This window comes from Achroia grisella, unplaced genomic scaffold, assembly GCF_030625045.1.
Source record: "Achroia grisella isolate CSIRO2021 unplaced genomic scaffold, CSIRO_AGI_Agris_v1 utg918, whole genome shotgun sequence".
Taxonomy (NCBI): Eukaryota; Metazoa; Arthropoda; class Insecta; order Lepidoptera; family Pyralidae; genus Achroia; species Achroia grisella.
In genome coordinates, this window is record NW_026713067.1 from 3,914,047 (window position 1) to 3,986,135 (window position 72,089).

The following is a 72,089-nucleotide window of genomic DNA, read 5'->3' on the forward strand; positions in this document are numbered from 1 at the left end:
TATCGCGTTCTATATAATTACTTGCTGACAATAGACAAAAGAGGCGAGTATTTAGAAATACAAAGAATACACTGAATAGAATTATGAGTTACTCTTTATTAGTTTGACGACCTCTGTGGTCAAGCTGTTTAGACACTGACTTACGTCCGATCACGGATTCGATTCGGACAGTACAAACGTTTGTATTCATAAGTACGATTGTTTGTATTGGTCTATGTATATTATGTATTTATTTACGAAACAAAATATATTGTATTTCTCAGTAGTGTAGTACTAGTAGTACATTAGATGGCGTCGTGTGACGGTAGATTAACGGTAATAGACTCCGTAGATGATCACACTTGAGATGGACCGCCAAAGTAAAGTTATAGGTGGCCCTCTCTACTATTTACCAGAACTGATCTTAACTTTACGAAAATATAACAACAAACAAACCCACTTTTCCATATCATACCATTTGGAAAGACAAGGGTTTAGGCTAATTTTATCCCACCCAGTCACTGAACGAACTCACCTGCAGAGGCTGTACATAAAAAACGCCCTACAAACATCTCCAATAGAGTGCAGTTTGCAGAAAATATAGAATAAACAATCGTATTCATATATTTCAGAGTTTATCCGCACATATATCTGTAATCTGTAGATATTCGGGATAGAAGCGTAGCGTGCCTTGGCGGAGCCCCGTATAAAAATCTGTTTGGGGCCCCTTCACGAAGGGTAAAGAAAAAAAATATGTAAAATTAAAAGAAATATATATTCATCATAATTATCTATATGTCACTTTTCTATAATTTTTACAAACAATTAAACTTAAATATACACTCTCCTTGCGTTTTTTCGCAGATGATTTATTAGCAGATGAAGCGGGAAAAAAGAAACTGCTTGTTTTTACTTTTGTCTTTGTGAAATAAAAAAAAATTGTGAAGTTAATTTTTGCTTACACATGTCGAGGGCCCCCGTGGCCCGGGATCCCGTATAATTGGTACGCCCCTGTTTCGGTATATACGGGATCTACAATACGAAAACAATATCGTAATGCTATATTGACGCCGCGGAGATTCACGATTACCAAGACAAAGGCATAAATTTGCTGAAAATCTACATTTTGCGGGCGTTATGTAAATTATGGGCTGACACCACCCATGAGAATAGGCGGCAATGAATCTACTCATTGAAGAAATGCGATTTGATTAGTAGAGCGGATAGCATTTTACCATCATGAACAGTGGTACTTTTTTTGTATTTAGAACTTCAAATACGTTGGTGGTAAGTGTTTACCATCGCCTACAATACTATCACGCGTTATGGCATTGGATGGTAACGCAGATGGAGCCGAGTCACAACGTAAGTTTCAACACGTTTGTGGCCCTGCCAAAGTGGTAAATGGAAACGTCGACTATATATATGAACAGCACTATGACATCTCGTTATCATGACATTAGATGGCCCCTCTGATCGATCCCCGTTCGATTCAAACGGGGATCGAAATTACGACGGCCTGAGCCGAGGTTCGAGCCCTTAGAGATGCCCTCAGACTAAAGTAGTATCCGTCAGGCGTGAGTTGGCCTTCAGCCGCTCTATAAGTCCTTCCTTTGGTTTGGAGTGCCATTTGCACTCGTTCGGTGAAGCTCTAAAGGCCAGCTGCGGCCAATAGCATTAGAGTAGTCAGAAAAAATCTTTAGAGGAAGTATGAAAGTGGCACCGGTGTCAGAGAGGTTGAAGAGTAATCGTCTATCATGGTATGGACATGTAATGCGTAGGAACGAGGATAATATCTTAAGAAAGATGTTACAAATGAATGTGGATGGTTATAAGGGCAGAGGAAGGCCAAAAAAGAGATGGATGGACTGTATGAAAGATGATATGGTGAGAAAGGGAGTAAATAACGCGATGACTGCGAACAGTGATGAATGGAAGCGAATAACATATTGCGCCGACCCCAAATAAATGGGATAAGGAAGAAGCAGATGATGAGTCAGAAAAAATCTTTGTTCAGATACCTAGGTTTCTACCATGGGAATAACATCATATCCTCTGTACATTTTAATTAGATACAGATTAAGTTTAATTCCTTGTCGTTTAAGGCTCAGTTTTCCTTGAGACAATTTGTAAATTATCCTAAGATTATCTCGTCACTAGGTCTTATCATATATTTGAGCGTTCAAGTTCATTATTGAAGGATTATTAGCTATGTATTTAACAACCACTGCATTGGTTTTGAGGGCAGCTGCGTAAGAATTTAGCATTGGAATAGATTATAGTGGGGTTGAGATAATTTCGATTTATTATAATAATGAAATAATTGACAGCATCGATGGTTAGCGGTTTAGCATACCGCCTTACTTGACAATGGTCGCGGGTTCGATTCCTCGCACGGCACAAACATTTGTATTCATGGGTGTGATTGTTTGTATCGGTCTGGGTGTTTTATATGTATAATATGTATGTATTTACGAAAAAATATATCTATGTATTTGTATCAGTTACCTCATACCCATTACATTCGTTTTACTTTGCTTAACTTGGATCTAGATGGCGCTGTGTGAATTGTCTTGAAATTATTATTATAGAAATACATAATGTACATAGAAAGTACCATTACAAACTATGATAATTATGATTACAAATGTTTGTATAATGGAGGAAATTGAACCCGAGACCATCGGTAGCAAGACACTAATATTAAATAGACATAAAGAAATATATATTATCTATATATTAGTATTTGTATATGTAGGAAACAATAAAAAAATACAATACAAAAAAACTGTATTTTTATTTTTTATTTATAATTAACTAGCGAGTAGCTAGTTAATTATAAATAAAAAATATATTGCCCCGGCTTCGCACGGGTGTAAATGTATTATATACATAAACCTTCCTCTAGAATCACTCTATCTATTAAAAAAACCGCTTTAAAATACGTTGTGTAGTTCTAAAGATTTAAGTATACATAGGGACAGACAGCGACAGCGACTTTATTTTATACTATGTAATGGTTCTCGGTACTACAACTACAATATTTACGTCGTCGAGGCCTTAAAAAATCACGTGACATATTACTTGACCGGAAACAATGTGGTTGTACGGTGACATTGATTGATCATGGCTGTCCTTGGTTAACCCTTACTGTCTAACAAGACCTTGTAATGTCTCACCATGTAAGGAAATACTGCCTTAAAAATCCTTTAACAAAATGTACTAGTAGATATTACAAAGCCATGCTTTTATATGAGAATATTTTTTTATTAATTTAGGGACTTCCGTTTTTGGTATATCAGTCCCATAGTACCTTAATCTAATAAAAAATGTATATTTAGCCAAAAGTATAACATTTGTATAAAAAAAATTATCACCGTCGATCTAGTCCCAAGCTAAGCAGAGCTTGTAACTGATATAAAAATTTATATACATTGTTTTTGTTAATAACTACATCACAACTTATGATGAGTGATAATCGTCATGAACGGCGTTTTCACCATCATATTATCATGTGACGCCTGTGATACGATGCCGTTCAACCGTTCCCATTCCGGAGAACTAATATGTCATACTCGTTATTCTGTAATTTCACTGCTTTTTCTCACTCGACGATAGAAATACAGCTAAGAAAGCAACCTGCTTGGCGGTAAATATACATAGGTGAGACTGGGAACTCTCACTTTTGACTTTTTACTTCTACCTCAATCGAACTTAACATGCCAAATGTAATTTATTAACATTTTCGTTATACAATACGACTCAGTATGACAAACAATAAATTACTAATCCTACAAAAGTGGTAATCATCGCCCATTAACGTGACTGATGACATAATAGCAAAATAATATTTGCTCTCGTAACGACTGTGAAGCATGTAATAATGTAGTCAGTACACAGCCTTGCCCCAATTCTGGGTACACCCCATTGTCTGAATAAGACGCATTGTTTATACCAGTATTATTATTATGTAAATTGATCTTAAATCATCACAAGGACAGATAATATTATCGGGAATTTGTCTGACATTATTACTATTGTGCGCCTTAGAAAATAGAATAGCAAAGTGTGTCGCGTAGTTAAAGTTGTCTATGCAGATTTTATTAGGAGAAAATATTCTTGATTCGAATATAATATTAATATAATTTTATGTATATTACGTCAATTATTCAATTACTTAACAAGTACAATAAATTTATAGTGTATTTGTGAATGAAGTTCATTAGTTTTTAGAGACCTGCTGAACATAAAATAATTGTTCTCAATTCGAATTACAATCTTACTTTTATACATATAAGTACTTATTGTGTTGTTACTTAATATAATTTATTTTAAATACATTCAAAGACGTTTATTTTGTGAGTAGGCATTGTTTTGTCCATTCAAGAAGCACCGTTTTCCGGCCGATAGGAATCAACGCAGTCAAGGAAGTAAAAGCATTAACAGAACTAAGACATCTAAGCAAATAATACCTCAATTCAACACTAGATGTCGCTAAAACAGAATTATATTAAAACCTTGAGTAAGATTGAAAATATTTTTTAGCGCGAAACTCCTATAATTATTACAATTAAAGTGAATTGTTATAATTATATCGCAGTTAAAAAAATTACAAATAATAGTAATTGTTTTGGTAAATACTCCTATCTTATAATTCTTTGTAAGTTAATATGTTTGTTAAGTACTTTTATTCTGAATCCGTCAGAAATTTTTTTAATAGATTTTCAACCGAATTTAAAAAGGAAAATCTTTAAAATCTAAGTTTTTATTAGTATAGGAAGTGAGGAATTGTATAGGAATTTGAAATGAAATTATGTAATATACTTAATTATATTTATTCGTAAAACATAGAATATCCTAAATGATTGGAACTGCATAAAGTTTTAAACGGTACTAATAATTAAAAATCATAGTAGATTATCGTTTGTAAGAGATTTTTAATATATATGATATTTATTTATTTTAAAATTAATAATTATTATCTATTATAAGAGCTTAGGTATTTATTTTTCAATAGGAAACATACTGAAATTTAATGGAAGTAGAAAACAGCATAGATTAACATTTTTTTTAATTATATTTATACCTACTTTAAGATTTCTATGTATACTTTAGGCAATGAAAATCAATCATTAAAATAGACACTCTGTAAAATACAGAACAAAAAGGTAGACAGCTAGTTTTTTTTTATTTATTTCTTCTGTGCTATAAACAGTTAGTTCAGAAATGACAGTCAACAGTAAGCAGGTGGTAGGTCTGCGTGACCGTTATATGGCACTGAGCGGGCAATGCAGCGGTTTCCAACTAGTTTTCAATACGTTCCATATTTCTAATACTCTCTAATTTGTGGAAAAGTTACGTTTCTTTTATATTGTATTATATATTATACATTATAAAAAGGGACTTATTAATGAACATACAGACATCCGTATAATTCGTTTAAACCTGGGCTCAGTTTATCAGATATGTCAATCGGACGGTTTTTTATAGCATAGGGTACAAACGAGCTTGTGGCTCACCTGATGGTAAGTCGTTACCGCCACCCATGAGCAACGACAACACCAAGGGAACAGTTAAAAAAATTGCAAGTGTGTTGCCAGCCTTTTAAGAGGGAATAAGCTATAGTTTTGAAGTTTTCAATATCATATCGGTTCAGAAATACCATTGCTATAAGGTAATAAGCAATAGTTGTGCGTGTCAAAAAAGTTTCTGGAAAAACGAGACCGCCGTTCAACCAGATTATCAGAATGATATTTCAGTTTCTGGTCGGTGGTACGATGGTGAAACACAGTAGCTGGTATTAATCCGAACAATTCCGTAGAATACTCTCCGTGTTATATGCGGTAGAAAATACACAGAGATGCAATGTCAAACGGTTAAGTCGGCGCGGCTCGTCCGGTTTGAAACTGATAATGTGAGGCCAGGTTAAAACATACATTAACATACCTACTGCAATATCAATTATGTATCACAGACATTGTTAATTTAACTATTAAACGGGAGAACGGGTTGTCAGTAATGTGGGGCAAGATAGATTGTTATCTTGTTAGGTTGACCTTTGTATTCCCCAGGATAGCATTGTTATAAATTTTGGGATCTTGCCATAATGGGCTAAACACACTGTGGAGGACCGTCGTTTATCCAGATGATCAGGATGCTATTTCAGTTTCTGGTCGGTGGTACGATGGTGAAACTCAGTAGTTGGTATTAATCCGAACAATTCCGTAGAATATTCTCCGCGATATGTGCACAAATGATGAGAATCCAATGTCAAACGGTTAAGTCGGCGCGGCTCGTCCGGTTTGAAACTGATAATGTGAGGCCAGGTTAAAACATACATTAACATAGTTAATTTTAAACTTTCGTGTTTAATATACATTATTTATATTATTAACCGGGTCTTAACACGAATAATTTTATGGCAAATAAAGGTATTTACCTCTCTCGACGTTTCGACTAGGTTGCACTAGCCGTGGTCACGAGCTGACTGGAGTAACAGCGATGTCAATGTAGAATCTACATTGAATTTGAATCTACATTTATATATTTAATAATTTAAATAATGTATACATTAACATACCTACTGCAATATCAATTATGTATCACAGATATGGTTAATTTAACTATTAAACGGGGGAACGGGTTGTTAGTGATGTGGACTCCATTGCTAGAATTTGGTCTTGTCAGGTTGACCTTCGATTCCCCAGGATACCATTGTTATAAATTTTGGGAATTTGCCACTATGGGCCAGCTAAGATTTTCTTTCCGTCTTTTAAATTATACCTAATGACTTTACTTATAAGCTAATTAAGTACGTTAAATCACTAAAGTTCCGTTCGGATATTACAGATCTTGTAGTACTCCTGTTCAGGTAGAAGAAATTCCTTAGTAATCTCTTCAAACTTGCTAAAATCGCAGTAATCATCAGATTCGCAGCCTTCGAAGTGTAGGAGTTTGGCGGTCGTTTCTCCAGCTTGTGGTAAGTAAACAGGCTGCAAAGGACATACAGTTATACAAACAACTAAACAGAATCTTAATTACAATTTAGTTATATCTTATCTTAATAATATAATATTATAAACGCGAAAGTTTGTGAGTATAATGTTACTTTCACGCAATAACTACGGAACAGATTTGGATGTAACTTTACAGTAATATAGCTTGTATATCAGAATAACACATAAGCTATTTTGGCTAGAAAAAAATCCCTCTTTTGGGATAAGCCCGCCATCGCACAACTTACATTTCAAGATCGTTGTAACCTTAGTTATTTTAAATGAATTTGCTGTACAATAAAGTATTACAAACAAACAAATGCTTACCAGGACGCTCAAATCTCCTTTGCTCCTAGATTTGTATAATTCCAACGCGAATATAGCACCATACTCCGGGATGCTGTAGTTGGTCTTCACTTTGGAGACACGCATGAAAGCACCAATGTTGAAGTCATGAGATGAGAACAATCTCAACCTTTTTGGTACCTTTGTCCCTGCTGATATATCTTTACCTGCTTCGATGAACATGCTTAGCAGTACACCTGGAATTTAGATTATAAGATAGAGTATTTTTTCAACTTGTTAGTGGCAGTTTGTCCACCGAAAGTAGATTTTTTTTGTTTGTGTTGTTTGGGCTATTGTCAGGTACTTAGACCTGTAATACTGCGACCTACATAGATCTATTGTGCACGCCCTTTTTCAGAGTTCGCTACCTAGACCCGTCAGGGACAAGTATTGAAGAATATTCTTAGGAGCGATGGTTTTTATCTCCTCAGGGTAAAGTGTAAACTTTCTAAAGGAGATATTACGTTTATGAATGAGTGGGCTACAACCACATAAGATGTGTAGTAGCGTTTCTTCTTCTGTTTCGCAAAATGTGCAGATTTTTGTTCTGAAAAGTTGATTTTCCACGTACACTCATTCACACGCGATTCGGCTTTCATGCAGAAAAAAGTGTGCATATAAATGAATATAAAGAGAAAAAGAGGGCGCACCCATCACCATCTGGCGTCCTTCAATCGTGAAAACACAGACCAATATAAATAATCATCCTTATGAATACAACAATTTGTATCGTATGAGGAATCGACCATCGGAAGTGAAGCAGTGTGTTCAACCGCTAAACCACTGAGTTCGTCATACTATAATACATTCAATTTACTTATTATTGAAAATATATATGACAGGTATACAGATATAAAATTTTAAATCTACCAACAAATGTATTTATGATTAAAAAACAAGCAATAACTATAGAATAACCTTTTAACAATTGTTAGTAATTGAGGGTAGGTATAATTACATATTTTATTAAAGAAACAGCGAAACAAACAAAGAATCATTAAAAGCTGGAAATCTTACCGCCTCCAATTTTTTTCATCTCGTCATTCCTAAAGTACAGTTTGTAGGCTAGATTGGCTGCCTCACTGAGTCTAGGCAATAGTGGCTTACTCCAATCAGGTATGTCTAGACCCAAACCAACCTGAAAGTGGCATACAATTTATTACAGTTCATAGTACTAAAATAAATTTATATGTTTAATTATTATTAAGAAGATATGGTAAGAAACGGAGTAAATAACGAGATGACTTCGAACAGGGATGAATGGAGAAAATATATTGTGCAGACCTCAAATAAAAGTGTGTGAAAAGTGAAATTTGAGAATTTCAGTTACGTATACATCTATACATATAAATAAAATTAGAGTGTCTGTTCGTAATATTGAAAGAACCGTTTTTTACTACATGCCTATGAATATAAATACGGTACATATACCAAAAATCCACTTTTTACAATTTTTGTCTGTCTGACTGTCGTTTAGTTTGTTCTGGCTAATCTCTGAAATGGCGGGACCGATTTTGACGGGATTTTTTTTGACAGGTAGCTGATGTAATAAGGAGTAACTTAGGCTACTTTTATTTTAGAAAATTACAGTGAAATTCCACGCGGACGAAGTCGCGTGTACAATGTTGATGTTAGTTTCCTTATCGTATAAACAAATTCATTGAGTTTAAGTAGTTATTGTAGAAAATGTTAGATAGTTGAAACATCTTAAAGATGAAAATCAATATAGAGATTAGATTTCAGAATGGATCTGCCGATTAGGAACGTGTTATTAGTAAAGATTACATCTTAAGATAATTCAGATACCGCAATCAAGTGATCATAAATCTGCTTAGCTTGGTAAGCAGATTTATGATCACTAGACAACTGATATCAATAGATAAATATTTTCGTTTGTATGAATCACACATAATATATATAGAAAACACACAGACTGATACAAACAAACATATGAATATAAATGTTTGTACCGTGCGAGAAATCGAACCCGCGACCATCGGAAGTAAAGCGGTGTGCTAAACCGCTACACTACCATGGCCGTCAAATTATTATATCATGAGATATAATTCGACGCCTATGGTACAACACATCGCCGTTCTGAATGTCTAAGATGGCACCGTTGTACCTTATAAAGAATAATTAACTAAACAATTTATATCCACACAAGTTTGAGAAGTGGAGAAGAAGATAAGGCTGTATAAGAGGAAAGAAATTACCTGACTGTGAAAGAGATCGAACAGAGTTTCAAACAGCAGAATGTTTTCCGTGAAGTTGCGGCCAGTGCGCGCCTTCAGCATTGGTACCAAGTCATCGTACGCCGCAAACTCTTGATGTAGAGCATCTTGCTTTGCAGCAGCCATCAAGGTTTTAAACCTCTCGCAGTTGGAATAGTAGCGGAGCTGAAAGTAAAAAGTTTACATTGCAATGATAAGCACTTATACAACACTAGCTGCACTCCCGACTTCGTCTGCGTGGAATTTAACTTCATTTTTCTAAAATAAAAGTAGCCTAAGTTACTCCTGACTACATCATGTACCTGCCACAAAAAGTCCCGTCAAAATCGGTCTAGGCATTTCAGAGGTTAATCGGAACAAACAGACAGAGAGTCAAAAATTTTAAAAAATGTTTTTTGGCGTATATACCGTGTATATATTCATATGCATGTAGTAAAAAACTATTATTTCAATGAACTCTAACAAAAAACACTACAATTTTAATTATGTGTATAGATAGTAGTCAAAATTTGACCATAATTAATGTAAATTATATGTTTGAACATTATTAAGGTTCTTTTGTCAAAGACTTTCCTAATATATATATACTTCTACCTTCTTATTTTCGTCAAATGAGGAAGCGACTGCTTCCTCTTCCTATATTTCTCTTTTCCCATCTTTTATTTCTTTTCCTCTTCAAAATAATTGTTCTCAAATGCGATTATCTTTGTGAACAATTATATTTAAATTACCATTTACCACGATGCCAACTGACCTGACTTCGTGCTCATTTTATCATCCCCCACTGGTGCCCAGCCAGAGTAAACCTTTAGCGCAGGCGGGTACACCATTCCATTATCAACCATAAAAAAACTTTGTCTCTCTGTCTTGTGACGTAGAAGTTGCACGGGTCAAACATTCCAGTCAAAGATAAATCATTCCAAAACAAAAACGAACATTGTGTATGTTTGTTTCAGCTTTGTCATCATTACTTTGTTTGTATGGGTTTAATTGTTATTATTTCTTGTCATTATGAACTCATAAATTGACTTACTGCTATCAGTTTCGATTAAAAGTTCAACTCGTTATATAACCGGATCGATGCAGACCTTTATGATGTAATATTCATTACGTACCAGTTGGACTACTAAAACGGTCACTTTTGGTGATTTGCTTTTATGACTGAGTGGCCTTGGTGTTAGCGGTTCAGTATACCGTCTTACTTTCAACAATCACACCCACGTATCACACCCACGATTGTAGAAAGTAAGACTGAAATATGCGATTGTTTGTTTATCTATATGTTTTTTACATATTATTTCTTATTTTCGAACTATTCTAATGCTGTTGGCCACAGCTGGCCTTTACAGGTTCTCCCAACGATAGGGAGCACATGCAGATGGCACTTCAAACCCGTGGAAGGTCTTATGGAGTGCATGAAGGCCAACTCCTGCCTGACTGATACGATTTTAGTCTGAGAACACTGCTAGGGTTTCGAATCTCAGCTCAGGCCATTTTAATTTCGAACCCTGTTTCTAAATATATTATATATTATTTCTATCAGTACTTTAGTACCCATAGTATAAGCTTAATAGCTTAGTGCTAGTTTCAAATTAAGCAGAGCTGAGCTTGTAGTATGGGAGCCAAAAACTAAATAATAATAATATAAATTTAAGTCTTTAGCTCTAATAATAATACATAGACCGATACAAATAATCAAATTGATAAACATAATATTTGGATTGTATGAGAGTCCAATTCGCTACCATCGAAAGTAAGACCATGTGCTAATAAACATTGTAAAGACTCATTAGAAATGATAATCCATAATTTAGTCAACAGGAAACATATGGAGGATTCTCAAACAATGCCACTTATCTGAAGAGCAATTAAAGATAATCGTGTTCCCCTTACAATGTTGCTAAAGTGACGATTTTAGACTCGCTGATCTTACAATGTTATTACGTGAAGGTTATAGCGTAAATCGTATTATAATATTTTTATAGTGGCAATCAAAGTTTATTATCGTTAACTGAATATATAATTTTATATATAACTAACACCCTCCCCTGGCTTTGCACGGGTAATATTATTGTAGGTACACTAGGGTTGCAAACGCCAAATTAAAAAAAAACAGAAATTGAAATTGAATATCCAAGACAGATGAGTTTAAAAACAGGACACAGTAATATTTAATTAATTAAATTATAATTAACTATTAATAGTTAAATTAGCATAACTGTGACCGTGTATTTAGTATTTTGATCCTAATGAATTAGTGTTAGTTGGTAGTTTGTATTCATACATACATATGTCGATATAAAAGTGTAAAGTTACAACAATTGTTTGAAAGAGCAACACGCAAGTTTCTTGTTCATAGTTCTCGAGATGAGAGATCGATTGAAAAATATGTATGACTATTCAAAAGTGCTTAAAGTCTTGGACTTGGACCTCAATTCAAAGACCCTAAGAGGCCGAACACCAACATGGCATGTAGAGCCTTGTATTACGGAGCTACTTCTAAATGCATTACAATAGTCTACAACATAACTGAATTGTAGAATGCAAGTGGGACAGAATAGTGCGGCTCTGCTCTAAACACCGTTTTCCCAAGTAGAAATGAGCCCTAAAATTTAAGTAAAGTTGAAATAAAAAAAATCTTTCTTATTGTCTTCTGTTCTAATATTTGTAACGAGCGAGGAATCGAACGCGCGACTATCAAAAGTAAATCTGTGAACTAAGAAATCGAATCCGCGGCCATTAGAAATAAGCTCGTGAACCAAACCGCTACGCCATCGAGGCCGTCCAATTCGTGAAAAAGATCCTTAACCTCATTTGACGATAAAACCTGAGGTCATGCTTATATTCAGAAGATTATTATTATTCTAATTTATTATTGAACGAGACAGTTTGAAAAGTGCAATGTACCTAAACAAAGTCAAGGGTATCTAACAAGTATCTAGTGCTATTGCTGCACAAAACTTCTTGCTATTCGAAATAAAGACAATTTTTTAAGAAATTGAATGGCAAAGAAGCTAACTGACTGACAGAATAACGCAATGCTATAAATATCCACCGAAAACCTCGGACGCAGCTGGTTAATCGTCATTGCAAAATGGAAGACGTCTTACTATGGAGCAAAAACATAATTACAGAATTATGGATAAATTATAAATCTTAAATGTTAGACACATTTAAGATTTATAATTTATCCATAACTCTAGATCAAATTTTACATAGACAGATAGAATTTTAGATCAAAGTAACCTGACATGAATAATATGTGGAAAGAGATGCGAAAGAGTGAACAAAAATTGTTAAATGCAATCCCTCAAGATTGAGAGCGCTAGCTTTCCCGCGCTAGCTCGATAGCTAACTTAATACCTGATGGCATTCTACCAGTCAACCGTCGCGCTGATCAGTGATAATAAGGCGGTGCATTTTAAAAATAAATGCATTATAAAAAAAAAAACAAAAAAAAAAGATAAATACGGAAAAATAATATCTATATATATAAAAATGAATTGCTGTTCGTTAGTCTCGCTAAAACTCGAGAACGGCTGAACCGATTTGGAAAATTTTAATCTTGAAATATTCGTGGAAGTCCAGGGAAGTTTTAAACGGTTATAAAATATGAAGAAATTGCATGGAAAATAGTGAAAACAACACTTATATTTCCCCGTATTTTCCATACAAACAGCTGATACCTGTCAAACAGGGTGCATTCAGAAATTTATTGTTTAACTAAACTTCGAAAAACGTTTGACATATTTAATTTCGAGGCGCAACGGAGTTCGCGGGATCAGCTAGTATATTATATAAATCATTTTAGCTCAGGACGGAAATGTGAGATATAGTCATACTTATGAAGACTGAATATGAAGCGAATGCAATTACTATTAGTTAAGATTATAGATACCAATGTATATGTTGTATAAAGTCATCTATTGAGTCGAACTTACGTAGTCTTCAGACAGTGGTACAGCGGTGTAGGGTACTGGTTGCCAAACCTTGCCGACACCTTCATCCCATTGCTGCTCCACTTCAGGTGGGTAGACAGCCGCCATAGCGACTTGCGCAGTCATCTTCGTCCGTTCCTTATCAGTACTCCTCACTAATATCTCATCAGGAATGTACAGGTTAGATAACAGGTTCTGTCCCTGTGACCCGTAGCGTTGACGAATGAATTTACCTATCTGGTATGCCCTTCGTTTTCCTATCTGAAAATAACAAAAATTAAAACATTTATATATCGTTTTTTTTTTATTGGGTTGTTTGGGCTATTGTCAGATGTGTAGCACCTGTAGCACTGCGACCTACGTAGATCTATTGTGCTCGCCCTTTTCAGAGTTCGTTACCTAGACCCGTCAGGGACAAGAATTGAAGGATATTCTTAGGAGCGATTGTTTTTATCTCCTCGGGAAAGAATGTAAACTTTCCAAAGGAGATATTTCTTTTATGCATGAGTGGGCTACAACCACATAGGATGTGAAGCGGCGTTTCCTCTTCAGTTTGGCAGAATCTGCAGATACTTGTCGTGCATAGGCCTAGGTTAGCCATATGCTTGTTTAATTTGCGGTGTCCTGTGAGGGCCCTAGTCATCATGCCTATGTTGTTTTTACTCAATAGCAGTAGTCTATTGGATTATTTGGTCGAGAAGCTCGATATTAGGTCTTTTGAATGTGTTAATCCTGGCATTTCTTGCCAATGATTCAGTGCTTCTCGTTTGGTTATTATTTTGAGATGTCCCAGTTTTAGGCAACGAGCCACAGAAGGGTTCGGGGCCCAGTTGGATGGTTTTTGCCCCTAACTTTGCCAGATGGTCGGCATATATATCGTTACTAATATTATAAATTCGAATGTTAGTCTGTCTATCTATCTGTTTGTCTGTCTCGATTTCACGCCAAAACTACTGAATCAATTTAAATGGAATTTGGTACTGAAATATAGTAATTTTTAAGGCTATATAAAAGCTTGTAAGATCTTATTTATTTTTTAAGCTTTTTTTATTAGTTATATTTATTAAATATTTTTTCTTTATTTGGTCAATGTCACTATAATATGCGGACGAAGTCGCCAGCACAGCTATTATTTTCTAAATGTCTGTTACAGATTCTTATTCACGTCTTAAGTTAGGTTTTAAGTCTACTTTAAATGTATTTCTGTGAGTTTTTAAATAACCTGCCCTATAAGTCTTAAATCCAGCCCAGAAGTTGTTGCCAGGGCAAAGGGATTCGCCCCGAGAACCAAACCTTGACCCCTAGCGGCCATCGGAAATAAAGCGCTGTATTAAACCGTTAGACCACCGAGACCGTTAAATTAAATTAATAAATAACTTAATTAATTTGTGAATATTTAAATATTCACATTTCAATGATTTCCTAATGGTGTGGTTAGCTTTCTGTTAGATATGCGTAGTGAAACGTACACTGGTTCGTATCCCACTGGTTTATTATATGACAGCCTGATGATGGGCGCAGCCGCACTGGTGTACCAACATATCTAACACTTTCCTTAGCTAAGAAAAAGTCCATGTTAATTTGACAATATATTCCGTGAAAATTATATACTAATTACTTCAGCCCTTTTTACGCGAAACTCTAACACAACAAGAGACAAACACACAGTTTCAGCTTGGTTACAATTTTACTATGTGTAAACAAAAACATAATACAGATGATATATATTTTTTTTATTATAATGATGGTTTATAATACTCACTAAATAGGGAGAAGGTATGGTTTAGAAATGTGGACTAATGACCTCATGATTAGCAATGTACCATGTCAGGTCGACCTCCACGCTGTTCCCTCTAGTGGTAAATTCCTGGTGAATTTATCACAATGCGCTAACTGACCTGACCTCATGTCGTCTTATCATTCACAAAAAAAATAGCCACGAAATATTGAGAGCTCAAATTCAAAACACAATCGTTATAAATATTCCATTACTATTACTACTATCATATACTATATATATATATATACATATATATATCTACTATATACTACGTACATGATTATTCTTTTTTGAATTTATTTATGTGGTGGTTTTAAATTAACTTTTAATTAACATTTCTTACATTATTGTAAGAAATGTTGATAATAATAACAATCTCAGGACAATTCACACAATAGACCCAAGTTAAGATAGATAACGCTTGTGTTATAGGTACTAGATAACTGATATATATTTTTTTCGTAAATACATACATAATGTACATAGAAAACACCCAGACCGATACAAACAATCACACTCATTGAATACAAATGTTTGTATCGTGCGAGGAATCGAACCCGCGACTATACTAAGGCGGTGTGCTAAATCTCTACACCACTGAGGTCGTCTCAATTGATACTTGTGTAATGAATATATCTTTATATACTATACAATGAAGTTTATGAAAGATGATATGATAAGAAAGGGCGTAATTAAGGAGATGACTGCGAACAGGGATGAATGGAAGAGAAGAGAACCTATTATGCCGACCATAAATAAATGGGATAAGGAAGAAGCAGATGATGATGATGATGATGATGATGATAATGAGTATTCAATGAAGTCGCTTCCGCTATCATTCACTTACATCTTTTAAAATACTCAACAGATTTTAATACAGTTTTCAGCAACAGATCAGTGATTTAAGCGGAAGGTTTACATGTATGATATATACATATTATAGTACAGATAGGCTGACATAAAATTGCTGGTGAAACCGCGGGCACAGCTAGTATCTTTATACTTTTTTTTTATTGGGTTGTTTGGGCTATGGTCAGGTGCATGGACCTGTAGCACTGCGACATACATAGATCTATTGTGCTCGCCTTTTTTAAAGTTCGCTACCTAGACCTGTCAGGGACAAGAATTGAAGAATATTCTTAGAAGATATTGTTTTTATCTCCTTAGGAAAGAGTGTGAACTTTCCAAAGGAGATATTTCGTTTATGCATGAGTGGGCTACAAGTACATAGGATGTGTAGTGGCGTTTCCTCTTCAGTTTGGCAAAATCTGCAGATTTTTGTTGCGCATATATCTTTATACTTACATTAGTTAACGATTCCAGTCCATCTACATCTGTTAGGTTTCTGAGTTTCTCTTTAATATTCGACAGCGACAGTTCATCAGCGTCCGGTGTCCTCTCGCCATGTCTGTTCACCTGTAAAGTTATTGGACTTTAAATAATTTGAACTGTGAAATTCATATTTTTTTAACTAAAATGGCAAATAAGTTGGTCGCTTGCCAGATTACAATGGCTAATGTTATCAATACATATAAATAATATTGGAGTGTCTGTTTATAATATTGAAATAATAGTAGTTTTTTACTTTTTTACAATTTTTATCTGTCTGTCTGTTTGTTCCGGCAAATCTCTGAAATAGCTGGACCGATTTTGGCGGCCCTTTTTTCGGCAGGTCTTTTTGGCAGGACTGATGTAATAAGTTGTAACTTAAAGCTACTTTTATTTTCGAAAGATAAAGTTAAATTTCACTCGGACGAAGTCGCGTGTACAGCTAGTTTTATATATAAACTAGTGGACGCCAATAGTCGAAATTCGACTATAATTAATTTAAAATATAGTTCTGTTTTACATTCAGTAAAACTACAGATAAAGAACATTAAAAGACATACAATATTCATCTATTCTCAATTTGACATATGCGTGTGTGGCTAAGTACAAGTATATCTGCTTATTTTTTTTTATAAAATAATAGTATTTTGCACTCTTTTCTTGCTCGTTCTTCTTATGATGGGACAGCTTTCCGAATGAGCGGTAGATTAAAAAAATGTAATGACTATTCAAAAGTACTTCAATGTAAGTTTATTTGAATAAATGATTTTCTATTCTATTCTATTCTATTCTATTCTATTCTTCTTTATATATATACTATAAGTATGCAAAATTTCATACATCAAAATTTTATACATCCTCCATGTGCACAATATTCATAAACAGAATGGACATTAAAAAGCTGAAGGATTGGTTTACGACTGAAACTGTACCAATTTTTCAAATATTTCATATTTGAAAAAGAAGACATCACAGAAGACCGAAGAGCTGGCAGCTACCTTGGACAAAGAATTAGTCTAGCTATTCAAAGAGGGAACGCTGCCAGTATCTTCGGAACGTTGCCTAAAGGGACCTCTTTTAATAATATATTTTAGTCATCATATTATATATTTTTTTTAAGCTTTTTAATTAGGTTCTTAGTTGTACAATTAGGTTATGTAAATACTAGTAATAAATTTACTTTATTTCATATTTGATATGCGGCTGGATAAATATATTATGAAGATTTTTACTTTGAAACTACCCACAGTATTGACCTATTCAATTCTGGGGGAGAAAGATTGCTAGTCATGTGGAATAATAACCCCATTGTTAGCAATAGTGCATTGCTAACATTGGGGTTAGCCAGGTGGACCGTCACGCGTTTCCATGGAAACCATCATGATAAATTCCTGGATATTTTATTAGGATGCGCTGACTGATATGATCTCATGCTCATCTTGTCATCCTCCACTTGTGCCCCGCCAGTGCGTCCGGTCAGTGCAGGCAAGTGCATCATGAGACAAACTTTCGAAGGGAGGGCACAGCTTGATGTATTTTGATACATCTTGCTCGATAAAGTATCCACCAAGCAGAAAACCACAGCCAAATAGTACTTACTGTGTTCCTGTGGTGTGTAAGGTGACCAGAGCCCCGTGGGGACTGGTTGTGCTGGTATTCTGTGTGTTCAACTGCCGCGGGATTGCATCGTGGTGGCGCAGCGTTGTGCTAACCGCTGGCCGCCCGCAGGTTGTTGGGTTCCCGAACCCAGGGATTACTTAATCTCCGCCCTGGGAGGCTGAACCACCGCCTGCGCATAATCCCTGGTGTAGTTCGTGCCGGAGAAGGAGACCGGAGTGGACCCGGCTGCTACACCAGTACCGGGGGCCCTTCCGGCCGCTGTTGCCAAACCTGTGCAATACTGGGGTACATTGACACATACTTTGTCCTTTCTAATGCCGGCGCGATAATTTTCAACCTTTACCCAAATGGCCAGAAAAAGAAAAGGAAATTAAATCAGCGGCACCCCTATCCACTATTAATATGGATTTCTTTTACACGGAAACATCAATGCGGTCCACCATCATTCGAGACCGCCAAGCCGACCCTTTGTTCCTTACGGAGACACAGATATCCTGTCCGGCTGATACGTCGTATACGTATCCCGGGTATACACTTGAGCACAAATTTTTCGAGCTGGGGTATGTTTGTATGTCCGGGAGGATATTTGTTGTCGCCGCCTTCTTGGCCTAGAAAAAAAGACCTGTCAGTACTATGGGTAAGATCAGGGTGAGTACACCGGTATCTACGCATGCCTATACATCATAGCGGTGACGAGGACACGACTCGTCTGTTTGAGCACCTTCAAATCACGTCTGATAAAGTTCTCGAGCAATATCCCTCCGCGAATTTAGTGATACTTGGAGACTTTAATGCCCATCACACCGAGTGGCTCCGGTCTCGAATCACTGACCATGCGGGGAGAACTGCTCACGAGTTTGCCCTGGCCTATGGATTCTCACAACTGGTTCATTCTCCAACGAGAATACCAGATATCGAGACCCCGAGCTCCTTACTGGACCTTTTACAGGTCCGGACGAATATTCAGTCACCGTGGAAGCGCCTCTTGGTTCTTCGGATCACTGTCTTATTCGATCCCAAGTACAGAGCACACAACCTGCCACACACCGAACACCTGGTCGACGTCGCATGTGGCATTATAAGTCAGCAGATTGGGACAGATTGCGAGAATTTTACGCGTCGTACCCATGGAAGCAGCACTGCTTTGCATCAGAAGACGTCGATACCTGTACAGCCGCCGTTACTGAAGTCATACTTGCGGGTATGGAATGTTTCATTCCAAATCTGCTTGTTGCTTCAGGGGCGAAAAAGCGACCGTGGTTTAATAGGTCATGCAGAGAAGCCAGACAGGCTAAAGAAACTGCTTATCAGGCTTGGACCACGGCTCGTTCCAACAGGGATGTTGGCGTATCTGATGCGAGGCGGAATTTAAATGCTGCGTCCAGGTTTAGTAAAAGAGTAATTGCTAGAGCCAAATTCGACTTCGTCAGCAAAATTGGGGAGCGATTAGCCCGTCATCCTTCTGGAAGTCGAGCCTTTTGGTCCCTTGCTAAGGCTGCCGAAGGTAATTTTAGTCAGTCGTCCTTACCACCACTACGGAAGCCGGATGATATTGGCACATAGTGCAAAAGAGAAGGCCGATTTGTTGTGCGCTCTTTTTGCCTCAAATTCGACTTTAGACGCTGGGAACACCATACCTACTACCATCCCATGGTGTGGTAACTCTATGCCGGAAATATCCGTAACACAACGGAGTGTCCGGCGAGAGTTGCTGTCTCTCGACGTCAACAAGTCGAACGGGCCAGACGGCATACCGGCTTTGGTGCTAAAGAAGTGTGCTCCTGAGTTGTGTCCCGTACTCACGCGCCTCTTTGCGCTTTATGAAAGCGCGAAATGGCGCGTGCTCCTCTGGGCAATTTCCGTCGTCATGGAAGACCACCCTTGTGCACCCTGTGCCAAAAAAGGGCGACAGGTCAAACCCATGGAACTACAGGCCTATCGCTATCGCATCTTTGCTCTCCAAGGTGATGGAGCGTGTAATTAATACACAGCTCCTCAGATACCTAGAAGATTACGATTTATTGAGCGATCGTCAATATGGCTTTCGCCATAATCGCTCAACTGGTGATCTTTTAGTGTATCTCACACACCGCTGGGCTCTTGCCATCGAGAGCAAGGGTGAGGCGTTGGCAGTCAGCCTTGATATGGCGAAGGCATTCGATCGGGTTTGGCATCAAGGTCTCCTATCGAAATTGCCCTCATACGGAATACCAGAGGGATTATGCAAATGGGTCGCTAGTTTTTTGTCTGGCAGATGCATCAAAACCGTGGTCGACGGTAGTTGCTCCAATAGCATGGACATTAACGCTGGCGTCCCGCAAGGCTCTGTTCTCTCCCCGACACTGTTTTTGCTGCATATTAATGATTTGTTAACTACGGTTGACATTCATTGCTATGCGGATGACAGTACTGGGGACGCGTCTTACACGGGCCGTGCGAACATCCCTCTTTCCGTTGTGGAGTCAAAGCGCGAACAGCTTGTGTTTGAAATCGAGAGTACTCTCACCAGAGTCTCCGATTGGGGGCGATTGAACTTAGTTCAATTCAACCCTACCAAGACACAAGCCTGCGCGTTCACCGCTAAGAAAACCCCTTTTGCTGTGGCTCTATTCCAGAACACGTCCATTACCATCTCTAAGAGCATTGGGATTCTCGGTGTCGACATCTCTAGCACAGTTGAGTTCCGTAGTCATCTCGAAGAAAAGGTCAAGCTGGCGTCCAAGAAGCTCGGTGTGCTGAATAGAGCGAGGCGGTACTTCACTGCGAACCAGAGACTTCTATTGTATAAGTCGCAAGTTCGGCCGCACATGGAGTACTGCTCTCATCTTTGGGCAGGAGCACCTGGATACCAGCTCGGTCCTTTTGACTCGGTTCAGAGACGTGCTATGAGAATTGTCGATGATCCCAATCTCTCTAACGGTATCGAACCACTTAGCTTGAGGCGAGACTTCGCATCGCTTTGTGTGTTCTACCGAATATACAATGGACTGTGTTCTGATGAATTGTTTGACATGATGCCTACGGCTACCTTTTACCATCGCACCACTCGCCATCGACAGGGAATTCATCCCCACACGCTGGAACCTAAGTGGTCTCGTACAGTGCGGTTTCAGAGGAGCTTCCTCCCGCGTACACTTAGATTGTGGAATGAACTACCTGCCGAGCTCGAGAAAATCGAGAGACTACAGCATGGGGGTTTTCAAGAAGGGTATATTAAGGTTTCTTAAGGGTCGGCAACGCGCATGTGACACCCCTGGTGTTTCAGGCGTCCATAGGCCACGGTAGCCGTTTACCATCAGATGGGCCGTATGCTTGTTTGCCACCTAAGTGGTATAAAAAAAAAAAAAAACTTCTTAACAGTTCATGGATTCACCGTGCGGGTGCCAGATCCATCCGGGACTGGAGACCAGGGTGTAGATTTAATATATACCTATACCTAACTCTTAAAACCTGTGTATTATTTGTTTCCTCAACCAACAAGACGTGTATTTATTTATGTATCTTTTGATAACAATATCAAGTAAAACCTTCATAGACAAGGCTGAAAATTATTTACTGTAATAATTGCTTTTCCTTATTACCGTTGTAAAATTGTGTGTTTGTTTGCTTCATGTTGGCTCCTAAATAGCTTAAAAAGGACAGTTTTAAGTATCTCATGATAGTTGGAGGTCAATAGAGAATGTTTTACGATTTTTCAAACAAAACTCTATAATCCCTATAGAATAACAGTTTCAAGTGAAACCCTCAAAACCAGGTTTCTGAAATTAAAGTACATACGTACTTGTTAATATATTTTTATTTTAAACTAACTGTTCCCGCGACTTCGTTCACGTGGAACTTTACTTTTCCAAAATAAAAGTAGCTTAAGTTACTCCTTATTACATCAGCTACTTGCCAAAAAAAGTCCCGTCAAAACCGGTCCTGCCATTTCAGAGATTAGCCGGAATAAACAGACAGACAGACAGACATACAAAAATTGTGAAAAATGTTATTTTAGTATATGTGCCGTATTTACATTCATATGCATGTAATATAATAATAACCGGTTATTTTAATATTGCAAACAGACACTACAATTTTATTTATATGTATAGATGTATAGATTAAGTTAATTTTTAGAAATGATTACTTATTATTAAATGTAAGGTTTTGTTTTATTTTGCTATTACAGTGTAATGACGAAAAAGCAGTAGGGCCCGTAGATAAAAAAAATTGTGAGATCATAAACGAAAAATGGATTGTGGGCTTAACTTTATAGGTCTGTTTGTGTGTTAAGGTATAAACGGATAGAGGAATTATATATATATATATACATTTTCATAGATAATAATATGGCATAGATAATTATATTTAAATAATTAATTAAATATAAGGCAATACTTTGCAATCGATCTCTAAAAATAGGGACTTGAGTTCGATTATTGCGCTGCTATGTCTTTTCTATTCTCCTGTATGGCGTTGAAGCGTGGACTCTTACACAAACGATGTGTAAGAGAATACAAAACTTTCGAAATGTAGGTTTACAGGAGAATGTTAAAGATATCGTGTAGGGACAGAGTGCGAAACGAGACTGTTCTCCAAAGAGTACAAATAAAGACTAGTACTAAACACCATCAGACGCCGTAAACTGCTATACCTGGGTCACATAATGCGGAATGAAAAATACAGTCTTCTGCAATTAATAATACAAGGAAAAATGTAGGGTTGCCGAAGACCAAGCAGACGCCGTACTTCCTGGTTAAAAAATCTCAGGCATGCGCACTAGGTCCCTTTGGGTTGCCAAAGACCAGGCAGACGCCGTACTTCCTGGTTAAAAAATCTCAGTCAGTAAATGGGGATGAGCACCAGGTCCCTTTTCAGGACCGCCGCGGACAAAGTAAAGATCGCCATAATGATCGCCAACCTCCGATAGGAGATGGCACCTAAAGAAGAAGAAGAAGAAGGTAATACATGTGATGGTATGTTTATTTTATGTATTGTTTTCATGTTATTATCAGCTATGGTTGACGATTTATGTATGTGAAAGATGGTGAAAATTATGTAGATATTATACCACGCCCAAGTTCTGAAACGACTTCATTTTCTTTCTCACTTTTGACGACTTCTCTTTAGCACATCACTTCCGACGGTTGCAGGTTCGATTTCTCACACGATACAGACATTTCCTCGCACGTTTTTTGGTTTGTGTGTTTTTTATATATGTATTTACAATAAAAATGTACATATTTATGTTTGTCAGTCGTTTAGTACTCATAACACAAGCTTTGCTTAGCTAACGCTGCGAAATATGCCCAGTGCTACAATAATTATTTAAAAAAAAATTGACATATATCACATTATTTTATGGTTAACGTTTGAACGTATGTAATTATATCCTGTAGGTCAGTAGACATTATTTTTTTAGGAAAAACGCCGCTGCCATTAAAAATACTATTTGTATACAAAATCTCATGCCAATTGATTTAGCCGTTAAGGCATGAAGTTATAAATAAACACATTATAACGTTTATTATTATTATGAACTATTTACCTAGTATTTACCTATTTTATAGCTTCATTGTGCAATATTATAAGTAGGTAATAATATTAAATTGTAATTTTATTTAGTAGTACTAGATACAACATACAAACTATGGTAAATAAAGTTTGTACGTTACTCTACTGGGTGACTCAAAATAGGATTTCGTTTGCTTCTCTCGTCGATCGTTTGCTTCTCTTTGTTATCTATACATCTATACATACATTGAAATAACAATTTTTTACTACGTAAATATGAATATAAACACGGTAGATACACCAAAATATTTTTTTACAATTTTTGTCTGTCGGTCGGTCTAATCTCTGAAATGGCTGGACCGATTTTGACGGGACTTTCTTTTGACAGGTAGCTAATGTAATAAGGAGTATTTTTACTTTAGAAAAATAAAGTTAAATTCCACGCGAACGAAGTCGCGGTTGCAGCTAGTCTAACATAAAAATAAAGCCTTAACTTCGTCAATGAACAGTCAACACTAGGGTTCCAAGCTATATCCGAACTCTATGCCTGATGATGCCTTTGCCTTTGAACGAGGAATCATAAGGCATAGAGTTCAGATAAAAAAAAATTGGGTTTATAAAATAGTAGTATATTATGTATCAGATATATTTTCTTTATGGTCACAAGGTCACTATTCCACGAAATTAATGAATTAATTAATGATGGAAAAAGAAGTACTTGTCTAATGTTGTCGCTTAGAAATAACAATTAATAAAAGGTAAACCACAATATATCTCAATTAATATGTAATCGTTTCCAATATACGTAGGTTATTAAAAAAATTAAGGAAATTATCATTGATGATATATGTAATTAGAAAGATAGATAGAAATAAGGAAGAAAAGAATTTATACATATTACAATTTTGCATAGAATATATATATATATATATATATATATATATAAATATATGATATATATATTCTTGCGTGAATATATATATATATATATATATATATATATATATATATATATATATATATATATATATATATATATATATATATATATATATATATATATATATATATATATATATATATATATCATAAGAATATATATATATATACTTGCGTGATGGGCAAACAGATCTACCGAAAATATACAAAATGCATTTCCTAGAATAAGTTAATAGGAACATAAAAATAAAGTTATTTGGATATTTGTTCTAAAGTGTTACTAGGCTAAGTTGATCTGAATAAAGGTTCATTAGATCTCCCAGGCAAAGTTGCATGTAAAAAGTATTATTTTAGTTTACTATTGCATTGTTTAAAATCTAAAATTAAAATAAATAAGAGTAGAAACTTTAAGTTGTTAATATTTTTACATCTTCGTAAAATTTCATGCCTACTTCTCAAGCGGTTTTTATATCAAACTTGAACATACAATTCAATTGTATATATGATTTTTCATGCTATAACAAAATAACAGAGACGGTAGACTCACTGCCCCCTTTGTAGACTGTTTTATATTGATTAATACCTTTTAATTTTATTATAACCTGCTATTGTAACAGTTCATTATTCAAAATCAAATCAATCAAATCTGTATTTGACAGATGATTATTATTTTTAAACAAACAGACAGTATTAATAAGTCACAGTTTTACTATTTTATTATACAGAAATATATATCAAACTATCTGACTCCACAAATGTTTTGTCGTATAAATTAAAACCACTATTAAGAAATAGGGGTTGGTGATGATGACTAGCTGTTCCCGTGACTTCGTCCGCGTGGAATTTAACTTTATTTTTCTAATATAAAAGTAGCCTAAGTTACTTCTTATTACATCAGCTACCTGCCAAAAAAAGTCCAGTCAAAGTCGGTCCAACCATTTCACAGACAGATCAAAATTGTAAAATAAATTATTTTGATGTATGTACCACATTTATATTCATATGCTAGTAGTAAAAAACGGTTATTTCAATATAACAAACAGACACTCCAATTTTATTTATATGCAAAGAAAGATAAAGGTTCGAGAGAATCTATCAACACAACACACAATGATCTCCCGAACTCTGGAACGTCTATTGATGGTTGTTTATGCTCGAAATATGGCTAGAATATCCTGCGATCTGGGAGATCCATGATAATACGATGCTGCCAAGTCACGTAGAGTCTTAACCGGCGCCAGAGGTGCTAGCGCTGCTGTGATAGTGTCTTCAAGACTGCAGGAACCTAACTATATTAAGAGCTAGTAACTGATGCAGATATTTTTATTATAAGTTGGTGCATATACATAGCAGCAAATATAATTTAATCTCGTTTTGATCACAGTTGCACGTGACAGATATCTGTTACTTTTTTTTTCCTTTTATTTGTTTCGCAGTTTTTTTTTAACGTATATATTTTTATTTATTTTAAATCTTAGGCTCCCGCTGCGATTTGATACAGGGGAATGATACCTGTTATTTAATATTAATGCTAAATTATACTATTATATATGTAGTGATGTCGAATTTATCGGAATTAATCTCTTGTTATTTGTGAAAGACTGTCCGTGTCTTCGTATAATAAGTCGTTTATATGGCATTTACGGTTTTCCTTTAATCGATACATCGATACATATAAATAAAATTAGAGTGTCTGTTTGTAATATTGAAATAACATTTTTTACAATTTTTGTCTTTCTGTTTCTTCCGGCTAATCTCTGAAATGGCTGGACCAATTTTGACGGGACTTTTTTTGGCAGATAGTAGACGTAATGAGGAGTAAGTTAGGCTACTTTTATTTTAGAAAAATAAAGTTAAAACCACACGAACGACGTCGCGGGTATAGCTAGTAAATAAATAATATTAAATGTGATTGATTATACCTTTTCTTCTAAGATCAAAGTAAGTAATAATTTTCTGGAATACAATACTAGTAGCAGTAGTATAAGTTTGTAGAATTTGTTGTAATTGATCATATTTTTATTAATTATTACTTATTGGTATACGCTCGCTTCAGCAGATAATGTTATGGTTTATTTAGTGTTTGAGATGGTTTATTATGAGATGTATATTGAGATAGTATATTTATTATGACTTGGATTAGTTGGTGAATTTAGATATACATAGATAATTTTGGTATACATTAATGTTTTTAGTTAAGAATGTGATTCTTATTTAATTTTATTTTATTAAAATTTTTATGATATTAATGTACATGTAATTATAAAAGTAAAACGTAACAAATCAAAGGAAACAAAAAGAAGCCAAAACCAAATAATAAAAGTTAGCAAGTTATAAGATTGCAGTCCAGAAAATGGAATGGTCAGTAATGGACAGTTAAACTTCTTACAATTGCTCTAATTATGACGGCATCAATAGTTTAGACGTTTATCACATCGCCTTATTTCCAATGGTTCAAGGTTCGATGCCTGATTTGCACGGTACAAACATTTGGATAATAACTTCAACAAATCCAGAACAAATTATACAGGCATCTGGTTTAACCTTGTGTTATGGCTACTAGACAACTGATATAAATACTACATTTTTTTTTAATATATACGTAATATGAAAACATGAAAAAAATGTTTATTTCTTTAAAAACAATTCAGTTACAATCACATAGTGTTGGGATGACCTAGTAAGCATGGAAATACCTGTTTCAGGTAATATACATAGAAAACATCCAGGCCGATATAAACAATCATACTTATGAACAAAGGTGTGTACCGTGCGAGGACTCTACCCTGCAACTATTGGAAGTAAACTTAAACAGCTTGACCCAGTCTAAAACAAAAATTGGATCTCGTGGACGACTTTAATCTGTGTTTTATCTCAAAAATGATCTGGAAAGGAGTGAAATAAGGGAGGAATTTTTGTTTAAAGTCGCGAGTAACAGCTATAGAATAATACTTACAACTATTGCGAAAACCAGTTCTTGATCAGCAATCACTTCGTTTCCAATAGCATTCCCAACAGACCCGTCAAGATACGATATGATAAATAATAATACGATACACGCAAAACTACGTTGATACCCGAACATTTCTGCAACAAAAAATACATATTTTTTTTTATTACAATGTCAATAAAAAAATTAATGTTTAAGGTTTAAAAAAGTTAAGTACCTACACATGTGAGACCTTGAAACGCGTTTGGTCAATTAAACGAATGTTTGCTTTGAGGAAAAAGCGTTTATCTCGTTTTTGGACAGACAGTAATACAGGCCCTTTATACTTATGTGGGAACTAGTTGTATACCCCGGTTTCACTTGTTTAATAATATAAAAATTGACGACAACTATTATATTTCCATCCATCTTATATTATGAGTTAATCAATTTCACAGTTGCCCTTTATACTTATGTGGAAACTAGTTGTATACGCCGGCTTCACTTGCTGTTTAATACTATAAAAAATAGCAGCAACATTTGTGTTTCACGTCTGCGCATATTACTTGGTTTTCGTTTAACGTTTTATCTATTTAGTCAGCTTCTAAAGATTGCAGCGAGTTTGTCATGTTTAATAGCTTATAACCTTCCTCAAAAATTGGGCTATCAAATACAAAAAAGTTCTTTCGAATCCGACTGATAGTTCCAGAGATAAATGCATTTAAACAAATAAACAAATTTTTGGATTTAAACATTAAGTAGCGACCCGCCCTTGTTTTTCAGTGGGTTTTTTTCGAATTATTCTAATGCTGTAGGCTACAACTGGCCTTCACAATTTGACCGAACGATAGGAGGTGAGTGTAGATGGCACTGCAAACCCGTGGAAGGACTTACGTAGCGGTTCTAGGCCAACTCCCGAGGTGTATAATAATAAAAACATTGAAGAAAATGAAAATATTATCATACATACACACATAACAGTAAGTAATAATAAAAAACAAAAAATAGATAATCCAACACAAACTATAGCACTAATAATAAGTATCAAATAGGTCTCCGCTCAGTATATGTCGTGACGAGTCGCCATGACGCTGGTATGTCATATAAACTATAGAATAAAGCTTCCCGATGAAATTCTCGAAGAGTTAAAACCGTATGAAAATCCGTGTCGTGATTTTGAAGTAACCGGACAAACAGATAGACAGCCGAAACGACTTCGCGTATTAGGATATATCATATTTACTGAGCAAAGTCTATTAACGAAACGATTATTTGATTAATCAGCGTGCATGAACAGCTATTGCCATAATCGTTGTTCACGCACGGTATTTTTATTTAATGTTAGACATAGACACCTATATAAATATACATTGTAAATAAACTGGCTTTTAAAAACAAAGTAATTCAATTGAGTTTCTTGCCAGTTCTTCTCAATTGGATCAACACATTGAATTGGATGGTAGTGAAAAAATTATAATATAAAAAAATTGACATAAGCGGCTAAAATGTCCTACATAATGATTGTTGAATTTGAATTAACCTTTCGAAAGAAATTCCCGAAATGGTATTGAAATACTTATAGTGATTTAGATGTGAGCAGACACCGTAGCAGTCGAAGCGACTGCTTTATACTGATGTATGTTTTAAAACTTGAATTAATAATTTATGAATTCGGACCACCAAAATCCGGATTTTAATTAGCACACTCATAAAATACCAGATTTTTGCGGATTGAGATAGCTCGGGACAAACAAGAAGAAACCGAGTAACTGTATCGTGAATGTGACAAAATGCGAGTAAATTTTGTACATACAAACTAATATGATAAAAACTAGAGCATGTGGTTTTTTAAAATGGGTATATTAAGGTTTCTGAATGATCGTCAAGGCGTACGTGATACCCCAGATGAGTTTGAGGCCTTCATAGGTTATATTTAGTTGGACCGTTGCCTAATTACTACCAACGTGGTATAAGAAAACTACAAAGATTAGATTTTTTGTTTTTAATGGATACTAGCTACTCGCCGAGGCTTCGCCCGGGTGTACATGTATTATATAGAATAGAATAGAAAATCATTTATTCAAATAAACTTAATTTAAGCACTTTTGAATAGTCATAACAATTTGTTTTTTATCTACCACTCGTTCGGAAAGCTGTCTCATCACAAGAAGAACGAGCAAGAAACTTGTGTGTTGCTCTTTTAAATAATCCTTGTAAGTTTACATTTACAAGTCGAAACTATATAAAAATCTCTTGAATTACTCTATCTATTAAAAAAACCGTTTCAAAATATGTTGTGCAGTTTTAAAGATTTAAGCATATATAGGGACGGACAGACAGCGACAGCGACTTTGTTTTATACTATGTAACTACCTACTCACTCCGGCTTCGCACGGGTGTACATGTATTATATATAAACCATCCTCTTGAATCACTCTATCTATTAAAAAATCCGTTGCGTAGTTTTAAAGATTTATGCATATACATAGATAGGGACGGTCAGACTTTTTTTTATACTATGTAATGATAATGTTAGATATACAAATATTTTCCTATAAGCAATCATGTAGTAAAATAAACTCTTTTTTTTATAAAATTTCCGAACTAAATACTATTTAACCCATAAATATGTATTTAGTTCGGAAATCATTGTAAAATAATTATTGATAATTTTGCCACTTCATCAGTATTATTATTAGCTTTTATGTTTTATTTTCCCACTGATGCCTATCATATTGTCATAATTTTTTGCCAGAAATTTCAGTAAAAAATTATAGAAAGACTGGCTAGCGACTTGTACCAAATTTCAATTAAATCGGTTCAGTAGTTTAATATTTGTGGTCTCACACATGTTAATTGTAGCGGAATTAAACAATTTAAAATAAATCCATTAAGTAGCGAAATGTACATCCGCAAAGTAACACCTAATTCGATTAAATATATCTTTTAGAATAGTTCACTAGAATTAACCAGTTAAAGATAATTCTCTTCGTCACGTTTCATCTAGGAAATGACCCGTTTATGATATCTTCTACGAACTTTATACGTTTATCTAAAAAACATGTATTCTAAGATTTTAAATTAAAAATACAATCCACCGATATTTGTGTGAGAGGTTATTACACTTCAAAGTAATAAATAGCCTGATTAGGCTATTTATTGTGTACGTATATTTTTTTAATCATTATTTATAATTACAACTAATGATTTAAAAAGTTTGACGTGCGATGTGGCAAAAAAAGGTACTATATTAATATTGACTTCGATTCGATTCTCGATTTTCGAATTTCAACATTTTGACTTCTAATATACATATATTATTACTACATGCTGCGTTTCCTGACGTCTCATGGTGATTTCTTTTTTCTTAATAATGGACTTACTTGAATAATTAAGGAATCTCGTGTGGAATTAATCAATTTGATTTATTACTAGAGCTATATAACACTGAAACTACTGTTTGAAGATATATACCATGAAACCATGTGTATATTTACTATAATTTAATTTGTATGATAATATCCATGAGATTATAAATTTTGCTTATTTATAAGTATATTTTTATACGTGCATATATGTGTATTATTTTTCTGTGTTAATCTATTTTAGCTTACTTATTAAATTGCTCCCCCATACGTTCTCTGATCAACGCGACTGTTGACTGGTACAGAATGCCATCAGGCATTAAGTCCGCCATGTAAGTATACATTTTTGTGTGTGAATAAATACATAATGTTACTCACAACTTATATTTATTATGAAAGGTAATGCTTTAGCAAATGCAAAACTTATTCAGATTTCATCATGTCAAGGACCATCCATAACATTACACTCATAATGTAACTACACGTGTCGCAACGTGTTGTAATTGCTTGTAAGTGAATGCAATGAGAATCGAATTCAATACCTCTAATTGATATGTACATATATACTGAGGAATTCTGACACTTTAAACTTTGCTTGAACTGAGAGAGGGTTCACTAAATACTGATTTTTATTCACGGTTTTTTGCTTTATACTCAGATTAAATAATTATAAATAATATGTTAAGTCACATTCTAAAGTTTTTCACTGTAGGAAATTTATCATATTTGATATGATTCTACTAATAGTAAAGTTATTATAGTGAAAATTTGCATGTTTATTGTTTGTCTATAGTCACTGGGTTTGATTTGGTCTGTTATCTATGGTTCCATTAAGTGAGAGTCAGTTCGCAATACAAACTGATAAATTAAAATAAACCTGCCAAACACTCCAATTTCATTTATATGTATATAGTTTCCATTAGGCTGATTATCAACTGTACCTACTTTGATATAATATCATGGTTTTGAGGTCCTAATTAATATATTTTTGCTAATGAATTTTTAATTGAGTACAATTAGATACTGTAATAGTAACAAAATTAATTTTATGTATGCGTTTAGTATGAAATCTGTATATATATCTATAGTACTTGTTTATTAGAAAATCTTCTACAAGAACAATGAAAAGTATATAATTAGTAAAAATTATACATATATATTTAGGTAGTGTTGTTTTTGTTGCAACAAACGAATATGTGTAAAGATAGATGCATATGTCTGTCCATAAAAAGATTGTATTTACCATCTACTCGCTGCTCTTCAGTTTACCCGTGATCATGGCGGTTGAAACACTGCTGAAATATCGGGAACTCAGTAAATAAATATAAAACGTGGTAAGATCCCGTAATTTTGACTAATTATACACTTTTCATTGTTCTTAGAATAGAATAGAAAATCATTTATTCAAATAAACTTAATTTAAGCACTTTTGAATAGTCATAACAATTTTTTTATCTACCACTCGTTCGGAAAGCTGTCTCATCACAAGAAGAACGAGCAAGAAACTTGTGTGTTGCTCTTTTAAATAATCCTTGTAAGTTTACATTTACAAGTCGAAACGTGTGAATACAAACTACCAACAAGCACTAATTTTTGGGTCAAATATAAATATGCAATAAGATTAAATCGGTCGTAGTGATAAGAGCAGACCAGTCCCTACAAGCAGCACTCGTTTCACGAGTATGACGGATGAGCCAGCCATCACTGCGCTCGACCATATTTTAGGGAGCCCAATGACCCGGCCCACCACGCCGCCACATGTCTGGACATTTTAGTGAGCATGACTACTCATTCCATATCCATCCTTATAGAAGATTATAATAATCAGCGCTGCAGTAACACGCTGCGGCAGCTGAGTGGAGGCCCTTTCAGCTCATAGCGAAATATTAGTTAGTTATTTTTAAGTTTTCTATATTTGTACTTTTTAATATAATGCTTAATAAATGATTATCGTTATACAAAAATTCTTATCTCCCCTCTTAAGGAGAGGAGATGGCAACTTACCCCCGGCAGAAGCACAGTCGGCCGGGGTTCAGGGCCCCAAGGAGAGAAACCGGCGTACAATGCGGGCAGAATCTAAGAGCACCGTTTTCTGCATCTTTCCCGGGAGTGAGCCGCCTATTTATTATTATTATTTATGTATAATATAAATATGTATAATATATATATAAATGATTTTATATATCTCTCTTTGATGGTGTGTTAAACTTGTCATTGCGGGTGAAAATCAATGAATTACTATTATTATTATTATTATCTTTTCTCTTTTCTCTCTCTTCTTTTACAAATTTAAAAGAAGGTAATACTTACCTACACGGGCCTTAGCCAAGTGTGGGAGAGGTCGTGCTGTGTGAAGATATTATTGAGGTCAAGAAATAAGTTATTCGACAGGTATTTAGTATTGTGGCTTGTAAGAGATATATTTAATGTTTGCAGACTATTTATTATTATTTATATATATTTTATATATCTCCTTTTTTACGGGGGTTATACGTTCAAACACGCGGGCCTTATTATTATTATTATTATTACTATATCTGTATACATAGTATACTAGTGACGCACTTCGTTCGTCAGATCGTGGTTTTGAGGTTTGATGAATTAATATATTATTGTTAATGAATTTTTAAACGAGTAATAATAGATAATGTTTTACAGAAGTAATACAAATTTCACGTATACATTTAGAGGAAAACGACGATCGAAGTTTATGAATTTACGCGTGGTTCGCCCCATATGGGACTGGGATATATATACTAACATAGTATATAGCCCATGTCACTTAGGTATAATAAACAATGTAGAAATTTCTTAAGTAGGTGCACTGGGCCCATAGTTTACCTTAGTCATAATGTGCTCTGTGGTTAATTTATACGCGGGTGAAGTGGGAGCGAGGGGTATACCAACGAAATCTCTCTGCAATCTTCTGAAAGATCTTAATCTGTCTAGAACTACTACCATATATCTAAAGCTATAAGCTATCTAACTAAACTAGACCATATATCTAAAGCTATAGAGATATCTACCAGATTTAGTTGGGCAGGGAGATAACAATTATCTAAAGCTGCACTAGAAGGCTCCTACCAGATTTAGCTGGGCAAGGAGAGAAACACGAGTTATATACTAGAATATGTAACCGAAACTATCGGATAGCCGATATAAAACAATATTTAGTAACCGTAACCGAATCCGAAATAAAAGTTTCGGAAAACATCGGACAGAGGCGGAGCCTATTTGAGACATGTTATGTAACTATTTTGTGAGTTATTTGTATTTTTGTTTTGAAATTCCTTAAAAAATTAATATCCGTAACCGAAATTATCCGAAACTAACGGATAATCCGAAATAATTTCCGAGAGAAACACGAGTTATATACTAGAACATGTAACTAAAATACTAGTAGACTCCTACCAAATTTGGTTAGGCAGGGAGAACACCAGCAAAACTCCTACCAACTCTAGTAGACTCCTACCCAATTTGGTTAGGCAGGGAGAACACGAGGGGAGAAGACTAGTGTTTACGTACGTCGGTAAAGGGGACCCTTAAACCTAAACCCCTTCACAAGTCCCAGGAACTGCTAGGAGTTTCCCTCTCTGCCTCTACTAGAAGATCTTCTAAAAGGTCTTGGCTACACCTGCAGTAGTTCCATATTAGAACGTGAATCTTAAGTTCCACTAGCAGGCTCCTACTAGATGGGCAGGGAGAGACACGAGCGGTGAAGACGAGTGTTGATGTATATTGGCAAATGGCTCCTTAAATAGGTAACCCAGATGTAGGCATCTGGGTTACAAGTTCCGGAAATTGCTCGGAGGTTTCCTCTTTGCAATACGATGGACCCACCACACGCGCGGTGATTCCATGAAATGCTAAAAAGTTTGTCTCTATCCGCTCTACTTATCTATACAATATTAATGGAGATAATGATTGTTTTTATCCAGATAAACTTCATTCTTTTTGGACTACTCTAATGCTGTTGGCCGCAGCTGGCCTTTACAGCTTCACCGGATGATACAGTGTAGATGGCACTCCAAACACGCGGAAGGACTTATGGAGCGGCTGAAGGCTAACTCCCGCCTGACAGATACGACTTTAGTCTGAGGGCACCGCTAGGGGTTCGAACCTCGGCTCAGGCTGTCGTAAATTCGATCCCCGTTTGAATTGGACGGGGGATCGATCGGAGGAGGGTAAACTTTGTACAAAGCCATCTATGTAGGAATACCTATGTATTACTTCTATCACCAGCTTGCTTTGTAGTTGAAGTTCAGATTTGGGGGTGAGATTTTGCAGTATATTTACAGTGCACGATAAGTCAATAACTTAGCTTGAGGAATTCGTGATGATGTCCATGTATGTAGCAAATGGTTGTCAATTTTCATTAGTAGGGCTGTCAGTTTGTTTGTAATTCCACATACATAAAAAAACATAGTAAAAAAAGCTTAATAAAGTCCGGCACTCTATAGGATTTAAATGTAAATTTCATAATTAGTGATTCGTTTAATATTAAAAACCGGGTCTTTAGCAAAACAGCATAGTCACGTGACAGACACGTGTTCGCTATCTGGGTAACCTTTGGTTTGTTATATTTACTCAGGGCTCACAACTGCGGGTCACTATTTTCACATCTGTGCAATATTTTACTCTCTCATATGCATATAAAGTTTATAAACATTTGACTCTCTTCTGTTACATACGTCGTTATAAAAAGAAACATAAATATAAATGTATTTAATGACTAGTAGTATAGACTATTAATTTATTTAATTAATTAATATATTATTTATTGCACTCAGAAAATACAGTAATAAAATAATTTAGTGACGTTGTGGGTGAATGTGGAATTATCGCCGTTATAGAAGAGATATCTTCCTGTCAACCCAAAACAGTGATAGACGCTAGTGATAGACATAGATGCTAATTAATATAATAGCATCTATGTATAATATATAATAAATTTTAAATAATTAGTAAAGATTTAATTTAAATTGAATAATACATTTATACTCGTTTATGTAATTGCATTAAATAAAATTTCCCAGTTATTAATTGATATAGGAAATACATTGTAATTAATTAATCATTTTTAACAATTCTCTGAAGTGATTAATATATGGAATGTGTTATTGATGTTTTTTTAATAGCTATTTATCAATTCATGTCTATGTATATATTTTCAGTTGTTTACCCATCTGGGTAAATAACTCAAGTTAACTGAGGATTGTTATTCATTGATATTACGACGATCACACCAATTGACTTGTCCATACGTCAGCGACATCGGTAACATCAAATTTGTTTCCGGGATTAAAGAAGAAATTAAGAATTAATATATGATATAATAATAATAAATTTTAATTTAATAATAAATTATTAAATTAAAATTTATTATTATTAATTATTATTATTAATTTATTATTAAATTAAAATTTATTATTATTAATTATTATTAATAATTTATTATTAAATTAAAATATATTATTATTAATTAATATTAAATTATATAATTAAATTTACTCAGATTATTATGCTTTAATAAACTAAACATTGTTTAAAACTATTTGACAGTTTAAATAGTTAATAAATCTTCTATTATTTAATGGCTTCACGACAATTTAATAAAAATATATTTATTATAAACATAATAAAAATATATTGTAATATAAAACTTAACGTGATTCGCTGTCACGAGTCTACCGTTGTCTCTTGTTGGTGGATTAATTTGTTCTGTTATCGATTGATTAGGATGTTTTGTTATCGTTGTTTTCCATAACTGGAGAATAGAATAGAATAGAAATAATCTTTATTCAAATAAATTTAATATAAGCTATTTTGAATAGTCATATTTTTTTAATTCTACCATTAATTCGGAAGACAGGCTAATCACAAGAAGAAAGATTGTCAACTAGTAGTTATATCAAATATTTAGTAGTATCAATAATTTAATAAAAATATCAACAGTGTATAATTTGAGTAATTTAATGGACTATACACAATCATCGCAAGAGCAAATTGTGTTAAACTTGAAATTTTCTCTTTTGCTCTCTTTTTATTTTATTTAATTATTATGTAATCAACAATTAATCTGGTATGTTTTTATGAAATTAAACTAAAATATCTTAATTCGTCTGATATGTCAAATCCACTCTACTCACTGATCTGTAATAGTTAATAATTATTTGGGAATTCTTTTGTGGACTCCCGCGATACAGGTTCGCCTAGTGCGGGATCCAATGCATAATCAATTATTGTTACAATTACAAGTTGGTTACATATTCAATATTTTTTCTATTTGAGTATTTAATTGAATTAGTGCTAATTGGTTTGTATTCACACACTTAAACTTAAAAATGTAAAGTAATTATAAATTTATTTAAAAGAGCAACACGCAAGTTTCTTGTTCGTTCTTCTTGTGATGAGACAGCATTCCGAATGAGCGGTAGATTAAAAAAATGTGATGACTATTCAAAAGTGCTTCAATGTAAGTTTATTTGAATAAATGATTTTTTATTTTATTTTGTTAGTTTAGTTGTTTAGTTTGAAAATGAATAAATAAATAAATAAATATTAGTAATTCTGTTAGTTTTATGATTTTGCTATATACCGTGCGTGGTTAGGAATAAATTTAAATGCAGTAAAATAGTTTAAAGTGTCTTTGTTGATGGCTATTCATTTTCTATTGTATTCTTACTGCTTATTTCTTTGACAATAACGGATAATAATTATAATTTCGAGATTTTCTTCTAGAATAAATATTTATTCAATACCAGCTGTACCCGCGACTTCGTTCGGGTGGCAAATAACTGTATTTTTCTAAAATAAAATTAGTCTAAATTACTCCTTATTACATCAGGTACCTGCAAAAACGGTCGGTCCAGCCATTTCAGAGATTAGCCGGAACAAACAGACAAAAATTATAAAAAAGGTTATTTTGGGGTACATACACCAAAATAACCTTTTTTATGTATTTATATTCATATGCATGTAGTAAAAGACGGTTATTTCAACATTACAAACAGACACTCCAATTTTATTTATATGTATAGATGATAAATTTTCTACAAGGAAAACTTTTAGAAAATTATTTTGTAACATATTATCTGTAATTATATAGTTGGAGTACAAGGAAAATGCAGTACAAAAGTTGCATTTTCCGATAAAATCTATTTCTAGATCTAGAATAATTTATGTATGCAGCAAACGAAATGTTTTATCCGTTTTCCTTCCTCATGCACTAGCGACCCACCTCGGCTTCACAAAGTGTATGTAACTAAGATTGTAAAACTATATATACATTTTTTTTATGTATAATAATGAAATGGTGCCCCACTGCGCTGACGGTTTCATCATTCGCCACTGGTGTCTATGATAAAGCGGCGGATGGTAAAGATGAACATGAAGAACACGATTTTGACGCGATTGTTTTTGGCAGATAGCTGATGTAATAAGGAGTAACTTAGGCTACTTTTATTTTAGATAAATAAAGTTAAATTCCACGCGGACGAAGTAGCGGGTACAGCTAGTACATAATAGGATCCTATAAATACTGATATTATTAACGAGAAAGTGTGCATGTCTTATGTTTAACGGATATTAGAAAAAGCTAGTAAAAGAAACCCATACGCCGTCAATAGGACTGATTTGCTTGTTAACTACGCTTCCATTAAGTGAGAGTCAGTCCGAAATATAATTTGGCACATTTCTGATAGTCAATATCAACTCAAACAATGTAGAATTTTCGATTATTTATGATTATTTTTAATTAACTATAATATACAAACTGATGGTAAGTGGTAATCGTTGTTTTTACGTACACGGGCTTCATATGTTGACAGTGCTGTTCATCAATGTCTAAATATGATGCCGTGGTGTCCTACATAATAATAATAATAACACACAGACACACACACACACACACACACATATACACACACACACCGTTCAGCCCATAAGTGTGAAAAAAACCTGCAAAAGTTGAGAGAGTGAGACGATAGTAATAATAATAATCTCAGGACAATTCACACAGCGTCATCTAGTCCCAAGTTAAGCTAGGTAAAGCTTGTGTTATGGGTACTAGATTATATAGGAAACACTCAAACTAATATAAACTATTATAATGACGAATATAATATGTTTGTGCCGTGCGAGGAATCGCACCCGCGACCTATGGAAGTAAGGCGGTGTGCTAAACCAATGGACCACCGAGGCCGTCAACATACACTGCTATTTCTAACTATAACACGGCAAACGTCCTCCGTGGTCGAGCAGTTTCTCACGCTTTACTTTTCCGATGGTCGCTGGTTCGATTCTTCGTACGGTACAAACATTATTATGATTATATATATATTGGTCCGAGTGTTTTCTATGTAAATTATGTACGTTATTAAACATGTATATGTATTTCAAAAATTCTCTTTACATATTCTTACTGAATCCCTGTCATAATAATATCAATGACAAAACAGATATGTTTTGTATTTCAGTTGCATTTACGCATCTATAATTTGTTATCATACATACACATATACTATTTATTTATTTATTAAAATATCAATACATATATACACAAATAAAGGTGCCCATAGAGGATTTAACAGCTTGAGACATTTTCTCCCAGTAAACCATAGAGCATAGAGATTCATATGATTGGATTAAAAAAATTTCAAGTTTAAATGTAAAAAAAAAAACTATGTGTGTATATCATATTTATGTATAATATGGAGAAATATATATATATGTATTTGTATCAAGGATCTAGTACTCGTAATACTTGTTTTAGCTAGCTTAACTTGGGTCTAGATGGCGATGTATGAAATATAATATATTTCATATATATACATGTATAAATATTTAAAATTATCATCATCTGCTTCTTCCTTATCCCATTTATTTGTGTTCGGCGTAATATGTTTTTCGCTTCCATTCATCCCTGTTCGCAGTCATCGCGTTATTTACTTCCTTTCTTACCATATCATCTTTCACACAGTCCATCCATCTCTTTTTCGGCCTTCCTCTGCCCTTACAACCAGCCACATTCATATGTAACACCTTTCTTAAAATATTATCCTCGTTCCTACGCATTACATGTCCATACTATGATAGACGATTACTCTTCAACCTCTCTGACACCGGCGCCACTTTCATACTTCCTCTAATGTATTCATTCTTTATCTTATCCATTCTTGTCACACCACACATCCACCTCAACATTCTCATTTCAGTTGCATGCAGTCGTCTCTCATCCGTCGCCTTTACGGGCCAGGACTCTGATCCATACAAGACAGCAGGCCAGATCATGGTCTTGTAATTTTCCTCTTAAGCTTAAGGGGAACACGCGAGTCACACGTCGTTGCCGTAACCTGCCGCCACTTCATCCATCCTGCGTTAATTCTATGCTTTATGGCCCTGTCTAATTCACCATTGCTTTGGAGGATTTGTATAAGTATGTAAAATATAGTGTATTAAATATTTGATCATAACAACAAATTTGTACCCATTTTCAAATAGAGTATTAAATTTAATTGAATATAGTTATAAGACCTCGGTGGTCCAGCGTTTTAGCACACTGCTGTACTTCTGATGGTCTCGGGTTTAATTCCTCACACAGTACAAACATTTGTATTCATGGGTATGATTGTTTTGAATCGGTCTGGTTATTTTTATGTATATTATGGACGTACATTAAAAAAAGTATCTAAGTTAAATACTATATTTTTTTTTGTGACGTTGTATGAATATAATAAACCTGTAATTGATCGCTGTCTGTATATATTTACAAACAGAGGTACATGAATATTTTTTTATTTTATTCTTTATTATAATAATTTACTCTCTATACATAGAGGGATCTTTATCAACTTAACAGAACTGAAAACAATGATTACCTATCAGAATTTTTGCCTATTTGTCATTAATTTCTTTTGTGTACGTAAGTTTCAGTTAAAATTTAGTGTTAAATGTATTTAAATAGATTTACAAATACAATGCGACTAATTATCCTTGTATCGAATACCACGGGTATGGATTTGAGGGGTTATCTTATAATAAATATATACATAAATATATATTTATTATATGATACATGTTTTTGTTGTTTGTAAAAAAAATGTTTACAAATACAAAAATAATCATTAATAGTATAAAACAAAATCGCTGTCGCTCTCTGTCCGACCCTATGTATGCTTAAATCTTTAAAACTACGCAACGGATTTTAAATCGGTTTTTTTGACAAATAGAGTGATTCAAGAGGATATTATGTTTAGATTATTATATTATTTATTAATATATAAATATAAAAAAACATTTATTTAAGTAAGACGTTTTAGTCGCTTATGAACGTCAAATTTTTTGTACTGTTGTACCGTAGGAATAGTTAAGTTTTAATTATTTATTTATTTATTTTAGTAAAAAAAAACTATACAATTTATAGTAATATATTTTACATAGTTATGAACGTAAAATTTTTTTTTATTTATCTTTAACATTAAAGTTATATTTAATTTAATTATAGCTGTGTTTATAAAAATCACATTCGTTACATTGTTATTTAGTATAATTTACGCAAACAATAATTAATAAATAAAAAAAATAAAATACATACTCACTCAGTTAAATAAAACACTAAAACTAAAATACTAAGTGTAAACTAAAATTAATTAAATTAAATTAAATAACAAGCTTCTGTGGCGCTGCCAGCGCTATCACTGACTACGCTCTGAGCGAATGAAAAAGCAACTTTGTCATTGAATCATAATATCATAATAATACATAAGCACGTGTAGATCTGAACGTCTGTCTGTACCATTGAGATAACTCTTTAAAAACATTGTACATTTACACTGGTCAAATGCATAAAATACATGTTGACAAAAACTAAAAAAAATTAATAACACTGGTCAAATGTTTTAATTACATAATTAATTACATTTGTTGACAAATGTTAATAAAAAAAAAAATAAAATGTTATAATAATCAATAATAATTATTAATTAACTAATTTTATAATAAAAATAAAATAAATTCCTTAGTTAAATAAAACACTAAAACTAAAATACTAAATGTAAACTAAAATTTTATAGTATTAATAATAAAGTTTTAATTGTCATTGAATCATAATTATATTATATATCTATACATATAAATCGATTATCTGTTTGTAATATTGAAATGTCATATGAAATTATACCAAAAAATTTTTTAAATTTTTGTCTGTCTGTCTGTTTGTTGCTTATCTTGAAATCTACGATTTTACTTTTATTTAGCTGATGTAATAAGGAGTAACTTAGGCTACTTTTATTTTAGAAAAATAACGTTAAATTCCACGCAAACAATAATTATTAATTAACTAATTTTATAATAAAAATAAAATAAATACTCACTTAGTTAAATAAAACACTAAAACTAAAATACTAAATGTAAACTAAAATTAATTAAGTTAAATTAAATAACAAGCTTCTGTGGCGCTGCCAGCGCTATCACTGACTACGCTCTGAGCGAATGAAAAAACAACTTTTGTCATTGAATCATAATATCATAATCTATATATCTATACATATAAATAAAATTGGAGTGTCTGTTTGTAATATTGAAATAACCGTTTTTTACTACATGCATATGAATATAAATACGCTACATACCTATACCAAAATATCATTTTTTATAATTTTTGTCTGTCTGTCTGTTTGTTCCGGCTTATCTCTGAAATGGCTGGACCGATTTTGACGGGACTTTTATTGGCAGGTAGCTGATGTAATAAGGAGTAACTTAGGCTACTTTTATTTTAGAAAAATAACGTTAAATTCCACGCGAACTAAGTCGTGGGTGTAGCTAGTTATACATAAGCACGTGTAAATCTGAACGACTGTCTGTAGCATTGAGATAACCTCTTTGAAAACATTGTACATTTACAATGGTCAAATGCATAAATTATATTGTTACATAATTCTGTATGAAATCATATTTTGATATCCATTTACTTAAGAACAATAATGGCACGCTTTGTGTGGTGACGCAATAGGATTAATATCTTCTTTTTGTGGCAATAAAGAAAGTAGAAAGTCAGTCAGACTATCTTGGTTATTTAACCAGCACATAACTATGATGGTTTCCAGGGGTAACCACGTGGAGGTCGACCTAACATGGTACATTGTTAGTAATAGGGACACTAGCCTGCATTGCTAGCAATAATTTTACTCCCTAAGAGTTTTTGTTATGAGTACTAAACGACTGATAAATATAATTAAACACCTTTTTATAGACAAATAAACAGCGGTATTTTATAATATGCATAGAAAATACTTGATTGTGAATTCAACGACTATACTATAATAGAAGACTCGATTTTCAGAAACTTTCTAAATACAAAATTTTAGTCTACAAGGGCCAGATATAAATTTAACAGTGAAATTCGAATACCAGATCCGAACAAACAATCATATTAATGAATACAAATCTGTATCGTGCTAGGAATCGAACCCGCGACTATTGGATGTGAGACAGTGTGTTAATAGACCACCGGGGCCGTCGTGTAATATTTAAGAAACTGTTATGTATCTTATCTTTGAAAAAGTCAATAAACGATACTCTTCTTATGAAAAATAATAATATTGTGCTTGTGATAATTATATTATAATAACATTTTATTGCATACAGATAACAAATACGAAAATAAAAAAAAAGTATGTTGGAATGTTTATTAATGAGCGTTTAACGCTCAATGATCGAAATTCGATCATATCAATAATCGATAATTATAATCTAACTAAAAATTGACGACCTCGGTGGTCTAGCGGTCTAGCACACCGCTTTACGTCCAATGGTCGCGGGTTCGATTCTTCGCACGGCACAAACATTTCTATTCATAAATATAATTGTTTGTGTCGATCTGGGTGTTTTCTATGTATAATATGTATGTATTTACGAAAAAAAAAATCTATGTATTTATATCAGTTGTGTAGTACCCATAACACAAGGTTTCGCTAGCTTAACTTGGGACTAGATGGCGCTGTGTGAATTGTCCTAAGATTATTTTTTTTTTTTTCCAAAAATTCTTATTATTATTATTATAAAACAAAGTCGCTGTCGCTGTCTGTCCGTCATTATGAATTTTGAAACGGTTATTTTAATAACTAGAGTGATTCAAGAGGATGGTTTATATATATAATACATGTACACCCGTGCGAAGCCGGGGTGGATAGCTAGGAATATTATAAACGCGAAAATTTGTGAGTATGGATGTTTGTTAGTCTTTCACGCAAAAACAACTGAACGGATTTTGATGAAAGTTTACAGTAATGTAGGTTATGCATCAGAATACATACAGGCTATATTTTTTATTAAAATTTAGCGCGTGTGAAACCGCGGATACAGCTAGTATATGTATATAATAACACAATTCACACAGCGCCATCTAGACCCAAGTTAAGCAAGCTTAAGCTTGTGTTATCGGTATTAGATAAGTGGTACATACATTGACGGCCTTGTTGGTCTAGTGGTTTAGCACACCGCTATACTTCCGATGGTCGCGGGTTCGATTCCTCGCACGATGCAAATATTTGTATTCATGAGCATGATTGTTCGTCTCGGTCTAGGTGTTTTTTATGTATATCTTTACAAAAAATATCGATGTATTTATATCAGTTGTCTAGTACCCATAAGCTCTAACTTGGGACTAGATGAAGCTGTATGTCCAAGATTGTTAGTATTATAATTTTACGTGATCATTTAAAAATTAATTAGGCATACAAGTTTTCTTTCTCTGTTAGATACTTTTACATTTTTAACGTATCTCTAAATTATATTGTTTTTTCATTACATAATCTTCTCCGTATCATTTAATATAGTAAACGTATCCTTCTTCTAATGTACCTAAAGGTCTAGTGGGAGGACCTGGTGACCCGTGACACTGGTTCACCGGATACCAAGTACAGGCACCAGTTCTCCACAAAACTGTATTTTTGCATGGAAATTTACATGCCTCAAAGGCTCTGCAGCACTTTATGATTTTGTGGAGAAAAATAAAAAATAAATATATTATTAGTATTATTAATTCCTCTACAGAAAGGTACAATATTAAACACGTATTATATGTAGGCAACACCGTGGTACATAGCTACTATTTAATGATTAATGACGCACTAAGAAAATTGTTTTATTATTATAAACCAATTAACTATTAAATTGGTAATTTTCCTTTAATATATTACTTAATGCATTAACTCGATACTTTAGTGGTAAATCGTGCTACATCTTATCATAGAGCTGATCAATTAAATCTCACTATATTATAAACGCGAAAGTCTGTGAGTATGGATGAATAGATGAATGGATTTTGTTATTCTGTCGCGCAAAAACTACTGAACTTTTGATTAAACTTTACAATAATATCGCTATTAGAATAACACATAGACTATTAATTTCATGCGGATGAAACCGCGGGCTCAGCTAGTATTATATACTGTTAACTGTCTAATGTAGTTGTGTGTATCTAACGTTGTTAATGTAATAACAGTTTTATCTATCTATCTATGGGGCATATGGCAGAAAATTACACGTGAAGGAGGCACTAAATAATGAGGAATGGTAATGCATGACACAATCTTGGCTACCACAATATAATAGAATAGAATAGAATAGAATAGAAAATCATTTATTCAAATAAACTTACATTGAAGCACTTTTGAATAGTTATAACATTTTTTTTTTTAATCTACCGCTCATTCAGAATGCTGTCTCATCACAAGAAGAACAGGCAAGAAACTTGTGTGTTGCTCTTTTAAATAATTTAATCTTACTTACAATTTAAGTTTAAGTGTGTGAATACAAACCACCGATTAGCACTAATTCAATGAAATAATAAATAATATATATATTGACGTCTGTGATGCTGTTCATATCTATATAAGACATTTACCATCAGATAGCACGTTTGCTATTCTAGTTACAAATAAAAAAAACCTACTAATAGAAATAGAAATAAGCGTTATTCAAATAAACTTAATATAAGCACTTTTGAATAGTCATAGTTTTTTATTCTGCCCGTCATTCGGAACTCAGACTCATTACAAGAAGAACGATCATGAAACTTGTATAAATGTTCTAAATAAATACACATTGACAAGGATTAGGCATGCTACAATCTGTGGGTACTTTGATTATTGTAATATGGGAGGTACTTAATTAGAATGATATATCGCTACGCACTCAATCTATTTTCAATCAGGTAACATTGTATGAGCTATGAATTTTAAGTCAGAATTTTGTATAAACTCTTCAATTTAATATTAAGTTTTTTTTTTATAAAGAGAGTGTTTTGTAAAATTTATATACTGTATTAGAACCGATTGCCCTAAAACAGTAAACTAAATAATTAAAACGTAGTCTGGCCCCTGCGATACAAGCTACGCTTAGTGCAGACCGTTGTAAATAAACACAACTGATCACTTTGTTAATTCCCATAGGTTAAGTTAAGATCTATACTTGTAAAGTTGTGTCTCATGTGAAATATTTTTCTTGAAATAAATATTATTGTTTTTATCTATTCTTTCTCTCTATTTATTATCTTTCTGTTTATTTTCTGACGGATTGAGGACAGACTCTGGCAGTTTGTTGTAAATTACGCAATTACTATAAAACTAATTACTAACTTTCGTTTAGACTTTTAGATAAAACCAGTCTGTTGTTATTACGTAAGCTTTAGTGTAGTAACTTCATAATCTTTGTTTAAAATTTATCAGAATATTAACGTGACCACATTGGTCCTTTTGCTTTATAAAATGCTCTTCGTTGCGCAACATTTGTTAGGTGTAAATCGTGCATTATCTTCTCCAAGGGAGAGATAAACACATTAGATTATGGCAGCTAATAATGTAATAGTCTTATCTGATTGTTCCTCTATGTTGCTTGTATTGTTCTGGTTTGAAGGTTGAGATGCGTCAATAAAATTACAGTATAAAGAGGCATGACAAAATAATCAACAATGGTAATTTATGAAACAGTAGAATGTTTCACACTTGTTTGCGACTACGGAGCACCATCCCAGTCTACCATCCCAGCCCATCTACTTCTTCCCATCCTTTGTCCTTTGTGCCAATCATCTTACACAAATGAAGATTTAAAAAATTCCGTTATCTTCTGAAGTCTTAATGATCAACACATACACATACAGTCTCATCTGTTTGTTTCTCTAGGTTGCTTGTTTTACCAGCTATGGTCTGGTTCGAATGTATGAAATTACAGAATAAGGAAGCATGACAAAAAAATCAAGAGTGGCAACATTTTCACAATTCATTTTGTGATATCCAGCGCTGTCCTTGTCTATAAAAGATTATTATTACGGCACGGTACTTAAGTTTCTTTTTTATATAAAAAAATAGAATTAAGATGTTAAGTTCGTCATGTGCACCTTTATTTGTGTATTAACACGTTTTTATGGAATATGTTTTTATTAAGAAAAACTACTATTAAGTTTGCCATATGCACTTTTATTTGTGTGTTTAATAAATTCATAATCTTTGTTTAAATGTTATCATCAAATGACGTGATCGCATTGGTCCTTTATTTTTCAGTGCGCAACAACTCGCCGCGTTCGGCGTGAATTGTGCTTTATATTCTCAAGTGGGCTGATAAATATAAATGAGAGCCATTTTTTACTTGAAAGCAATTTGACATAACGCCATAGATCACGCTCTTGTCCCGGCTACCGCAATTAGCTGGCCGTTATTGAAAAGACGTTTTGAATACTTAATTTGTTAAGTCAGTACGAGTTGTTTATCGGTACTTCTAAACTGAAAGTGTCATATGAAATGGATGGTAGAGAAAAGAATGACGTAAAAAAATGATTTCAATTTGTAATTATCATCATCATCGCAGTCCGGAAGACGTCCACTGCTGGACACAGGCCTCCTCCAAAGATCTCCACGATGAATTTGTTAAGATGGTGTTTCTTCTTGAATCTTCTTTAAAAAAAAACAATGAAAAGTGTAATCACTAAACATACAATATCTTTATTTTGTAGCTTTAAATATACATGTACTTCCAACAATTATATGCACTTCAAAACTGTTATTTATTTAACTGACTGTTAGTTATTTAAATAATAAATATAACAATATATATTTCCTCGAAAGTTCTCTTCAATCTCTATACAATATAATGTTTTTTTAAATTTAGTTTTCACTTGTTGGCGCCAAAATATTTTTACTTTTTATATGGATTTATTTACACACACACACACTAAGGAACATCCTATATAGCTATATTGGTATTATAAACTCTTAATACAGCCATACCGATAATTATTTTTATTTGTCACATATATATAAATGGTAGAATATTTAACAGTTGGTGTTTTTGTAAAAAATTAACTTAAATATATTACACAAAAAGAAAAAAAAAAAATCGTAGGATAACCTGGTTTATTGGATAAATAGGTCATATATATATAAATTGAGTTGTTTATCAGTACTTCTGGGCTGAAACTGTCATATGATATGGATGGTAGAGAAAAAAATTAACTTAAATATATTACACAACTGGCAGTATATGAAAAAAAAAATCAAAGAGCTCCAAAGTATACATTGAATCAACCTTGTAACTCACCCTGGTTTATTAGTCACTTAGAAGTTCATCAGTAGGCCATACCGATAATTATTTTTATTTGTCATATATATATAAATGGTAGAATATTTAACAGTTGGTGTTTTTGTAAAAAGAACGTAGGATAACCTATGAAAAAGTACTTCTGGGCTGAAACTGTCACAGAGAAAAAAATTAACTTAAATATATTACACAACTGGCAGTATATGAAAAAAAAATCAAAGAGCTCCAAAGTATACATTGAATCAACCTCGTAACTCACCCTGGTTTATTAGTCACTTAAATTGTAAGTAAGAATAAATTATTTAAAAGAGCAACACACAAGTTTCTTGATTGTTCTTCTTGTGATGAGACAGCATTCCGAATGAGCGGTAGATTAAAAAAAAATGTTATGACTATTCAAAAGTGCTTCAATGTAAGTTTATTTGAATAAATGATTTTCTATTTCTATTTCTATTTCTTAGAAGTTCATCAGTAGGATGATATAAAAATGAAATGGTGACGTCTTCGACGGTGCAGCGGCTTAGGACAACTCTTTACTTCCGATAGTCCGATATTTCTATTTATCGGACACAGTCACCAAGATACATCAAAATAATAATTGCATTTAATAATGCCTAGTAAGACAAATTCAATATTGTTCTACTAAGCACTGCCGTGTCTAAACTGTGTCACCCCACCTTACATTCCTATTGTTATTTAGTATATAAGATCATTATTTCTATGTACATATTGTCAGTTTATTATCATCTGTAATATACATCGTCTCGACCAACAACATCGTATCATTCACCCGCAACACTATTCATGAGTATGATTGTTTCTATCTGTCTGGGTGTTTTTTAATGTATATTACCTACGTATCTATTTACAAAAAAAAATGTATCTATGTGTTCACATTAGTTGTAGCATACCCATAAAACAAGCTCTGCTTAACTTGCGACTAGATGGCGCTGTGTGAACTATCCTGAGATATTATTTTGTTATTATTATTACTTTTCCATTTATTTTTTTATCTCTTCTACCAACAAATGATGATAAAGATATTAGTTGCAACTAAAATTTTATTATATTTATAACTTTGCTAAATACCTTTTTTTTACTATGATATGATTTTATTTTTTTGATTATGTACAACATATCATGCGTCAGTATCCTGTAATTTGACTGCCATATCTCATCCTTCAATCGAAACAACGTTACGAATCGAATAAACGTTATGGAATAGAATCTGAAGTTTCCACTCGATAACTAGAATCGAATAGAGGGTTTATCGATACTGCGTAGTCCATAGTGTTGTAGCTGAATATATACGTTTGACTGATTTAACCACAGTCACATAGATGTAGGAAGAGTTTTAGACATGACACTGAAAAAACCCTATAAAATTTGTCGAGTTACCTTAGAAATAAACAAACTTTCGTAAATTTTGGTTATTTCTGGAGTAACTCGAATATTAAGTGTTAATTTAAAAACAATCTTATGATCTTAGAGATCAGATTTGCACTGTTTTCAATGATACTTCTCCGAAACAACTTGACCGATAGAGACCAAAATTTCATCGAAAGTCGACCTTCCAGCCTGCATCGTTTACCACAAAAAACCTAACCACTGATTGCAAACAATCTAAAGTGGCAATTCCAAAAACGAACCATCGGTTAACAACACGTCAACTTAATCTAGATAGACAAAACCTCAAAATAATGATAGGGACAATAACGGGCCATTGTTCCTTAAACAAACACTTATTCAAAATTGATGCTACAGACAGCCCCCTTTGTCGGGGCTGCTTTGAAGCTGAAGAAACGGCGGCTCACGTAATCCTGGAGTGCACGGCAGTGGCCCAACAACGAAAACAAATCCTCGGAACGGTGAGGTCGCTCCGTGAAGCCTGTGAAGACACCAGAAGAAGTCTTCTGCGCTTTTGTGAGGAGCTTGGCTGGCTACTTTAGTAGTCTGGCTCTACACGCACAACGGCCCGAATGAGAGGCTAATTGCGGAGAATGGAGTCCAACATACAATACGATACGATACCACAAAAAAATATTCGAGAGAAAAATGGAATTACAACCTCGTCCTACGAGTTTTTTAGAATAAACGCGATCTAGTCAACATGTGACTTGCGGGCGTGTTGTGAACTATTTTTCCCAGGCAGTATACGGCTGAAACTGCCTGGTGATTTCGTATTACGCCATCAGCCAGCCAGTCAGCCATCACGTCACACGTGAACATCTACTGCCCGGACGAACGTCACATTTGACAGTTCTAAGAGCAGGGAACTGTCAAAAAATGATTTGAACCATTCTGTTTACGGTGGATAGTGTGTCATCATCATCATCATCATCATCATCAACACACCGTTAACAAACTTTGTCACTATATGGGATTATACTAATATTGTTTATGTTGAGGATTGTTATTAGTTGAGTCTTTCATAGCTCCTGATCATGTCCAGCCGCGTGTGAATTGCACGCACCAGTTATATCGAGTTTTCAGCTCTGTAATGCTACTGTAGTTGTTGGGAGGCGAATATTGTGGTCTTTTCTATACTAGCATTTACATACAGATATATACATATAATATATATATACTCTCTTTACCCCCGTAAGGAGATTGTCAGTAATGTGGACTAATAACCCCATTGCTAGCAATGAATAGTACATTTAATAGTAAGTAGTAAGTGTAAGTATTACAGTCAAGTTGATTCCAGGCAGTTCTCTCTGGAAACTATCTTCATAAATTCCTGATAGTTTGCCAGAATGGTCTGACGGATCTTATCTCATTAATTATCATCCACTGAGATTAGCATAAATAACTACCAAAAAAAGTCGTATATATGGATAATTCCCACAACGTCATCTAGTCCCGAGCTAGGCAGAGCTTGTGTTATCGGTATTACACAACTGATATAATTTTTTTTATGAATACATATGTATATAGAAAACACCCAGAACAATACAAATGATCATATTCAAGAATACTATTGTTCGTACCGTTGTATCGAAGCCGCGACCAGCGGAAGTTAGTTAGCGGTGTGCTAAACCGCTAGACCATCAGGGCTTTGGTAAAAGAACCATAAAATTTAAATACAAAAAAATTGCCCAAAAACAAAGTATGTGCTGGGACCTATAATAGAATAGAAATTTCAATGAACAAGTTTCTTTGTCTCCCCGCTCTCTGGTGCAGATGTGCACTATCCGCCACCACGAAGATAAAGCTTTTTCGTGACAGAGAAATACTAATACAGGGTGTATTAGAATTATTCAGTCACGAAAAAGCTTATATATAAGCTTATATCTTATGTATAAAATTATATATATGATTTTGTCCCACTCGGTGTTGAGACCCTTGGTCCGTGGGGTCCTAGCGCTATAAGACTTTTTAAGGAAATAACAAAAAGTTTAGACGACATCACAGAAGACCGAAGAGTTGGCAGCTATCTCAGACAAAGAATTAGTATATATATCTTATATATAAAATTCTCGTGTCACAGTTTTCGTTCCCATACTCCTCCGAAACGGCTTGACCGATTCTCATGAAATTTTGTGAGCGTATTGAGTAGGTCTGAGAATCGGCCAATATCTATTTTTCATCCCCCTAAATGTTACGGGTAATCCTCCCCTAAATTTTAATTTTAATTTTTTAGACAAAATTTTTACTTTCTATTTTTTTATGATACAACATACAAAAATACATACAATCAAAAATTTTCACCCTTCTATCATCAACCCCAATTTTTTTATAACGTTATTAATTTATATGGCAAAACAACGTTTGCCAGGACAGCTAGTAGTCTATATAAGCTTTACTTCTATAGTATATAGAAATTTCACTTCAAAACATAATATTTCTGTATTGTAAAAGAAAACATTGTTCCTTAATTCCTGCGCTACATATCAGGTATTCTAAACAGTAGCATTATAACGTTTACACACAACTTTGCCAGGTAACTCAGTTTCGTCTTTAAAACAAATTGGAAAACAAAGTAGTTGAGATCAAGCGGCGTACTCATTGATAAGCGCAGCGGGAGCGGAAGCTTCTCAACAATACTGTTTACACGCTGCCTTGATTTGATTTTCGAACTAGTCCAACGCTGTTAGTCGCAGTTGGCCTTTAAAGCTTCACCGAACACGAGGCAGATGGCATTCCAAACCCGTGGAATGACTTGTGGAGCGGCTGAAGGCCAACTAGTGATGAATTTTGATTTTTTAAAAGAAAATATTCGGAATTGTACGGAAAAATATAAGCAATAGTACTTGTTTCCGCTGTACATTAGCTTGGAGCGAATCTTAATCAAATCAAATCAAAATATCTTTGACGAACTCGGTGGTCTAGCGGTTTAGTACAACACTTCCCTCCACCGATATAAGCAGTTGTATTCATAAGGTTGATTGTTTGTGTCAGTCTGAATGTTTTCTACCTTTATTATGTAAGTATTTACATAAAAATATCAAGTATTTATGTAAGTTGTATAGTATCACTAGTTATCACAGACGCTTATGGTATGTCTAATCTAACAACAGCTCAGAGTGCTTCGAGTTAAGAACTGACACAAAACTCAGTTCTTATTTTTTTCAAATGAGTTTGACATACAAAAATACAGATTAATTTTTAAATTCAATTATTCTTACCCATACATACACATTTATAATATTAAAATGTGAAACTAACTCTGTCTGCCTGTCTCGCTGTCACGCCAAAAATACTGAACTGATTTAAACAAACTTTGGTACACAGATAGTCCAGACACTGAGAAAGTACTTTATATGCAAAAACAGGGTTGTAAGGTGTTGAAAGGATGTACGGAATTATAGTCATTTTTAAAGCTGCAGATCATTGTTTCACGTGGACGAAGTCCCGGGTATAACTAGAATATCAATAATAAAAATAAAGAATAACTCTGTCTTTCTATCTGTCTCACTTACAATCCAAACTACTGCTGAACCTATTTAAATTAAATTTGGTACACAGATAGTCTAGATCCTTAGAAAAGACATAGGTTACATTTAAATGCGAAAAAGGGTTGTAAGCGAATGAAAGAGGAGATTATATTATATATAGATATATTTTTGGCTATTGATTAAATATAAATAAAGAAAAATGGGTTGTAACGGTTGAAAGGGAAGTGGAAAGGTTTTTTTATTATTGAATTAAAGTATTTTTATTATTATTATTTTTAAACTAGTAGTTTGAAACTTATTATTTAGGCTTTTGATAAAATATAAATATAGAAAAAGGGTTGTAAGGGGTTGAAAGGTGAAATATATAGTATGTCATTTTTAAAACTAAAAGTCTGAAAGTTATTTTTAGACTGTTGATTGATTGTATAGAATTCTGTATGGAAATTTTAATTTTCGAAGCTAGAGCGGCGAAACTTTATTATTGGGTTAGATTACTAAACATTTTGTCACCATTTTATGCGGACGGAGTCGCGAGTACAGCTATTCAATTATATATCGCTCAGTTAACCAATATAAACTCTCCTTTACATGTTAGGAGCTCGCTCAACAAACACGAGCCAGTGAACACCGGTAGTTTAAGACTTATGTAGATGTTTGATTTGTTCTTTACTTTTGAATTGTGCAGTTTATTCCCCGCTCCGCTCGTATACATGTGCGCGCCAGAAACAGTCGGTTTGTTTATGCGGCAAAAGGAAATCGAATAAGATGGAAGTTCACGTCAAGAGACGAGTCGTTTAGTATATCAATGGTATATACTATTGTATTATACTTGAAAGAGCATTAAAAAATCGAAGCACAGCCTTGTATTATAGGAGTAACTTTTTTTTAATGCAGTTGTAAAAAGCTGGTGGTCACTGTGACGGTAAGTAGCAGATGTTACCTATATATTTAGTGGAAATCAAAGCCGAAATAATTGCCCTACCATCCAGTTAGACATACGTATTGGTGTATGTACCGTATTCATATTCATATTCATGTAGTAAAAAACGGTTATTTCAATATAACAAACAGACACTCCAATTGTATTTATATGTATAGATTAAACACTGTTTATTTTATTAAGCTATTCTTAGTTTTTTTTTTCGGACTACTCTAATGCTGTTGGCCGCAGCTGGCCTTTACAGCTTCACCGGACGTTAGGGGCAAGTGCAGATGGCACTCCAAACCCGCGGAAGGCCTTATGGAGCGGCTGAAGGCCAACTCCTGTCTGACGGATACGACTTTAGTCTGAGGACACCACTAGGGGTTCGAATCTAGGCTCAGGCCGTCGTAATTTCGATCACCGTTTGAATTGGACGGGGGATCGATCGGAGGGGCGCTCGGGGTCGCCGGTGTGGAATATTCTTAGATTGCGAGATTTATAGGTTTCTTTAGATAACCATTATTCATTCCTCTCGTCAGTGTTTAATCGCAACGGATTTTAATGTAGTTCTCAGCAATAGAGTGATTCAAGCAAAGGGTTTATATGTATAATACATGCGTGTTATAGTATAGAGCAGGGTAGGCGAACCAATGGCACGCGTGCCATTGACAGCACGCGACAGAATATTTTGGGCACGTCGGCGATCATAAAACTGTTTGAAGAAGCTGGCTCATGATATTTTAACAATATTTTCAACTACCTATGCCTGCGAGTCATTATTTTCAGAGATGAATAACATTAAAAACTCGGTTAGAAACCGTTTGGCAGATGAATCCAGTTCAGCATGCATTTTGCTAAAAGTAACATCGTACAAGCCTGACATAAATTATTTGTCATCTAACCTGCAGCAACAGAAGTCACACTAATTTTACAGTAATTTAATTTATGCGTGTAATGAGAACAATCCAAAATGTACCTCTTTTGTTGATAGTATTTATTATTATTATTTTCCAAATAATCAGAAAGTCAAAATTATTTGACGGCACGTCAACGACCCCAAAAAACATTTTTTTGAAAAAAAAAATGGCATGATGATGCATAAAAGTTCACCTACCCTGGTATAGAGCAAGCCGAAGTTCAAAAATTTGTAATGCATCCGAAGCAAGCCGGGGCGGGTCGCTTGTTTACTATATAATATACGGACCTGTGTACGCATAATCATAATAGTGCTTTTTAACGCACAGTAATATATTTTACTTACAAATATCTCTTATGTTATTTTTGAATAAATTAAATAAATAAATGTGACGCTCAGATATCATGATTCTCAAACTTTGAAACTCAATTTCCTCTATCCACCCCTTTTTATTAGAGAATATGAGTTATTATATTTTCATATAGGAAATAAAGTGTGGGTGTTATATAAGTTTGAATTATGTAGACAATAGAACGAGGACCACTCCATAAAAGCTCATTGTGGCAAGTGTTCAAGCTTTCTTTTGTTGAGCCTTATTTATACAGGCTGACCTAAATAAAAGCATTTTAATTAACACTAGGATTATATAGAAAGAAAGGGGCGTATTCGTTTGTTTGTGACATTTTATTGAGAATTTTATCTAACATTATAAAGACCAATTTTTTTTATTTTAAATAATTAACCCTGGATTTTGTTGAGTATTTTTGAACGGAAAGATTTATTTCGGACTACTCTAATGCTGTTGGCTGCAGCTGGCCTTTATAGCTTCACCGGACGATAGGGGGCGAGTGCAGATGGCACTCCAACCCTGCTAAAAAAGCTGTATAGAGAGACCATGATGTAAAACAATTTAAAAAACCGCTGAAGGACTTATGGAGCGGCTGAAAGCCAACCTGCCTAACGATGTGACTTTTATCTGAGGGCACGCAGCACTGCCCTTGCACAGTGGGACAGGCGATCGAACGGTATGTACCAACTTACTGTAGAATTGAACCTATGATCCACAATCAAGTAAGTAAACTTCACAATGCTCCTTACAATATCGTATGTACTATATGTGTATATATATACATATATCCTAAACACTACAAGCAGTGTGTGATGTTGGAAATTTTATTTGTACCTTACAAAAATAATGTCCAACACAGGGCGAATGTCCCAGACCCCGGGACGATAAAAAAGCAAGCCATCGAGTGCCATTGTCGTTTCATTCGGATTGCTGAAATCGAATTGCGAGAATCGAATGGATCCTTTTGTACGGGAGAACAACTAAGAACATAGTGCAGGGGACAGTGTACCTGGCTGCACTTATCCGTAATGGTATTATATTAACTAGTGCTCACCCAATTATGAAAATTCTATTATAATTAATTTAAATTATAAGTTTCAATAATAGGAATGCGTAGGAATGAAGATAATATTTTAGGGAAGGTGTTACATATGAATGGTTACGGCCACGACGTGTGACTCGCGTGTTCCCCTTAAGCTTAAGAGGAAAATTACAAGACCATGATCTGGCCTGCTGTCTTGTATGGATCAGAGTGCTGGCCCGTAAAGGCGACGGATGAGAGACGACTGCATGCAACTGAAATGCGAATGTTGAGGTGGATGTGTGGTGTGACAAGAATGGATAAGATAAAGAATGAATACATTAGAGGAAGTATGAAAGTGGCGCCGGTGTTAGAGAGGTTGAAGAGTAATCGTCTATCATGGTATGGACATGTAATGCGTAGGAACGAGGATAATATTTTAAGAAAGGTGTTACATATGAATGTGGATGGTTATGGGCAGAGGAAGGCCGGAAAGAGATGGATGGACTGTGTGAAAGATGATATGGTAAGAAAGGAAGTACATAACGAGATGACTGCGAACAGGGATGAATGGAAGCGAAAAACATATTACGCCGATCACAAATAAATAGGATAAGGAAGAAGCAGATGATGATATAAGTTTCAACAATAATTACTGTCTATTGTCAAAGACTACACTATCTATGCGTAGTTGTGTCAAATATTTAGTAGTGTGTGTAAAGATTTTTTATTGATTTAATGTATTTCTATGCATACATTTTAAAATAGCATTTTCTCTATATAAACTATAAGTGTGCATAATTTCATACTCATCCGCGCAATATTCTTAAAAAGAGATACAAAGTTTAAGCTTACGATGGCCTGAGCCGAGGTTCGAACCCCTAGCGGTGCCCTCAGAGTAATGTCGTATCCGTCAGGCGAGTTGCCCTTTAGCCGCTCCATAAGTCCTTCCGAGGATTTGGAGTACCATCTGCACGCGCCCCCTATCATCAGCCCCCAGCATTACTCAAATGCGAACTATTCAGTCCGAAAAAAAAAACGTTGACGCTGTCAAAACAAAAACAAACAACGACGTGTCAGTTGTGTAAGTACTAATATTGAATTCAGAATTATAAATCGATATCATAGTATCTCTATATAGATAGTAATTTGGTAAAAATAACTTTAAATAGGTACTTTGAAATTAATAATTGCAAAAATTAATATAATAATAGTATTATTATATATTAGTAATAGTATATTATACAAGCAGATTGGCGGCCGTATAAGAGTTAGAAGTACGCAAATAACTTTGAATAAAGTCTACACGTGGCATCTCGAAATTTTATTTATTATTTCATTATATTATTTCATTGAATTAGTGCTAATCGGTGGTTTGTATTCACACACTTAAACTTAAATTGTAAGTAAGAATAAATTATTTAAAAGAGCAACACACAAGTTTCTTGCTTGTTCTTCTTGTGATGAGACAGCATTTCGAATGAGCGGTAGATTAAAAAAAAAATGTTATGACTATTTAAAAGTGCTTCAATGTAAGTTTATTTGAATAAATGATTTTCTATTCTATTCTTTTATGCAAGTACTAATATTAATAATAATAATAATCTCAGGACAATTTACACAGTGCCATCTAGACCCAAGTTAAGCTAGCTAAAGCTTGTGTTATGGGTACTAGACTACTGATACATATATATAGATTTTTTTTTGTAAATACATACATATTATACATAGAAAACACCCAGACCGATACAAACAATCATACTCATGAATACAAATGTTTGTGCCGTGCAAGGAATCAAACCCGCGACCATAAATGGTAAAGCGGTGTGCTCGACCGCTAGACCACCGAGGTCGTCAATATTGAAATTGAGAATTGTAAAAATTAATAGGTAATCGTAGACCCCGAGACTATTGGGATCCACCTTGGATATTACGAGCCATTCGTAGAAGCGCCACGTACAAGTGGCTGAATAAATATATCTATAGTGTTGTATTTTTATTTAATTTATATTGATGTAGTTTCCGCTGCACGTCACTAGTACATTACGGTTGTTATTGTATCGATATCGATAATTATGTCAAGTGATATCTTATTTTAATCTTAATAATAATATTATAAAAGCGAAAGTTTGTAAGTATGGATGTTTGTTACTCTTTTATGCACAAACTACTGAACGGATTTTGATGAAACTTTACAGTAATATAGCTTATTCATCAGAATAACATATAAGCTATAAATTTCATACGCGTGAAACCGCGGGCACAGCTCATAATATTATAAACGCGAAAGTTTGCGAGTATGGATGTTTGCTACTCTTTCATGCAAAAACTACTGAACGGATTTTGATGAAACTTTACAGCTTATACATCAGAATAACATATAGGGTATAAATTTCATGCGGGTTAAACCGCGGGCACAGTTAGTAATTAAAAAAATTCTTTTGACGACGGTCTCGGTGGTGTATATAGTTATTTAGTGTTCTTACTTCAGATGATCGCTGGTTCGATTCCTCGCACGGTACAAACATTTGTATTCATGAGTATGATTGTTCGTATCGGTCTGGGTGTTTTCTATGTATAATATGTATGTATTTAGACTAAATGTTTCATGTGGTTATATCAGTTGCCTAGTGCCCATAACGCAAGCTCTACTCACTTTGGGACTGGATAGCGCTGTGTGAATTGTCCTGACATATTTAATTTACAATAAGAATGTATTTATGTATTTATATCAGTTGTCTAGTACCCACAACACAAGCTCTACTCACCTTGGTACTGGATAGCGCTGTGTGAATTGTCCTGACATGTTAATTTACAATAAGAATGTATCTATATATTTATATCAGTTGTCTAGTACCCACAACACAAGCTCTACTCACCTTGGGACTGGATAGCGCTGTGTGAATTGTCCTGACATGTTAATTTACAATAAGAATGTATCTATATATTTATATCAGTTGTCTAGTACCCACAACACAAGCTCTACTCACCTTGGGACTGGATAGCGCTGTGTGAATTGTCCTGACATGTTAATTTACAATAAGAATGTATCTATGTATTTATATCAGTTGTCTAGTACCCAGAACATAAGCTATACTCAGCTTGAGATTAATTGGTGTTGCAGTTTTATTTTATACTAGCTGTACCCGCGACTTCGTCCGTGTGGAATTTAACTTTATTTTTCTGAAATAAAAGTAGCCTAAGTTACTCCTCATTACATCAGCTACGTGTCAAAAAAAGTCCCGTCAAAATCGGTCCAGCCATTTCAGAGATTAGCCTGAACAAACAGACAGGCAGACAAAAATTGTAAAAAATGTTAGTTTGGTGTATGTACCGTATTTATATTCATAGGCACGTAGTAAAAAAACTGTTATTTCAATATTACAAACAGACCCTCCTATTTTATTTATATGTATAGATGTGTATAGGTAAAATGACACCATAGAAATGTCTTGGAATACGGAGTTATATATTAGGAAAATTATTGACAAGATGGAATGAAGCATATAAAATAATCTACTATTACAGAATCAATTTATAATTGAAATACAAATTTAGAATAAATAATACATTTCTGATTAGCCAGATACAAAAAATTGTGCTGTGTGAAAAGTCCTGAGATATTATTACACAGACAGAAAAACACTTCCGAGTTTTATAACATTAGTACGGCTTGTACAAATAAAAATGAAATCGACATAAATAATGAGTTGTTTTTAATCGTTAAACTATAATTTATTTTCGAACTCTCCTGTATACAGCCGCAGATTATAAATCAGTCATCTTCCATCACAGACAATAAATTACACCATAACCTGTTCAGGCCAAACGTCATAACATATCTGGAAAGTGAAATAGAATTGGACAGAGGAAGAAAAGCAATCTAACTTTTCCATAGAATTATTTCGACACAATTTGACACTCTCACCGTGGGGAACGAGATATTTTGTTCATATGATACTTTTGTAACTTTCAAACTGAGCTCATACGAATTGGAACACGCAATGTTCCTTTTTTATCTGTATTTCATTCATTCATTTATAAAAAAATGAGTTTTTTCGTTAAAAATTCTACAAACAAGACATGTACTATTCAAATGTGCTTAAATTAAGTTTACTTGATTAAATGATTTTATATTTTATTCTATTCTATACAGAAATTTAGTATAGAACGCGCGATGAGAAGATATATAGATAACAATATTATAAAAAAATGCATTGTTAAGTTATTATATTGATAATATTATAAACGTGAAAGTTTGTGAGTTTGGATGGATTTACTCTTTCACGAGTTTTTTAAATTACTATTTTGATATATGTACAGATAACATAACTATATATATACTTTAATAAGCATTTAGTGAAAAAGCTATTAATTTAAAATTACTAACATACACTTCAATTTTATTTCTTCGAACTATACTATAGATAAGAAAATACATTAAAATATATGATTTTACGAGCTATAGTTACATATACATACATATATTATTTTTTTATTAAGTTACAGTTACATGAAAGTTTATTACTTAATTATTCTCAATTTAAACAAGTTACAGTTCAGTATATATATATATATTAATATATCAAAGTGCTATCTAGACCCAAGCTAAGCAGAGCTTGTGTTATGGGTACTAGATAGATGATACAAATACTTAGATTTTTTTTCTTTACATATATGGAAAACACATAGACCGATGCAAACAAACATACTCATGAATACACATTTTTGTACCGTGCTAGAAATCGAACCGGCGACTATCGGAAGTATGTATAGATATCGGTGTGCTAAACTGCTAGACCACTGAGGCGTCCGAGGCTTCCAAATGTACAATATTATTATATTGTATTGCTATGCCTTTTTTATTTCTGTAATCCATTCTTGCGCCATCTGCCACTTTCTGTCTTCTTTCCTCTACCTAAAGGTTGTCTGGAAGATTACGCGATAATACAACCTTTTGTACTTAATTATTTCAGTTTATGTACTTTGTAATTTACTTCTGGTGCAATAAAGAATAGAATAGAAAAATAAATCATTTATTCCAATAAACTTACATTAAAGGACTTTTGAATAGTCATCACATTTTTTATTTCAATCTACCGCTCATTCAGACAGCTGTCCCATCACAAGAAATTGAGCAAAAAACTTACGTATTGCTCTTTTAAATAATTTTATTGTTCCATTTTTACCAACTAGCACTAATTCAATTAAATACTCAAATAGAGAAAATATTAAATATACAACCAATTGATTGAGAACTATAGATATATATATAAGAATTAATAAATCAATTATATATATATAAATAGTATGTAATATTAAGTCGTGTCGAGATCAGAAAAGCTCACATGTGATATATTTTCTTTCAATATACCCATATTACGTTGCCCCGATTCCCTGAAGTTACTTATAGTGATGTGACACACGGCTTTATCGATATTCGTTGTCTCTACCTAAAAAAATATTATTATATTAAATTATATAATATATTATATTCTGTGAATATACACAGGTATTTAATATAATTATATTATTAGGTATAATTCCGCTATGATTTGCATGTGTGAAACCACAAATACCCAGTGTGGAAACCAGATAGTGGAAGCGTAAGCGTACCTTCCCCATTAGTGATCAGATTCAGACCGTTATTGGATCTACACCTATATTGCGATACACGTTTCGCCTCTAAATGAGGTATTCGATAAAATATATAAAATAACTTATAACAACTGCATGTTTTAAAGCATTCATAAAATTGATTTTCTTAGTGAACTGCGAATGAAAAAGTCGTAAGTATTACTAGTATTAGAACGGTAAAAAATAGTACCATATATTTTGTAATTTAATAATAAGACAGGGTCCCTATGCGAATATCGTGACTTCATAACTAGCAATATTGCATATTCATAATGTAGTAATCTTATTTACTCACAATTTCTATTGTAATTACATACAAACTTCTTTAATTATTAATATATCAGTGTAATTAACTGTTATTTACTTGTTGGTAATATATGAGCTTAATTATCAATTGAAAACACAAACAAACATACCATCACGACTGTTGTCCCAGATGGGGTAGACAGAGCCACAGAGGTATTTTCAATTGACGATGTCATGGTGAACGCAAGACTTGACATGTCCACGATTTGACTTATATGGTATATTTTGAATCTAACGATGGTGAGACTATCGCCATCTGACAAATTATTTTTTGGTTTGATGTCGGTGCTGTTTTCACCAAAGAGTCAAATATAAATTGACACCATTTTTTGGTATCACTATCTCTTGGTCGTAATTCAGGGAACTATATAAACTCCACAATATCCATTGAATATAGATTGAAATAGTCTATATTGTACTAGCAAATAAGTTATAGTTAAATAATATTGCGACTATAAATTGAGATGTAAGCTATCCTATCCTTCAAGTTGGATCAAATTGCACACAATGTGCAAATCAAATTTGCTATTGGTTCAGTAGTTTACTAGTCCATCGCGGACAAACAACGTGACATGTAATTTTTATATATAAAGATATAGATACTATATATTCGTAAAACTATCGATAATCGTCCCAACCCTATTACCTTTGTAAACCAATCTCCCTATTTACGAGCATGCACGCTGCAGACTCTATTAAATCGATGCGCGTCTCTGTCGCCTGAATTAATATCGATTATCTGCATTACAACACTACGCTATTACGGCGATGGAGCGAGTGATTGTTTGTGTTTTAGAAAGTGTGATGTATTCATATTTAATACTTGCTAGACCCGCGCAACGTCGTCTGTAACATTTGTATATTTCGCCCAATTTGCATAATATTCTTTTAAATCATAACCTACATTTTATTCTTATGTGTAAGCTACATTACTGTAAAGTATCATCAAAATCCGTTCAGTCGTTTTTGCGTGAAGGAGTAACAAACATTCATCCATACTCACAAACCTTCTCGTTTTTAATATTAATAAAATGTGACATTTTGTCAGTATGTTTGTCACATACGTTTTTCATATTAGGTACTAAAGTAGGAGAGGACCAAGGAGTCCAAAGTTCCTTTCCACCACTCCACCATCTGTCTGGTCATTTAAGAGAGCATTATAAATAAGTACCTACTAACTAACATTATTAACCTAAAACTAAAAACCTTAAAAAATATAATAGAATAACTAAAATATATTAAAAGGTGTCCCTTTAGGCAAGGTACCGAAGATACTGGCAGCGTTCCCTTTTTGAATAGCTATATATATATATACTAGCTGTCCCGGCAAACGTTGTTTTGCCTTAAAATAAAAAAAAATTAGGGGTGGACTACCCCTAACATTTAGGGGTATGAAAAATAGATGTTGGCCGATTCTCAGACCTACTCAATACGCTCACAAAATTTCATGAGAATCGGTCAAGCCGTTTCGGAGGAGTATGCGAACGAAAACTGTGACACGAGAATTTTATATATAAGATATATATACTAATTCTTTGTCTGAGATAGCTGCCAGCTCTTCGGTCTTCTGTGATGTCGTCTAACCTTTTTGTTATTTCTTTGAAAAGTCTTATAGCGCTAGGACCCCACGGACCAAGGGTCTCAACACCGAATGGGACAAAATCATATTCGGAGCCTAAACCCCCGTATTTGCTTTTTCTTTTTTATGAGTTTTAATGCTACAAAAACCCAAGCTTGTCTTTTTTCCACAAAAAAGAACCCCTTTAACCTATCTCCAACTTTTCGAAATGCATCTGTCCCGGTTTCTGACCATCTCGATCTTCTAGGTTTAACAATATCATCCAACCTAAATTTCGGGGCATATATTGAATCTAGAGCTAAAACGGCATATATATATATATATATATATATATATATATACAGCTTTTAACGCTATACCAAGCACAGGTCCGATCTTGCATGGAGTAAAAAAAACTTATGGGATGGATCCGCTCAGTACCAACTTGACGCTCTAGACTCAATCGACAGACGAGCAAGGAGACTTATCGGGGACGAATCACTTGTAGCTAAGAGGCTTCACAAGTCTTAATCACCGACGTAAAGTAGCTTGTCTATCGGTGTTCTATAGGCTCCATTTTGGCGAATGTGACTCAAGAACTGCACAATATATCCAGCACCGTATCCATCAACGTACAACAAGACGTAGAGAGCGGCTCCACCCCTACACTATTGACATCCCATATGCTCGAACTAACCGTTTTGCATCATCTTTCCTTATGCGAGAAAAGTGGAACTCTCTACCAGCGTCTATTTTTCCTGCCTCTTACAATATTGGGTCTTTTAAGTCAAGAGTGAATAGGTATTATTTGAGCTTGCGTGTAACAGCTTAGACCACATCATCACTTAACATCAGGTGAGATTGCGGTCAAACGCGCTCAAATTATGATATAAAAAAAAAAAAATATATCTTTTTCGGCCGCTTTACAAGCCGCACCAGGTCTGATGTTGGTTCCATGTAGATGGGATGGGGCCATGATTGCTATTCATATATATCGACAATATCTGCCTACCATCAGGTGGGCCGAGAGCTTGTTTGCCATAAATTACATAAAAAGAAAGTTTTTTTCTCCCAGTACCTTAAAATTTTACTACCTCATATCACTCTACAAATAGCAACAAAATAGCTGCTGGTGGCACAATTACTAGAGATGAAATAATATAAAATGAGATGTAACAGGACGGAACGGGACGGATCCGGACGGAATAATCGGAAATATTTTTTCTTCGGGGGAAGGGTATTGTTTTTTTTTTTGTGGATGATAATGGAATGGTGCACCCGCCTGCTCTAACGGTTTACGCTGGCGGGGCACCAGTGGTGGATGATAAGATGAGCATGAGGTCAGGTCAGTTAGCCAATCGTGACAAATTCACCAGGAATTTAACACGGTGGTTTCCAGGGGGAACCGCGTGGAGGTCGACCTGACATGGTACATTGCTAGCAATGGGGTTATCAATCTACATTACTAACAATCCCCTTTCCCCCGGTAGGGTATTGTTAGTAATGTGGACACAACTCCATTCAGTTGACCACCACGCGTTTTTGTCACGATGGGCCTCTGGAAACCATAGGCGGGTATGTTTATTTATTTGGTGATTTTGTCACGATGGGCTAACTATGATGTATGTTATCTGACAGCGCATACCTAGATACTGTGTAGGCGAGATTATTATTATTATTTTTTATATATATATATATTATATATCTCCCATAGATGGGGCAATAGACTGATTATTATTATTATTATTATTATTATTATTATTATTTATATAACTTTAATGCACACAGTACAAAAGTAACAGTACATTTGGCGGACTTAACACCATGCGGTAGTTTCTACCAGTCAACCATAGGCAGTACAGAGAAAAACTGTTGGCGGTGCAAAAATAATCATAACAAAAAAAGAAAAAAAAATCAAGGCATAAAAAATTATATAATAATATTTATACTATTACATTTACAGTTTATGTATTATCTACATATAAATAAAATTGGAGCATCTGTTTGTAATATTGAAACAACAGTTTTCTACTACTTGCATATGAATATAAACGGGACTTTTTTTGGCAAGTAGCTGATGTAATAAGGAGTAACTTACGCTACTTTTACTTTAGAAAAATAAAGTTAAATTCCACGCGGACGTAGTCACGGGAACAGCTAGTTATCAATAAATAACAATAGTTAATGTACTTTTCATAAAAAAAATTACAATACAAACGTTGCTTTATTATCAAAGGAAAATAGCGAGTATTTATTTCTTGTACTGTATCTATTCATAGTACAAACTCCTGCTACTAGATGGCGCTGAATGAGTTATTGTACATCGCGCCATGGTTTCCTTTTGTGTTACAATAGAACTTTAATCATAATTTTAAGTTAAAATATCTATTAAAGTATATATTTTTTATATTTAATAAATTATAATGTAATATAATATATATGTATATATAATAAAAATTACAGTTTATTCTGAAAACACTGTTTTAGTAACATTCATTGGCCATTTAAAATAAAAATGAATAAATTATCATACTTAAGGTTATATGAAATTAATTGTAGTAATTATTAATATTTCTTTATTATTAATTTATATTTACAATATTATTATCATTAAATAATTTATGGTTATTAGGTATATATCGTATATCGATATAAAATATTGTATATTGTATTCGTGAATAATACCAACTGCCAATTCAACATTTTCATTATATTAAATAATAAAATAGGACTTGAAATTAAATAATAATAAATTTCAGTGATAATAAAAATAAATTAGAAATTAATTTCTTAATAGTCTTGTCTACGATTAAAAAAATTAAATTTGTTCTTTAAAACTTTTTTAGTACATATTAACTGCACGTTTTGATACCAAAATAAAAAAATCGTTGATTTCAATTCAGTTCTCTGATAAAGAAGAAGTTATGTAAATTTTTATTATTTTTTTGTCAATAATACCATTTTTATATAATTCAAATAGCGATTAGGCCGCGGCCCCATCTGATTTCTCTTCTAACATTGTGAAAAGAAAAAAAACTGACAGAAACACTGGGAAACCAAAATGTTAATTATTATTATTAAAATATACATTATTATATTAATAATATAACATTTTCAGTTTAAGCATTTATTTATTAATACACAAAATAGAATACAATCAGTACTAGAATCTGATTAGGAGCGTGTAGTTTGGGACAAAATTGGTTTGTGACCCAACACTATGTATGCCTAGAAGCTAAACTATATAGATGCATGGAATACATGTTAGATAAGGATAGAGGGATATATAATAAAACTAGTTACTCGCCCCGGCTTCGCACAAGTGTACATGTATTATATATATGTATAAACGTTCCTCTTGAATCACTCTATCTATTAAAAGAAAACCGCTTCAAAATCCGTTGCGTAGTTTTAAAGATTTCAGCATACTCGTACATAGGGACGGACAGACAGCGACTGCGACTTTTTTTTATACTATGTAATGAAGTACAATAAATAAAGAACTACGATAATACTATGAATAATTTATGTAAGAAATTGAATAAGAAATTTAATAATATCAAAGTCTGCACCGGAAGATATAAATTAAGGATAGTGTAGAGCAGGGTAGGCGAACCAATGGCACGTGTGCATTGACGGCACGCGACACAATATTTTGGGCACGTCGTCGATCATAAAACTGTTTGAAGAAGCTGGCTCATGATATTTTAACAATATTTTCAACTACCTATGCCTGCGAGTCATTATTTTCAGAGATGAATAACATTAAAAACTCGGTTAGAAACCGTATGACAGATGAATCCAGTTCAGCATGCATTTTGCTAAAAGTAAGTAACAGCGTACAAGCCTGACACAAATTATTTGTCATCTAACCTGCAGCAACAGAAGTCACACTAATTTTACAGTAATTTAATTTATGCGTGTAATGAAAACAATCCAAAATGTACCTCTTTTGTTTACTTTATTTCATAGAGAGTTTTGATAGTATTTATTATTATTATTTTCCAAATAATCAGAAAGTCAAAATTATTTGATGGCACGTCAATGACCCCATTAAATATTTTTTTGGAAAAAATGGCACGTTGATGCATAAACGGTCGCCTACCCTGGTAAAGTATACAGTAAAAAAACTATCAAAAACAATCTTATGTGCTATGGACTTCTAGCGACAATTTTTATGTATCTTTTATCTGAAAGCAACGATATTTTAACATTGCTCAGTAAGCAAAAGCAAACAGCCGTTTACAGTATTAGTACGTCCATTGATAACTAGATGGCGCTCGATAAAATTAAAACTCGCTATAATTTCATTTTGCGTGAAGTGGTATACGCTCCGTAAACATTGCGTTAGTACAAACATACATACATACAAAAAAATTTTTTAAGGGCATCCAGTTGGCAGTTGTGTCGGCGGGCAATGCTCAATTACAAACTTTGTTATTATTCTGATATATATTTAATTCTCTGTTCTCGGTTTCGTGTTTATGCTCCGTCGAAACGGATTGACGGATTTTGATGAAATTTTATACGTATGTAGGTCTGAGAATAATAATCATTTTTATACCCCTAAGTGTTAACGATGGCTCACCCCAAAAGACTTATTCCTTCGTCAATTTTTTTTTTATTTTTTAATATGTGGCATTAGAATAGAATAGAATAGAATAGAAAATCATTTATTCAAATAAACTTAATTTAAGCACTTTTGAATAGTCATAACAATTTGTTTTTTATCTACCACTCGTTCGGAAAGCTGTCTCATCACAAGAAGAACGAGCAAGAAACTTGTGTGTTGCTCTTTTAAATAATCCTTGTAAGTTTACATTTACAAGGCGAAACGTGTGAATACAAACTACCAACAAGCACTAATTTTTGGGTCAAATATAAATATGCAATAAGATTAAATCAGTCGTAGTGATAAATAAAATTAGAAATACATACAACCCTAAATTTTCACCCTTCTATTACCAAACCTTATTTTTTAAGCGATATTAATATAATACAAAACAAAGTTTGCCGGATCAGCTAGTTAATAATATATATAAATGTTATCATATGCAAAATATTTTTTTTACGCTGTTACTGTACAGAATACTATTTTTTTTTAATTATGCAAAAAAAATATATTGATGCGGTATATAATATTATTCATATTACGTTACTTTAGTATATTTTTATGAATGATAATCTAAGTATATATAACTCAAAGGTGACTGACATAGTGATCTATCAACGCACAGCCGAAACCACTAGACGGATCGGGCTGAAATTTGGCACGCAGGTAGATGTTATGACGTAGGCATCCACTAAGAAAGGACTTTGATTAATTCTACCCCCAAGAGGATAAAATGGGGGATGAAAGATTGTATGAATTTTCGTCAATTTTAAACCGATCGGACTGAGATTTTGCTTGCATAAAGCTACTATGACGTATGCTAAGAAATTATTTTGATATATTCCACCCCTAAAGGGATAAATTAACGCGAGCGAAGCCGCGAGCAAAAGCTAGTATATAATAATTATTGAAATAAAAAGATTTTAGTGGTCAATAATAACGTAATAATATTTTTTTTTATTATGCTTAAAGTATGTATACATTAAATCGGTAAAAAATACCTTGTATTTTTTTTTTTAGTGGATGACAATGAAATGGTGCATCCGTCTGCGCTAAGGGATTATGTTAGCGGGGCACCAGTGGAGGATGATACGATGATCATGAGGTCAGGTCAGTTAGCCCATCGCGGCAAATTCACCAGGAATTTATCACGATGATTTTCAGGAAGAACCGCGTGGAGGTCAACCTGACATGGTACATTACTAGCAATGGGATCCCTTGCCCCCTGAAAGAATATTCTGTACATATGTCTGTTCGCTTATATCTCTTAAACTACTCAACGGATTTTAATGCAATATTTAGAAATAGATAGTGATTCAAGAGGAACGTTCATATCTAAAATGCATGTGTGTTATAGTATAAAACAGGCCGAGACATTTTAAAATCTGTAATATATCCGTGCGAAGCAGGGTTTGATTGCAAGTTTATTTATAAATTGTTTATAATAATAATAATATAATAATAATAAAAATCTCAGGACAATTCACACAACGCCATCTAGTCCAAAGTTAAGCTAGCTAAAGCTTGTGTTATGGGTACTAGATAACTGATACAAATACATAGATTTTATTTTTTTAAATACATACATATTATACATAGAAAACACCCAGACCGATACAAACAATCATACTCATGAATACAAATGTTTGTACCGTGCGAGGAATCGAACCCGCGACCATCGGTCGTAAAGCGGTGTGCCAGACCGCTAGACCACCGAGGTTTATGGATCTAATACAATTATTACTTTAATACTCATAATAGAAAATTATATAGATTTTTCAGTGATAAAAACAATAAAATTACGAGCAATTATAACAGAACAGCACTCTAGCCATTGTGGGGGCTATTATTATTAAAATTATAAGATCAAAGTGGTAAACTTTTGTGCGTCATTAATTTCTAAAATGGTTCACCCTCAAACAAAATTCATAAAACGTCTGCTCGGGGTGTGGTCATAATGTCGGCGATTTTAAAATAATGATTATAATTATACGTATAATTAGTAAAAATCACGGGATCTTACCACGTTTTATATTTATTTGCTGAGTTCCCGATATTTCGGCAGTGTTTCAACCATCATGATCACGGGTAAACTGACTGACTAAAACAGTAAATAAATATAAAAAGTGGTAACATCCCGTGATTTTTACTAATTATACGTATAAATAATGACCGCGTCAAGTTTAAAACAGATTATAATTATAATTATAATTGAAGAATATCTAGTGGATGGACGTCAAGGATCATGATTAAGGAAAGCGTATATTATGAACGTGGATGGATGGAAAGGACGCCTTAAAGATGGATGGAAGGTGTGAAATATGATAGATAGATAGATAGATAAAATATATATATATATAATAATTTGCAACACACAGTAAAGAAAAAGGCATAAACAATATATTAAAGGACATGTATAGTTACAATAATATGAATAATAGAAGAGTATGCTCAGATATGATGGCCGATAGAGAGCAGTGGAAGAGAATGATATACTGCGCTGACCACAAATAATGGGATAAAGACAAGGCAATGCTGAATGCTGAATGGTGATGATGATGATGATGATGATGATGATGATGATGAAGAATATATCTAGTGTAATGTGGGTATATCAAGTAAATAATATATACCTATATAATGTATATTAAATTATTAGTTAATATTAAACAAATTTAGATAACATACCCGTAGTTTAAGTGTTAAAGAAAAATTAATTATTCATAGTGGTTTTGACACTTAATTTAATCTTAATAATTTTCTTAATATAAAAAAAAATGTTATCCAATTTACTGCTAGATGACAGCAGACGCAAATTTGTCTGCATCACTCTTACTTAACATAATGTATTTTGTATGTATGTATTTTGCCCAATGTACTTAATACATTTTTAAGATATAGCATATGTGTTATTCTGATGTAAAAGCTATGCTAGCTAAGCTAGCTAGTAAGTAGCTTTGACGTAGTCTAGTGCTTTGAGTAGTCATGCTCACTAAAATGTCCAGACTTGTGGCGGCGTGGTGGGCCGGGTCATTGGGCTCCCTAAAATATGGTCGAGCGCAGTGATGGCTGGCTCATCCGTCATACTCGTGAACGGGTGCTGCTTGTAGGGACTGGTCTGCTCTAATCACTATGACTGATTTGCTCTTATTAATTGTTTAACCAGTTGGTTATATATTCAATATTTTTTCTATTTGAGTATTTAATAGAATTAGTGCTAATTGATGGTTTGTATTCACACACTTAAACTTAAAAATGTAAAGTAATAATAAAATTATTTAAAAGAGCAACACGCAAGATTCTTGCTCGTTCTTCTTGTGATGAGACAG

General features: G+C 33.7%; 1 protein-coding gene across 3 annotated transcripts; it reads right to left on the reverse strand.

Moving 5' to 3' along the window:
• Positions 1-6,562: 6,562 nt before the first annotated feature.
• LOC131853995 (venom acid phosphatase Acph-1-like) lies at positions 6,563-42,405 on the reverse strand. Of its 3 annotated transcripts, none has more exons than XM_059205115.1 (8): positions 42,322-42,405; positions 27,612-27,742; positions 16,577-16,687; positions 13,495-13,752; positions 9,536-9,718; positions 8,337-8,457; positions 7,302-7,516; positions 6,563-6,971 (listed from the first exon to the last, which is right to left on the reverse strand). In XM_059205115.1, exons 2-8 carry the CDS (start codon positions 27,738-27,740, stop codon positions 6,804-6,806), a joined length of 1,185 nt encoding a protein of 394 aa, XP_059061098.1. In that variant the 5' UTR covers positions 27,741-27,742; positions 42,322-42,405; the 3' UTR covers positions 6,563-6,803. The 3 variants fall into 3 exon arrangements, with proteins under 3 accessions (XP_059061098.1, XP_059061097.1, XP_059061099.1); XM_059205114.1 differs by lacking the exon at positions 42,322-42,405 and adding an exon at positions 41,548-41,630; XM_059205116.1 differs by lacking the exon at positions 42,322-42,405 and adding an exon at positions 41,544-41,627.
• Between the last annotated feature and the right edge of the window lie 29,684 nt (positions 42,406-72,089).

Bases quoted from the DNA above. Each gene is read 5' to 3' on its own strand.
- LOC131853995 (XM_059205115.1), bottom strand. From the start codon at position 27,740: ATGTTCGGGTATCAACGTAGTTTTGCGTGTATCGTATTATTATTTATC. The intron at 8,458-9,535 runs GTAATTTCTTTC...TGCCACTTTCAG, and splicing joins TCGATCTCTTTCACAGTCAG to GTTGGTTTGGGTCTAGACAT. The intron at 6,972-7,301 runs GTAAGCATTTGT...TGTCCTTTGCAG, and splicing joins AAGGAGATTTGAGCGTCCTG to CCTGTTTACTTACCACAAGC.